Here is a 72,089-nt window from a genome sequence, read left to right on the forward strand (position 1 = left end):
TTTTTTCCACCAAAGTAGAATATCAAAATCTTTATTGTATTTAACTGACTGATCGTTTAGGTATCGTGTCAACTCTGTTTCCATTGATACCCATGGGTAATCCGTTTGTACTATTAAATCACCCAAAATCATTCTCGTCATCAATCACAACTACGTCTTAATGATCATGTGTTTGATTTTGAGAATAGTCGGTATTGTCAAATTTTGATTTGTAGAAATAAGAAAAAATTTCTCAAATCTTTTTTGAAGACCCCGTGTTAAGGCCTTAGCCTTCAAACTAACTACCGAGTTGAGCAGGGGATCTTTTTGTATATTTTTCAATTTAATCAACTTCTCAGAGGCTTGTTGAAGAAAATCAAACTTGAATGGTGGATCTAATCGACATAAGTGATTTCAAGTTTTGCAATAGTTGAGAAGATTGATCGATTTTGAAACGATAAGGATGATCGTAGATTTTTTTTTCCCTGTTGTGAACGTGATTTTAATTTATGTCTATCAAAGAAGGGGACGAGGAATGTAGGGCATAACATCAAGTTCGACTTCGATCAGATAAGGGTTACTAGCGACTAACAAGGGAAAATAATCAAGATTGAAATTAAATAGCTTTTTAATTCCGAGTTGGATATTTAGAACCAAATAAGCTCTTATTTGGGTAAGTCAGACCGAATAAACCAATAACCAATTAAGCTAATATAGATACCCGAAAACCAAAATAAATTGCTTATTCGAGACTAATTCGGTTTGATATGGTTCGGGTTTCGAGTCGGTTTGGGATTTAGGCCGAAGTTCTCATCCCTAGTTTGCAAAACTAGCTACTAGTTGGAACTTATAAGACATTATGAATTAGCTTTTCGATTAGAGTTTTTTTAAATGTTTTATTCCCAAACTACTGAATAAAATGTTTTCTTCGATTCAAGGTCCTTTTTTTTCTTAAAATTAATATGAAAAATAAATACGTGATATCAACACTTCTAAGTTAAATGTTTTTTTTTTAAAACCAACCTTTAGGTAATATTTAATTCAAGTAATAAATGTTAATAATAAATATTGGTTTGTGTATTTAAGTTCTCAATTTGGGACCGGATTAGGTCACTAAAGAAGAGCATCATCAATATATCTAGCTACATCTATATATTTTATAAAGAATTCAAATCATGTTATTGTTGGATTAGTGTCTAAGTCCATAACTATTTTGGTATGTACTTGACCCGATGGTGCATGGTCCTTTTGGGTTGCCTTCACCAAAGCAACTTGATAGGATGAATTATGGATAGAAAGGACTAAATATGATTTATTAATATATTATGGGAATAATATATTAAAGGAGAAACCATATTGTTTAATTAATATTAGTCAATAATTAATTGGTAATTAGTTTTGTGACTAAAAGAGATTAATTAAACTTAAGGGACTGGAATTGTAATTATAAGATAATTGCAATTTGGGCCATGGATTGCTTTGTATCAAGGGTTGGACGAATTCTATGGGGAAGCCCATAAGGAAATCGTCCAAGGGCTTGATTAAAAGGAGTCTATGGGTTGCTTAGGGCTTAAGCATCCAAATTAGGGTTTGCTTGTTAGATAACCCTAATAGCCCAACTATATAAAGACCCCTTAAGGCTCAAAAATGGGGCTAAGCTTCTTGTTAGGGTTTCTACACGTTTTTGGCAGCCTCCAACCTCTCTCCTCTTCATCCTCTTGCTTATGGTGTTTGTGAACCATTATAGGAGTGACACTTGTGACTCTAAACCTTCCAAAGTCATTACAAGGAGATTTGGGATTGTTATTACTACATAACAATCAAGGTATGATCTTAAACCTAATTACATATTAATATGATTACTTGAATGCTAGAATTAGGGTTTATAGTCTTGGATTCAAAGCATGTACAATAGAGAAACCTAGATCCAAGCTTTAGGGTTGTTATGAGCACATAAGATGTCTTATGACCAAAACCCATCAGTGGTATCAGAGCCTATGATGGTTTCAATTGTATTGATACATTGTATATCTGAAAAATTCGTTTTTTTTGGTGTATTAGAGGTTGGACTCGCCGAGTCCATAGCTGAACTCGCCGAGTCCAGGGTGACTCGACGAGTCCACGCTTGACTCGACGAGTCAACTCGTCACATAGTGCTTATCTCGGGATTTCTTGCTGTTTTTGCATATGGATAGTTACCTTATCATGTTAGATCAATATTAATCCGATTATATGATATATTTGACTATATTTTTTATCTAAATGAAGATATTTATCAATTAATAAGATAATTGTTTCCTTATAAGATAATTGATTAATTATTTTGAGTAAATTGATAAATTGTTTTGCAAGAAATCATTAAATAAATCAAATATGGATAATTATGTGATTAAATGTTAATTTAAAATTATTTGTTATTTGATCCTTGTTGTAATGAAAAGTTTCATATTTTCCCCTTTAGGTTTTATAGTTTAAATTTGAACCCAAAAGTTTTGTTGTTTTGAAATTTAAATAGTTAAAACCCTAATGTTTTGAAAAAGGTTTCAAAACTTGCCCTCAAGTTTTAGAATTTAAAAGTTGATTAAAAAGTTTAATTAGGAATGTTAAATTCTAAAACCCTAGTTTTGAAAAGTTCAAATACACCCTTATGGTTTTATTAATTAATTATGGTGTATAGTTAAAAGAGATTTAATAAATCCATAAAAGTTTAGGTTAACCATTTAATTAAATTAAAAGTGTAATTGTTAAAGTTAACCACATAGTATTTTAAAAGTTATAAAATAAACCCTATACTATATATAACATTAAAAGTCTAACATTATATATGTATAACTAAAAGTCAGTCTTACCGTTAGTAGGCCTCATTCACAAAGCTGATCTATAAGAGGTGTTTAAGGAAATTGCCTATAAAATGGTGATTGAATGGGTATCCACTCTTCCCCACTGCACTCTTGACTAGTGGAGGGTCATTAGCCGAACGGGTAGGATAGGACAAAACCTTCCATTATAAGTATAATGAAATACAAAGTAACTAAATGTTTTTCAAATTTCCAATCTTAGTTACTTAGGAAAAAGTGAATTGATGCAATTCCATGAAATTACACTTTGTGCCATTGCGAAGACGTTAGTGGAGCGTGTGTGGTTTACCGACACACTAAATGGTTCTAAGCAAATGTAGCAAAGGGTGACTCAATGTTTGTCATAGTTCGGTGGAGCGTGTGTGGTTTACCGGCACATCGAATAGGTGACTGTAACATGTGAGGGCACCATGTAAGTTTGCATGGTTATTCACACCCGCTTTGTGATCCTCGGCATCCCAGTCACAAACAAGAGGGGCATATCGAGATTTAAACATACCATTGAAAGTTCAATGAATCTCAAAGGATCTAGGAGTTTTCATAGATTTAAAACTTAAATTTCTTTTTCGTTTTTCGTGCTGGAAATTAGTGAATCGTCATTCACTTACCTTCAAATATTCTGCAATTAGGGTTACGGCATCCCTCTCCCGAGTTGTAGAATATTGTGTTGGGTCCTAGCCTTAGTATTTCATTTGGGTGATTTACTAAGGACTCAATCTATCAACTAACTTGAATTCGTTTTTCTCCCGTTTTGTAGATGTCAAAGTTCGACAACTATGGTCTTCCCAAATCCCGTGGAACAAGCATTCCACATGAAGATGATATTCCACGATTCGATCGAGGAACAAGAGATCATGCTTCACTTACTCCTCCTCCTCCAATTATTCTCCCTAACCCACAAGTTCAAAGGCTTGAAAAGTTCAAGATCACTCAAGCCCTTTTGGCAAGTGAACATAAAGAAGGAAAGTCGGTGTGTGCACACGTCCTAGGAATGAAGTCACACATTGATAGGTTAAGAATGTTGGGATCCGTTGTCTGTGAGGAAATGGTTCTTGATTGGGTTCTTCAGTCACTTCCTAACTCATATAGTGAGTTCGTAAGAGAGTACTATATGATAAACCGCGACGTGACCCTTATAGATCTCACCTATATGCTTATTGCTGCTAAATCAGCAATGGTTTGGCGCAATAGAAAAGCAAAGTTGATTGGTGAATCTGCCTTCGAGATCTCTATGGATATAGAAAATGGTAACGAAAGACATGCTATGATTGAAAAGATTAATCATAAGAGAAAGGCGATGTCTGAAGTAGTTCCATGTCCTGTTCCAAAAAGAGTCAATTTGCTTTTATTGCCAAGAGAAGGGGCATTGGAGACGAAGCTGTCCTATTTACCTAAGAGATCTAAGAGATGGGAGAGTCGAAACGTATGGCTCTAATATAGGTAAAATCCATTAACTAACTCTTTTAAGCTTCTATTCTAGATTCTTAATACATAATGTGATAAGATTACAATTGATGTCTTGTAAGATCGAAGAAAAGAAAGGAAGCTTAAGGGAAGAAGTGAGCAGAATCTAACCGTGAAGGAATGGATTTCGATCACGTTTCTCGAAGATTAGATTCTTGAGCTACTACTTAGAGTTAGAATTAGATTGCTAAGAAAGATGTATTAGCATAAGTTTTTCAATGAGTTGCATTGTGAAGGACAAATTTTTCCGCAATAAAATAAATTTTGATTTTAAATTTTATTTATTTATCCTTACAATGGCGTGTATGAAAAATTGATGTTAAAATTATTAGCAATAATGGATTTGTTTCTTATTGTGTCATGGAAAGTCAAGAATTTACCAAATAGGGAGAGTTTCTCATCACCCAAGTTTCAATTGGACGGAAACTTGGAATCACGCAACTTGGTTGCATGATGAATGAGAAATTTCATATTTGGAAATTAGACAAATTCGTTGACAAAGTGTCAAGTGAAGGACTAGGAGATCGAGTACACAAAGTTGTGTGTTGATCAATGTCCACCACAAGAATAACAAAGATATTCATCATGATTTACTAAAGGTTTAGTAAATATGATTATACTTATAAGATTAACTTTAATTCGGAATTGATTAAAAAGGTGTAAATCAATAGCAAAACGAATAAGAAGAATCAAGTAGGCAGAAAGATAAAAGTTTCTCCATTCTAAGAAGAAGGGAGAGTACCTTTTATGCTTTATGATAGGTCTTTATGATTAAGAACCATATATTAATTGATCCTCTAAGTGAGTCTTAGTACAATTGCATGTCTAAGTAGAGGAATCAAGAATTGAAGAAATGGTTAAATCAAGAAGTCAATCATACTTCATTCCACTAACAAGTCTTAAAGTTAAGATTGTGACAATGAGTGAAAAGTATTAAGAAGGTTTATAACATTCATCAAATATGGAAAGTTGTGATGTCTTGGATAAGACAAAGACTAACTAGGACCAATTTATGAAGTGTTTTGATAAAAACTACACTAACACTTGAATATTTGTTTGTCAATAAATGTTTATTGATAAGAGAATCTTATATGTCAAGGAGTCAATGGGAGTCTTAATAGTCTTGAAAGGTTTCAAGAACAAATCAAATAAACCTTATCGATCATGACTAGTACATGAGTTGAGGTTTACAACCTATCGTGTTGATATTATTTTGTTTCTGTGCTGTTCCAATTGAGTTAATCATGCATGTGAGTCCTATGAGTTCTCATTTTGAACGCATAAAATGCAAGGCACCTTGATCAATGAAAGGTACATTGATATGAAAAAGGTGAGATGCTTAACTACTTGGAAGACGTGGTGGGCAGCTGTGCTACCATAAGGCAAGAAATCAAGATTAAGAAAGTTCAGTCCATATGAGTTTGAATTTATCGTAAACTTTGGTTTTAACAAATTCACATGGATAGAAACACATACACCGTTTAAATGTAAGTGTCATAAGATTTCCTTCTTCATGAAAATGATTGTGAGGAAATGCTTTCAGTAAGAAAGATTATAAGAAGATAGTGATTGTAAAATTGCATTCTCGAATTCAATTATGGTTACGATATCCCTTTCCATGATTTGAATTGTGAGGTTTGGCAATTAGTCTTAATAGTTTAGACACACATATGAACTATCTAAAGCAAAGGTGTATAAGATTAAGAGGCCTTGATAAAAGATTATCAAAGCATTAAGTATTAGAAACATGGACTTAAGAAATTCAATAGGTATTTTTTTCTGAAAGTTAAGATGTTTGTGAATACATGTCGAAGCTAGTGGGAGCATAAGTGTTATGTTTTATAGTAATCATCATGATAGTGGGAGCATAAAAGTTATGATTGTATGATTATTATGGAAAGTTTTGCAAATTGGCAATATTAATTATAGAAAACAAGAGTTATACCTTGCAAAGTCGTAAGGGTTGTATAGTTGTTTTGCTATAATTAAGGGAGAGAATATTATGCTTCATTTCAAATCTAAAGGATTAGGTTGTCGAATGTTAATAAATTTAGTCAAAGGTACATTGTGTGTTCTTAAAATTTCGATTATGATTACGGCATTCCTCTTCACAATTCGAATTTTGAGAACATAGCAAATAAAACATTATGCGTCGTGTCCCATACGCTTCGGGTATAGGATCGATTGCAAATGCTTTAATGTTTGACCATTCTAAAATTTTCCAAATGTCTAGCGCATTTAGAGGGAAAAGGGACTAGAATCGATTTTGACTAAAATAATTAAACAACTATCAAAGGACAATCCAAAGTTCGACGAGGACTGGTTGCTTGTGAGTAGTTTGAAGCATGGTATTGAATGGACCATATCAACATTATTATAAATAGAAAAGATTCTATTAAGAAATGAGTTGTCAAATGGAAAATATGGAAGCGTGTCCATATTGGGAATTGAATATTGAAAATCTATGACTAGATTAGAAACTTTTATGCAAAAGGATGTTCAAAGGAATGTACTTTGAGAGAGAGACATCATATCTAAGGAATTGTCTTGTAACAATCTCCGATAGAGGACTTTGTAATATCATTGGCAATAGTATTTATGACTTTGGTGCAGTGACATTACGAAAGGATCGTTGCATAAAGTGTTAGAATCTAGCATATTCTATAAGTAGCAAGAATTTGATATTCTTACACTTATGAAAAAGGATCTGGAGTTGTAAAATGAGAATGATTGGAAATGTGTTCAATTTGTCTATTTCACAAAAGTAAGAACCATAAGTAAACATTGTGTGCATGCTAGGAGCATGGGACAAGTGTTGGAATTCAAGTAAGAAGTTGATTACCCGAAACGACAAATAATGAGTAATCGATATGGTGATAAATAAAAGGAGTTTTATTTATACTCAAAGGTTTGAGGCCATATGGGATTAGTATTATTCTTGTGTTTCACTTTGCATGTTTTGACTTCCAGAATAATTGAGTTTATTAAGAATAATCGAATTATTCAAATGGGCCACAGTCATTCATATGTTGGAAGTAGATATGAATGAAGACTATCATGAATTGGTGTGTGGATTGTTTAAAGAGCATTAGACATAAGCAAATGTTTGCTGCAACGTTCATGAGTGCTTATGAAAATGATTTGAGCATTGGATTAAACCCACGCTCACTTGGATCACTCCATGAATTGTATTACGAGTGATTGGTGAGACGATAACATCTTATATTCTTGAAACCGAGATGTGTGAGTTGTATCTTGCAAATCGGTTGCACGTTGATAATATGTAAACGCACCAGTAACTTGGTGTTATAAAACATATCGTTGTGTGTAATTCGGTGGGTGAGTGCAAGCAAGCATTGTATCAAAGTTTATCCGTTCCTTTTATTCAAAGTAGAATAAAAGCGATATCTTTGGGCCCCTCGATGGTTTAATGACGACAAACGTAAATCCTCGGCCGGGCTAGGGCTAATTTGATTTGTTCAATTAGTTTGTCGTCATAAATCGGAAATCGAGATATAGTACAAAGAGAATGATTAGAAATCATATCTCATACGATATCTAGAATGGAGGAATATATGATCCCTTATCTAAGGACACGCGTATCTGATATGATCAGAGTTGACAGCGGCTTTGGAAAGCTACGATTGCAGATCAGGATCTGAAGTCATACGCAGAATAGTTGTTAGACTTATCCAAGTGGGAGACTGTTGGATTAGTGTCTAAGTCCATAACTATTTTGGTATGTACTTGACCCGATGGTGCATGGTCCTTTTAGGTTGCCTTCATCAAAGCAACTTGATAGGATGAATTATGGAGAGAAAGGACTAAATATGATTTATTAATATATTATGGGAATAATATATTAAAGGAGAAATCATATTGTTTAATTAATATTAGTCAATAATTAATTGGTAATTATTTTTGTGACTAAAAGAGTTTAATTAAACTTAAGGGACTGGAATTGTAATTATAAGATAATTGCAATTTGGGCCATGGATTGCCTTGTATCAAGGGTTGGACGAATTCTATGGGGAAGCCCATAAGGAAATCGTCCAAGGGCTTGATTAAAAGGAGTCTATGGGTTGCTTAGGGCTTAAGCATCCAAATTAGGGTTTGCTTGTTAGATAACCCTAATAGCCCAACTATATAAAGACCCCTTAAGGCTCAAAAATGGGGCTAAGCTTCTTGTTAGGGTTTCTACACATTTTTGGCAGCCTCCAACCTCTCTCCTCTTCATCCTCTTGCTTATGGTGTTTGTGAACCATTAGAGGAGTGACACTTGTGACTCTAAGCCTTCCAAAGTCATTACAAGGAGATTTGGGATTGTTATTGCTACATAACAATCAAGGTATGATCTTAAACCTAATTACATATTAATATGATTACTTGAATGCTAGAATTAGGGTTTATAGTCTTGGATTCAAAGCATGTACAATAGAGAAACCTAGATCCAAGCTTTAGGGTTTGTATGAGCACAAAAGATGTCTTATGACCAAAACCCACAGTGGTATCAGAGCCTAGGATGGTTTCAATTGTATTGATGCATTGTATATCTGAAAAATTCGTTTTTTTTTTGGTGTATTAGAGGTTGGAATCTCCGAGTCCATAGCTGAACTCGCCAAGTCCAGGGTGACTCGACGAGTCCACGCTTGACTCGACGAGTTAACTCGTCACATAGTGCTTATCTCGGGATTTCTTGCTGTTTTTGCATATGGATAGTGACCTTATCATGTTAGATCAATATTAATCCGATTATATGATATATTTGACTATATTTTTGATCTAAATGAAGATATTTATCAATTAATAAGATAATTGTTTCCTTATAAGATAATTGATTAATTATTTTGAGTAAATTGATAAATTGTTTTGCAAGAAATCATTAAATAAATCAAATATGGATAATTATGTGATTAAATGTTAATTTAAAATTATTTGTTATTTGATCCTTGTTGTTATGAAAAGTTTCATATTTTCCCCTTTAGGTTTTATAGTTTAAATTTGAACCCAAAAGTTTTGTTGTTTTGAAATTTAAATAGTTAAAACCCTAATGTTTTGAAAAAAGTTTCAAAACTTGCCCTCAAGTTTTGGAATTTAAAAGTTGATTAAAAAGTTTAATTAGGAATGTTAAATTCTAAAACCCTAGTTTTGAAAAGTTCAAATACAACCTTATGGTTTTATTAATTAATTTAGGTGTATAGTTAAAAGAGATTTAATAAATCCATAAAAGTTTAGGTTAACCAATTAATTGAATTAAAAGTGTAATTGTTAAAGTTAACCACATAGTATTTTAAAAGTTATAAAATACACCCTATACTATATATAACATTAAAAGTCTAACATTATATATGTATAACTAAAAGTCAGTCTTACCGTTAGTAGGCCTCATTCACGAAGCTGGTCTATAAGGGGTGTTTAAGGAAATTGCCTATAAAATGGTGATTGAATGGGTATCCAGTCTTACCCACCCCACTCTTGATAGTGGAGGGTCGTTAGCCGAACGGGTAGGATATGACAAAACCTTCCATTATAAGTATAATGAAATACAAAGTAACTAAATGTTTTTCAAATTCCCAATCTTAGTTACTTAGGAAAAAGTGAATTGATGCAATTCCATGAAATTACACTTTGTGCCCTTGCGAAGACGTTAGTAGAGCGTGTGTGGTTTACCGGCACACTAAATGGTTCTAAGGAAAGGTAGCAAAGGGTGACTCAATGTTTGTCATAGTTCGGTGGAGCGTGTGTGGTTTACCGGCACATCGAATAGGTGACTGTAACATGTGAGGGTACCATGTAAGTTTGCATGGTTATTCACACCCGCTTTGTGATCCTCGGCATCACAGTCACAAACAAGAGAGGCATATCGAGATTTAAACATGCCATTGAAAGTTCAATGAATCTTAAAGGAGAAATCATATTGTTTAATTAATATTAGTCAATAATTAATTGGTAATTAGTTTTGTGACTAAAAGAGATTAATTAAACTTAAGGGACTGGAATTGTAATTATAAGATAATTGCAATTTGGGCCATGGATTGCCTTGTATCAAGGGTTGGACGAATTCTATGGGGAAGCGCATAAAGAAATCATCCAAGGGCTTGATTAAAAGGAGTCTATGGGTTGCTTAGGGCTTAAGCATCCAAATTAGGGTTTCCTTGTTAGATAACCTTAATAGCCCAACTATATAAAGACCCCTTAAGGCTCAAAAACGGGGCTAAGCTTCTTGTTAGGGTTTCTACACGTTTTTGGCAGCCTCCAACCTCTCTCCTCTTCATCCTCTTGCTTATGGTGTTTGTGAACCATTAGAGGAGTGACACTTGTGACTCTAAGCCTTCCAAAGTCATTACAAGGAGATTTGGGATTGTTATTGCTACATAACAATCAAGGTGTGATCTTAAACCTAATTACATTAATATGACTACTTGAATGCTAGAATTAGGGTTTATAGTCTTGGATTTAAAGCATGTACAATAGAGAAACCTAGATCCAAACTTTAGGGTTTGTATGAGCACATAAGATGTCTTATGACCAAAACCCATCAGTTATATGGTTTAAAATATATATTCTTTTTATATATATATATATATATATATATATATATATATATATATATATTCTTTTTATATATACATATATATATTCTTTTTATATATACATATATATATATATATATGTATATATATATATATTAATCATTTTTCATAATAATAGCAAATTAATAAAAATTAATAGTTCTTAAAATTTCAGTATAATATCAAAATGATTTTATTTAAAAAAATCATAATCTATAATATATAACAAACTTTTAGGAAAAAAAAGTATTATATAACATCCCAAAACTTAGAACCAAAAATTTTGCTTTTATATTAAAAAACATCAAAAGAACGTGTTAATCAAAACAATAGAGAAATCATAATGTATCCATAATCAACCAAAATACATCATAGTCAAATAAAGTGAAAAGTCACAGTATATATATGATGTGATTATACTAAGTTCTTCCTATTCGATCACTACAAGAAACTATAGTATTTTCCCACACATAATTTAGCCACACATGTAAATGTGTCAGTAAATACCCACACATGTTTATATATGTATTGGTAATCTTCAATTATAATTTTTTCATATTAGTCTACACTTAATAAATGTTGGTAATACTTATTAGCCACATGTTATACCCCACCCCCCACAAGTTTATGATCGACTATGTAGCACCTGGTTCTTGGTATGTATTCTTTTATTTATATATTTGCATTTTTGGCCTTGGACTCGGCGAGTTGAAGGACCAACTCACCGAGTAGAAGCGAGATGAGACGCGGGGTTTAAGATGTGGACTCGACGAGTCGGGTCCCGAACACGGCGAGTAGGCCCTGTCTGGACAAAAACCCTAACATGAGGGTTTGCACCCTATTTAAACACCTTAACTTGGCCTCCTTCGTCCCATTTGCTCCCAGAAGACCCCCATAGCAAACCCTAGCCGTTATTGAAGCAATCTAGGCATTTGGAGTGATTTTGGTGCTCTTGTGACCCAAGGAAGGAAGGAAAAGCTTGAAGGATCAAGAGGAGGCTAGAAGGATCCGATTTGGAGCATCATTTGCAGTCTACAGAAGGTATAAAGTCTATAGCTTGTTTGTTCTTTTGATAGATCCCATTTTGTGGAGTTTTAGGGCTTTTCTAAGCCATTTTGGTCACCGACTATGATTGCAAGCATGGTTTGGAGTTGATGTTTCAGATCTAGGTCTTTAGAGGGGTTACAAGGTAGAAAGGAGTGGCTCTTGCACTCAAAGAAGGCCCCATGCATTGAAAGAGATTGTTTTAGGACATTTTTAGCTCAAAGTCCCATGCAAGCACGTAAAGGTTGTAACTTTACATGCTAGATCGATTGTAGAAGCATAGATCTATCTTTTGATCAAGGGTTGTAAATCAAAAATCGAAGATTTAGTGAGAGGATATGACCAACTCGACGAGTCCATTATTGGACTCGGCGAGTCCAAGGTTTCTGTCCCATATCAGTTGACGATCATAAGGACCCAGTTGAGTGTGAAAAGGTTTTAGGGGGTCCCGGGGAGTGACCCAACGTTCTGGACTAAGCCATTGTTCTAGAAGTTCATGGGACTCGGCGAGTGCATGAGCAGACTCGGCGAGTCCAAGGCAAACTTCTTAAGTATGAAGATGAAATCGACGAGTTGTTCATACAACTCGGCGAGTTAAGGACAGGACCTGTGTATCAGTTGAAGATGAACTCGATGAGTTGTTCATACAACTCGGTGAGTCGGATGAGGATTTAGTCAATGTTCATTTAGAAGGAAAACTCATCGAGTCATCTCCTAACTCGACGAGTAGAATTGAGTATAAGGACAAATGGAAGGATAGGGACTCGGTGAGTTGGCGAGCCAACTCGGCGAGTCAGAGCAACTAGAAGTTGACTTTGACTTTGATTTGGTCAGGGGTAAAATGGTCATTTTACACTAAGAACAGTTAGCAGTGTATGACGAAGTGTTTTGTGGGAATTATAGCCGGAGGATTTCCGAAGCAGTAGCGGCAGAAGTCAGAGGATTCTCGCACAGATCAGCAGCTACTACGAGGTGAGTTACCTTCCAGTAGCGCTGGGTCTACGGACACAATGTCGGCCCACCAATATTTATATATAAGCTATATTTTCAGTATGGCAGGTGTATCTCACTCGCAGCGGATTTTTATTAAAAACCGGGCTTCACTGGAGCAGTGTTTCCGAACCAAAAAGCTCTTTTCTCGGAGCCTTCGGGAGCCTCGGGGTTTACATCGGGTGCTAGGGGAGGTTTAACAAGGCCAGCCCTTTGAGTTGTTATCATAATTTATTGCTAGTTTGATCTTTTAGATCGGTATCCTGATAGATAGGATGTTTCTATGTGGCTATGATCAACTAGATCTATATCCTGATATATAGGATGTTGCTATGCTTAGTGATCTATAGATTGGTTTTTTCCCCTATAAACTGTTATATGATTATCTAATATATATGCACATGATTGATTGGCGGTTGAGGCTTATCTGCTTTGTGCGAGATCCAACAGACCAGGGCATTCCATCCCGATGGTTGTGGGCCGATAGTATTCCATTCCGAGGATGATTGGACTCATAATATGTGGGCATTCCAACTCATTGGTTGTAGGCCGAGGGTGTACCATCCCACGGATGATTGGACCCATTGTATGTTGGCATTCCAACCCAATGGTTGATTGGTCCCATAGTATGTTGTTATTGTATGTGTGTTATTTGTTATGTAGGTATTTTGGTGGAATTCACTAAGCTTTGGGGATTATAGTTTTGGATTTGGTTTCAGGTACTTCGAATAATCGTGGGAAGGTGAAGGCTTGATCGTGCACCTCCTCGCATTTTATGATTGTGATTTCTAGAAAAACTCTAATATTGATTCATTTTGAAATTTTTTTGTCAACATTACTAGTTTTGGATGATTTTGCAAACAATTTATGAACTTGGGTTTATTTTGAAAAGTTTAACTTTTTGTGAATTTTTATGGATGTTACAAGTTGGTATCAGAGCCTTAGTTTAAGTGAATTGGAGGAACATTCATGTGAATCCAGTCTCAAACTGAGGGAAAGGATTTTCAAAATGGTTTTCAAAATACGAAAGGAAGATGCAGAGTGTACGATCAGCCGGAGCCAGTAAGTAGACCCTAAAATACCGTGCAATTGTTTGATAATGTGATATGTTAGAACAACATGCTGCTAATAGGCTAGGGATCTTCAAACGAATTACATGATAGAATTTCCTGATTATATGATGCCTGATGGCCTAGGGTTTTCCTTATATGAAATTGACATCATTATTGTGGTTGCTTAGTGTATGCATCATTGTTGTACATAATTAAGATCTTCTAGCCCGAGAGTGTTTGGTTTGGCCTTATTTCTTGTTTCTATTTGATGAAGGGCTTAGAGTAGGATCAAATATCCAAAAGTCTATGGGGTCCAACATTATGTATGTTGGATTAAAGTCTAAGTCCATAACTATATTTGGTATGTACTTGACCCGACCCGGCATGGTCCATTTGGGTTGCACTTCACCGACACAATTTATATGGATAATCTTTTGACAATAATATATTTATGATTATAGTAATATATTATAAGTTCTAATATATTAATATGGAATCATATTATTTAATTAGTATTGATCAAGAACTAATTTAGAATTAATTAAGTGATCAATATGAACTAATTAAATATGGACTCTTATATATATGGAATGGGCCAAGTTCATTTAGGTTGGGCTAAGCTTTCATGGATAGTCCATGGAGTGTTTAACCCATGGATCATATGAAATGAAAGGTCATGGATTTAACCCTAGTCTCCATACTATATAAAGATGTCATTGGTTGGTGAAATTGGCACTAGTGCGGGTACACTAAGAGGGCTAGCCGATTTCACTAGAGAGAACAAAAAGTATTCTTATTCTCAAAGTTTTCCAAGGTGTTTTGGTGATTTGTGATTCCACTTGAGGCTTCCACACTATTGGGGATAAGCTCCTAAAGCTTGAAGACATCAAGCTACACCAAAAGGTATGTCATCTAACTAGTCTTTGTAGTATAGTTGCCTCATAGTATGCTAGTTAGGATTAAAGCTTTGGAAAGTTCTTATTTGTATGTATAATAGAAAAAAACATAGATCCAAGGTTTATAGGGTTGCATGTACACCATAGGAGTGTTAGAATGCTCAAAACCCAACAGTGGTATCAGATCCTAGGCTTGTTTTCTTGTTATACTTACTTAAATTGCTTAAAAATCGAATTTTAGTGTTGTCTGCATAGAAGACTCGCCGAGTCCACTGATGGAGTCACCGAGTCCAAGGCAAAAAACATCCAACTCACCGAGTTTGGTCGTGCACTCGACGAGTTGGACCCCCAGATAGCATATATTCAAATTTTTTGGCTGGAATTGGACTAAGAACATTACCCTAAGATGTTTTAGACTTATAAACTTGCTTTTGATGTGGTAATGTTCATGATAATCTAATTTCAAAGATAATTGTCAATAGATTCATGTTTTGTATTAGTGGGGACTTCGATAACATGAAGCCCCCGACTTTCAATGAGATTCAGGACCCGATCATAGCCATGAGGTGGTTGTCTGATGTGGAGGGATGTTTCTTCACGTGCTCATGTCCTTCTGACCAGAAGGTCAGATGTGCTTTGAACCTGCTAAGGTCCAAAGCAAAGGACTGGTGGAGATTGATTACGGGGTCATATTATGAGGAGCAACGAGCGACAGTTACTTGGGATCAGTTTAGGGAGATGTTTTGTGCTCGCTACATTCCGCGGGTTAAGCGGGAGTGGTTGTCACATGAGTTCTTGGATCTAAGACAAGGTATGGAGATCACCCACATGTTCACTAAGATGGCGATGTTTTGCTTGGAGTTTGCATCTGAGCAGGCTCAGATGACTCGTTATCTGAGCATGCTCAAGACTGACATCAGACAGTTTGTTGCTACCTAGCATTGCAATAGATTACTGGAGTTGTAGGAGGCCGCTAGGCGGTGGGAGCTTAAGATTGAGCTGCAGTTAAGAGAGCAGAAGCAGGCCTCGATGCAATAGTAGTCGCCATCGAAGTGGTCCAAGACTACTAATTCTAGGTGTAGATGTCAGCACGACCGCACTTGTGGGAAGTGCGGGAAGCCTCATTCTGGGGTTTTCCGATCTGGTAGCGGGTGTCACACGTGTGGCAAGCAGAGCCGTATTGCTAGGGATTGTAGCATCAGACTCCAGCTTCTGGGGCCAGACTTTGTTACGATTGTGAGCAAGTGAGCCATACAGCCGAGGAGGCCAGGACAGCACTAGATGTGGTTTCTAGTATGTTTCTATCCCTTATCTTGCTGATTATATTTTTTTTGTGAATATATATTTGTACCTATGATTAGGTACATTTTTAGTGAACTCCTTGCATGCTTTGGTATTATTTGACTCTGAGGTGAGTCGGTTATTTGTCTCTCGATCGTTCAGTAGGGATTTCGGTTTTTCGGTAGGAGAGCTAGAGTTTCCGTTGTGATTCTTCATCACTGACGAACACAAGATTTCTGCTTCTTCAGTCTATCGGGGCTGTGTTCTAGAGATCTTCAGGGTATCATTCCTGATAGACTTGATTTTGATTCCCATGGGGTGTATGTGTGATTGTGGGTATGTATTGGTTGAGTTGCTTCAGTGATATGATCGACAACGAGGGTCAGCGTTTGGTAGTTCGAACCCTAAGTGGTGGAGAACAGGTTATCTACGACGAGGGCACTAGATTGGATTTAGGATTTTGCTCAGCTGTTAGGACTTGACAGTACATTCATCATGAGTGTATGGGTTATTTGGCGTATGTGATGGATACGCGAGTCAGGGATTAGGTTTCGGTTTCTAAGGTGCCAATGGTTAGAGATTTTGCTGACGTGTTTCTGGAGGAGTTACCCGAAGTGCCTCATGAGAGGCAGGTCTAGTTCAGGATCGACCTAGTGCCAGGTGAGCCCCTATCGCCAAGGCGTCGTACCGATTGGCACCACCCGAGATACATAAGCTGTCATCTCATATATAGGAACTGTTTGATGAGCAGTTCATCCGTCCGAGCAGTTCTCTGTGGGGAGCGTCAATTCTCTTTGTGAGGAAGAAGAATGGTTCACATCGGATTGTATTGACTACCGGGAGTTGAACAAGTTAACAGTGAAGAACCATTATCTACTACTGAGGATTGATGATCTTTTTGATCAGTTGCATTAAGCATCTTGGTTCTGCAAGATAGACCTGAGGTCCGGATACCATCAGGTCAGGGTTATGGAGGAGGACACGGAGAAGACCAAGTTCCAAACTCGTTATGGGCACTACGAGTTCGTGGTGATGCCGTTTGGGTTCACCAACATGCCATTAGTATTTATGGACCTAATGAATCTGGTATGCAGATCGATGCTCAACCGCTCGATCATTGTGTGTATAGATGATATCTTTGTGTATTCCAAGACCAGGGAGCAACACGAGGAGCATCTCTGTGAGCTATTGGGAGTTTTGAGACGAGAGCAGATTTATGCCAAGTTCTTGAAATGTGAGTTTTGGTTGCGAGAGGTTCAATTCCTGGGACATCTCATTAACCAAGAGGGGATTTTGGTTGACCCGGCCAAGATTGAGGCGGTTATGCAATGGGAGGTTTTAAAATATCACTCGGATATCAGGAGCTTTTTGGGAATGGCAAGGTACTACCGGAGATTCATATAGGATTTCTCCAAGATTATCGTACCCCTCACTCTTCTGACGAGTAAGGGGGTGGATTTCCAGTGGGGCTCTGAGTAGCAGACTGCATTTGAGACTGTACGACAGAAACTATGCGAGGCGCCAGTGTTGACACTCCCTGAGGGAGTTGACGATTGCATGGTATTCTATTATGCATCAATCACCGTATTGGGTGCAGTCCTTATGCAGAGAAAACGGGTGATAGCCTATGCATCGTAACATCTTAATTCGCACGAGACGAGATATCCCACACACAATCTGGAGTTGGGAGTGGTGGTATTCGCTCTCAAGATTTGGAGACATTATATCTATGGGGTCCGCTGTACCATATACATGGACCACAAGAGTTTTAGACACATCATGGATCAGCTAAACCTAAACATGAGATAGTACAGGTGGTTGGATGCAGTCAAGGACTACGACAGTGAGATCCTTTACCATCCGGATAAAGTGAATGTGGTTGCGGATGCCCTGAGCCGCAAGAGGGATGGACCGTCTATTCCAGCAGCATGTATGAATATATCAGTGGATTCTCCACTAGTGGGATTGATTAGAGAGGCTCAGCTTGAGGGAGTATGATAGGAGAACTGGATGTTGGAGAGGATTAGAGGCGATACCACCAGATTCACTCAGGATAGTCAGGGATTATTGACCCATTACGGTCGGGTATGGGTTCCGATGTCTGGTGGGTTCAAACAGATGGTTCTGGAGGAGGATCATAATCTCACTTCTCTATTCACCTGGAGGCCACCAAGATGTATTGAGATTTGAGTATGAGTTATTGGTGGTCATGCATGAAGTACGAGATCCCTTGGTATGTCGAGAGGTGCTTGACCTTCAGGATGGTCATGGTTGAGCATCAGAGGCCGCATAGCAAGATGCAGCCTCTAGAGATTCCCATATGGAAATGGGAACAAATCATGATGGACTTCATTACCAAGTTTCCGAGTACGACAAAGGGATTTAATGCTATATGGGTCATCATGGATTGATTGACTAAGAGTGCCAATTTCCTGCCCATTTGGGAGAGCTCATCGGCCGAAAAGCTGGGCGACGTGTATATCCATGAGATCGTTGCTCGCCATGGGGTTCTGGTATTTATCGTTTCAGACCGTGATGTTTGGTTCACCTCCCATTTCTGGAAGAAGTTTCATGAGGAACTGGGCACGCTTCCGCATTTCAGTACAACTTATCATCCGTAGATCGACGACCTGAGTGAGTAGACCATACAAACCCTCGAGGATATGTTGACGGCTTGTGTCATTGACTTTGGTGGGAGGTGGGATTCCCAACTACCCCTTGCAGAGTTTTCCTACAACAACAACTATCATTCCAACATTGGTTCTCCACCATTCGAGCTTTTTATAGACGAAGATGCCATACCCGAGTCTGTTGGGGTGAGGTTGGTCACAGGGTGATGGGTCAGACCGAGGTAGTTCTGTAAACTACCGAGTAGGTTCAGCAGATCAAGCAGTGGTTGCAGACTACTCAGAGTCGGCAGAAGAGTTACACTGACCGACATTGATATGAGTTGGAGTTTCAGGTTGGCGACATGGTACTAATGAAGGTCTCACCCTTTAACGGTGTGATCCACTTCAGGAAGAGGGGAACATTGGGTCCCCGATACATTGGAACCTTTCGGATTATTGCCAGGGCTGACAAGGTGGCGAATAGAATGCATCTTCTAGAAGAGCTCAGTCAGATTCACAACACTTTTCACGTCTTCCAGTTATGTTATGCATACTAGACGAGGAAGCAAAGGTGTCATTAGATGATATTTAGGTCGATGAGCACCTGAATTATGTGGAGTAGCCTATGGCAGTTCTGGAGAGGAAAGTGAAGGTTCTATGGAACAATGAGGTACCTTTGGTAAATGTACAATAACAACATAGGAGGGAATCTGAGTTGACTTGGGAGCCGGAGGCAGAGATGCGGGAGCATTACTCGGATCTGTTTGCTGTAGCGGACTTCAAGGATGAAGTCAACTTCAAGTGGGGGAGAATTGTAACATCCCAACTCCCATGAATTTATTTAAGGCTTTAAAGTTATATTTTTAGAACCTACTTGACGAGTTGGTTGCCCCCAACTTGTCGTGTAGAGATTGATCAGGCCGCATGATTTATGGAACCTACTCGATGAGTTGGAGGACCCAAATCGACAAGTTGAAGCTGTTTATGAAAACCCTAATATTTAGGGTTTGCACCCTATTTAAAGGACCTTAAGTCCCCGTTCCAGCCTCCTTACCACCTTTTCACGTCCAGAAGCAAACATTAATCGAGCTAATGCTTATTTTGGGTGTGTGTGAGGCTAAAAGTGTGTGTTTGGTGTGTGTCTTCAAAAGACTTGAAGATTTAGAAGCTTGGATTGAGAAGGGGCTTGTAGATCCAGCATCTACATCACTTTGGCATCCATTTGGATGTAAACAGTCACAGCCTTGATCATTTTCTTGTTAGATCTCTTTATTTAAGAGTTTAGGGTCATTTCTAACTTATCCTTGAAGCATTTCTAGTTTTGACCATGATTTGAAAGTTGTAACATCAGATCTGGACTCCTTTATGCCCTCATGTACATAAAGCATCAAGCTTTATGAAGCCTTAGACCTTCTGCATGCCCTAAACCTCTTTCTAAGGTTAGTTTTGAGTGTTTTAGCTTCTTGAAGCCTTACATGCACGTAAAGTTAGCAACTTTATGTGGAAACTACACCCTAAGAGGCTAGATCTACAGTTTGGGGCCTTGGTTTTGCTTAAAAGCATTTGAATGAGGAAAGGATTGAAGGAACTCGATGAGTTGCATAGTCACCTCGAGGAGTTGGGTGAGGGTTTACCGCTTTCTGGATTCTGCATGGACTCGGTGAGTTAGTGAGAGCACTAGACGCATTAGTTAGGGTTTTCCCAAGATTTTGGATGCTACATGGACTCGACGAGTTGTCTGGTAACTCGTCGAGTTGACTGGGGTTTTCACGATCCTCTGAGTTCCGAAGGAATTCGATGAGTCTTTAAGTTGCACTCGATAAGTTGGGTCAACATGGACTGTTGACCTTGACCATTGACTTTGACTTTGACCAAGGGTTGACCAAGTTTGACTTCTGATGGTATTTTGGTAATTTAGAAGTTTATGGAATTGGATAAATGGTGGTTATATGTGTTGGTGTTTAGAGCCGGTTTTCGGGAGTTTAATCTTTTCAATTCTGTTCAACATTGTGAGGTGAGTTTTCCTCATTATACTCAAGGGTCTAAGGCACCAAGGCCGACCCTTTGAATTGTTATCCTGCTTTATTGTTAGTGTGATCTGTTAGATCGGTATCCTGGTAGATAGGATGGTTCTATGTGGTTATGATCAGCTAGATCGATGTCATGGTAGATAGGATGTTGCTATGCTTAGTGATCTGTAGATCGGTTTACCTGGTTGTAGACTGTTATACGATTATCTAATATACGTGCACATGATTGATTGGTGGTTGAGGCTTATCTACTTTGTGCAAGAGCCAACAAGTCTGGGCATTCCAACCCGATGGTTGTGGGCCAAGAGTATTCCGTCCCGAGGATAATTGAACTCATAGTATGTGGGCATTCCAAACCGATGGTTGTGGACCAAGGGTATACCATCCTAAGGATGATTGGACCCATAGTATGTTGGCATTCCAAACCGATCGTTGAAGGCTTGGGGCATTCCAACCTGATGGTTGATTGGGCCCATAGTATGTGGTTATTGTACGTGTTTTATTTGTTGTGCGGGTATTTTGGGGGAACTCACTAAGTTTTGGGGCTTACAATTTTGGATTTGGTTTCAGGTACTTCGGATGATCGCGGGAAGGCGAAGGCTTGATCGTGCACCTCCTTGCATTTTATGATTGTGATTTCTGGGAAAACTCTAATTTTGATTTAGTTTGAAAACAATTTTTGAACATTATTGGTTTTGGATGATTTTGCAAACAATTTATGAACTTGGGTTGATTCTGAAAAGTTTAAACTTTGTGAATTTTTATGGATGTTACAGTGAGTTTGCTAGTATTCCACTGTACTCTCTAGAATAGTCCATGGTTGTCATCTATACTCTGCTAAATGACTAGGCCATCACTTGGGTCAAGGCTTCTCATCATTAAGGTCAAGGCTTCTCATCATTAAGGTCAAGGCTTCTCATCATCTTTCACCTCTCATCATCTATATCATCTTTCATCTACTCATCTTTACACATCATAATTATAGGTATAAAATACATATACAGTTTAAATCAAATAAATCATGTATATTTTGTTTATCTAACAAGATATCAAGAACACAGACAATATGCACACATAGCATGTATTTTATAATAAATACCTCATATTTATGTGTAAGATGAAAGTAACTATGCACTCACTTGTTAAAGTGATGATTCCAAATTCGGGCAATGCTTTGCTTCTAGCGATTCTATTTTCCTTCGAAGAAACCTAATATTATTACCACTGGATTTTAGTATAATATTTATTGCGACTATTTATGATGATATTGTTTTATAAGTGTTAAACAATAATTTTCAACCACTATGTACAGACAAGGGCTAGACATGAAACACTGTAGGGCAGGGCCTTTTTGCCATTATAGCACTTATGAAATCCAACAACCCTATGCGGCCATTCAAACCAATTTTCCCGTACCCTGAGTAGTTAAAAGATATATTATAATAACACTTTGTATACTATATTTTATAATAAATATATTGTTTATCAGTTCATAATAATGATATTGAACTTAAACATAAGCTATACTTAAAGTGGGGTGATCATAACTCACTTATTAGGAGGTTTGGTTAGCAACCGGACTCTGTGGGGGCAGAACTTCCAAGCCGAAAGCTCTTCTTCTCGGAGTTTTCTAGAACTTCGGGACTCGCCTCTTAGCGCTTAGGAAGTGCTAGGGCTTGGTAGGGGTTTAGAGACAAGTTTGAGAGAGAAAGAATGGGAGATGTGTAAAGGAAATGGAAGATTTATGCCTCTATTTATATGCTGGGAAATGGCCCAACTTGGCGCGTTCTGAGCCTCCAACTCGTCGAGTTGAGTGCCAAGTGTCACCAACTGGTGGCAATGGGTGGGGAGGAAGCAATGGTCAGGATTGTACCACGTGTCGCTCGCAGATTACTGCAAAAACTAATTATCTTCTAAAATCTGTAACTTTCGCATACGAGCTCCATTTTTTTGACGTTCTTTATATCCACGCATAGGCAGCAACGCCATCTACAACATTCATTTAGACTCTGTTTGCTAATTATGAATTTATTTTTAAATTTAAATATTAACAGACTTAGACAATTGAAGTCCGTTAAAAATTCAAAACTTTGTCATCCGATGTCCGTTTTCGACCGTCTTTATATCGTTGAGCTCCTATTAATGAGATCTTCAATTCTTATTTAGGTTGTGTTGGCTAAAAATCGACCACTCTAAAATTCAATTTCGGGCTGTGCACTGTTACACTAAATCTTAGAAAAATCACAACTTTTCCATACGAAGTCTGATTTGGATGTTCATTTTATTTACGTTCTTGGTTTAACATATACCACGACTTTCGTCTAGCTCCCTGAGGCTAAAAAATTATTTGTCAAAAATTCACTTTTTACGTTACGCGATACCATATCGATTTACCCGTAAAATTTCGATGGGTCATAATTTGTTCGTTATAACTCGGATTTCAACGTCTTTATATGTACAAAACCCTTGTGACATATATTATAACTTGGTCAATATTATTTATTGTAAATAATCTTGTATAAAAAAAATTATTTTTGATGCTTATTATCTTTAAATTGATTAGCCTAAATCTGCGAGCGTTACAAAAATGAAAAACACCTTGAATCATATGTTACATATTAAAAACAAAATTTTGACTTCTTAAAATTTATAAAAACTTTAATTTTTTTAAACAAAATAAAAAATATAAATAACCTTAACAACAATATTCTTGATATTTCCTTATATAAACTCACTAAAAGTGTAAGATGAAAAACTTTCTTTATTTTTTTTATAATTGGAGATAAAAAAGTTCCATTATATTAAAAAGAAAAAACTAGTATTTTGATAGAATTTAAAATAAAAACTCTTAAAAAACTCATATAATTTTTATAAACTTACTAATAAAGAATATTTATGAAGAATTTATTTTTTGGGTTTTGTAAAAATAAATAACAAAAAATATATGTGTAATTTAAAAAAATTATGGTAAAATTAAGTTGTAAGAATTTGATGCAACATACAAAAACTAGCAAATTAAGATAGGATAGTCACGACAATAGCCCCCAAACACGTTGATTTTAAAGATACTGTGTGATGCGTTTCAAAATGGTTCAACAAACACAAAATTTTGGAAGAAAATTGGATGTCCTTAAAACTAATCAATGACCACCCAAAGTACATCGGTAACAGTTAAATAAGAAACATAAATTAAAACGGAACCGTATAAATCCATGAGCCAAATACAAACCCGAAAACAAAACCCAAAATTTATGGAAAAATAATAAAATTGTTCATAACTCTATTTAGAAAACGATTTTTATACTAAAAAATAGATAAGTCCCATTTCGAAACATATCATGACGTGCTTTTTGTTCCAAGTTTTGATTTGACCAGTTATCATTCAAAACGGAGCCTCATAGCCGAAGTTATGAACATTTTGGTTATGATGTTTTTATCACATCATCATGAGCCTCTAGAAACATAAGTTTCCATCCTCCACACAAGATCATCCATCATAATTTTAGTTTTTAAATTATTCAGCAAAATAATAATAAAATTGTGGCAAAAAAAAACAAACTAAATAAAGATAATATTATAAGCCAATTGGTCTATGACACATAGCTCTACAAATGGCAACAAAACACGATTCAGTTTTTTAAATTAATTTTTACAATTTCACTTTATATATATATATATATATATATATATATATATATATATATATATATATATATATATATATATATATATATATATATATATATATATATATGAGAAAAATAAAATATACATTCCAGCTCCACTTAAACTTAAATGTTAAACCTCGTAAAAATATATCGTTTCATTAGTTAAAATTACAAATAGGGCATTCATGATTAATATTTGACATTGCAGATTCAATTTTGATAGCGAAGTAAAAGTGTTAATTATTTTTGCCTTTCGTGATGGTTAAAAAATAGTAATTTTCAATGACATAAAATAATAAACGATAATGAAAGAAAGAAAACATTGATGACTAAATACAGTGGCGGATCTATAATGGTGCACGGTGTTGCACCGGAAACTACTAGATTTTTTCGTATTAATATAAAAAAAAAAACTTTTTTTATTATTATGCACTATAAAGAAACAAGTTTATTACTACTGCAATTCATACATATTATCAAAAGTTAGGATACCTCAGCTTGTCAAAGGCGCAGATTAAAGTTCTCCTTTGTGACTTGGTTCAAGTTCGAATCTTGGTAAAAAGAAGCTTTTTTTTTATTATTTCATTCACTTTTCCTTGCCCACGATAATTATTTTTATTATTTATTTTTACACTTACTTCTACTTTGAAGTACAACTAGATGGGGAACCCCCGCGTTGCGAGGGTCGGATGCAACAGTTTTTTCCGTTGTCGGATGCTAAAGATTTTTCCATTGTCGGATGCTACAGTTTTTTCCGTTGTTTGTTCTTTGTAAATGTTATTTGATCAGTTATTTGTTTATTTGATCAATCAGGTGGTCAATAATTGGATTTAACATTAGGGTTTAACACTCCCCATCTGGTTAAATAGTGCACTCTGCATAGACCCTTTGATACTTATACATATAGAAACAGTAACGACATGCTATCCAAAATGTAGGCGAGTCATCCACATTCTCGGCTTCTGCTTTTGCTTCTGTTTCAATTTCCACCAGTTGCAAGGTGATATTGAAGAAACATAAGCTACATTACTTCCTTCATGCTCTCTTTTCCTTCTGATGTCAATGTGCACCTTGTATTCCATGTTTGTTTATACTTCATTATGTCATCAAATCTGTCAACAAACAAAAAACAAATACACATCAGGTAATGTTTAATGTTAAGAAACAAATGATGAAAATAGTTGAACGGGTAAAAAAAGTAAACATTTTATAATTATCAATATTTTGTTTAATAATAACATCAACTTTCAATCCTTATTTCGTGATTATGCTTTTGAGAAGCTTCATTGTGGTCAATCACATAAGATTGAATTTTTAAAATGTTTAAACACTAAAGATTTGGTAAAAATTTACGGCTATAATTTAGGATAAAATATTGAAAATTCGTCCTCAATCATTTTGTATTTATTAAATATATAACTTTTTCTACATTTGGTATTGAAGGTGGTAGAAATTGTGATACCAGAGTTTGACCAGATACAAACGGCTCATGTTATTTCAATTGCTGCTGAAGCAACAACCTCATTAACACTTCCAAAGGAAAACCTACTAATTTGTTGTTGTTTCAGTCTACTGTTGACATGGCTAAGGAATTCCATTACCTATTATAATCAACAAAAATGGACAAATTTTCACAGGTATGTCAATAAGTTGGTGCATATTTGAAATACCATTCAAGCATTTTACCAAACACCCACATAATAGTTCAATCAAGGTCATCATTTTTTTAAAATAAATCTTCAAAATTGTTATAACAAATATCACATAGACAAATCACACAACTAAAATTAATAACACAAAAAAGTAGCAAATGGAAAAAAATAGAAGTTTTTTTTAAATAGATAGGTGTTGGGGCTTGACGAAGGAGTTGGTGTTACCTTGCATCGTTAGATGTATTTCATCTTCATTTGACAAAAATAGCCTTATAACACCCTGGTAAGCTCCATCTGAGTCACCTTGTGAAAGACAGTAAATGAGGAATTTGAACTATACATCAAACCCAAAACTTGAATAAGGGCAAAAGACATCATATTTATATGAATCCTATGTTAAGAGACTATACATACCTTTAACCACCGTCTATTTTTTGTAATTGAGATATTCTTTTTTTGAAACCCATTAAAATTCTTTAAATCCTACAAATTATGAATTTTATAGCAGATAGATTTAAATGAAAAGAACACAATAAGACAGATAATAAAATTGAGTCTGTCTCATGGAGGTGATAGCGATGGACATGGTGAACTGTAAAATTCTCTATAACTGGTATCCAAGTACACCCATCACCTGGAAAGAAAAGTAAATGAACACATCAGGTTCCATAATATACAACAGAAATTACAGAGGCTATTAAGAAAAGCATTTAAAAATAGGCTCACCTGAGTATGTTGTATCTTTGAATACCAATAAACTGCGTGGCATCAGTGCAATAGAGAAAGGAGGGTAGTTTTGTAAATTCCCATGACTGGTTTCTTGAATGTTACTTGTAGTGTCTGCTAAAGTTGAATGAGGAGTGAAGTCCATGATAACAGGTGATCCTAATGAAAGAATAGCCACCACCGGAAAATATGCGGACCCATCTTGGTGGGGCTATGTTTTCACCCAAAAAAGTGTTAATAAATGGGAAAGTAAAAAAGGGTAAGTGCAAAATACTAATTTTTATCGATTTAGTCGCAGTACAAACCATTATGCCTTTATTTGGAAGATACTCGTTGATGAGGACATGATTGATTACAGAAGAAAACAAACACAACTCCTCCTTGATTTTTTCTATAATTTTTGTCAACAATGGTGGTACTACACAGAGAAAAGAGAGAGAGAGAGAGAGAGAGAGAGAGAGATGAACTATGATTACTCGTTAACTTGATCTTATTAAATCAAATGAAATCGTTACATATAAAATTCAATACTTAAGTTTTATGACAATAAGGTATAGTATATCTTAATCCCGAAATGATATTGATAAGAGAGAAGGATTAGGGCTTACACTCTTGAGGCAAAGGACCTTTTTCATGGACAATCCCTCCTGTAACAAACATCACACGAAAACAAAAGAAAAATCCCATCAATACCTACATATATTTTAACCTCCAAATTGACGAGTTCGTAGATAACAACAATGCCATACCCTAATTTTGCAATCTCCTGTTTTTCAGAGACTTCCATTTTGAAACCAGAGCTGTGTAAATCTATAAAATCAAAATATGAAACCTCGTTTCAATTTGAGAATAAGAGTTAACCAACTACACCACTGTTCTCAATTTCGATGTGAGAAATCACACTGTTGTCGAATACCCCAAAGAACAACAAAAAGGAGAGAAGATAGCAAACAAAAGACGTGTTATTAGATTACATACCTGATTTAGGAGTAGTTTTTGATCGGAATCGGAGATGAAGTCGGGTATGTAGTACAACGTCGGAACTGAGCCGACTTCGAACTTGTTCAAATGATCTTTCGATTCCATTTCCCTCTGTTTACAAATCGATCGGAAATTCAGAACCTTCATGCTATGATGCTAGGAAATGAAGAGGAGAAAGAAAGGTAGTTAAGAACAGTGATACCTAATTGGAAGGTGATGTCGGTGATCCGAACAGTTTTAGCCGGACCCAAATAATTGGCATCCCATGAAGACGATGATTTTTTACAGAGAAACAGTGAAGAAAATGGTGAGGCTGAAGGGCACCTGCAGATTCAAGAAGGACACCTGGGTTCAAGATAGCAAAACAACGAATCAATTTACCAGGGGTTTATAAATAACAGTGTTGAAGAAGAAGTCGAGAGAAAGCCGATTTGTAGATTTGGTATAACGATCAGAGCTCTTTGAAGAACTTCAAACCTTTCTATTAAGTTTGAGCAGTTGTTTCATCGTCTAAGAAAACGAAAGCAAAAAAAATTTGCAAACATACGAACCTATAACGATGGGGTACGAAGGTCACCGGGCCAAGGCTTCACATGGACTCGACGGCATACGGCGGAGAGAGGGGGGATTCGCTTACCTGGGTTCCTCTTCAAAAGCCCTAAAATAGAACACGTGTAAACCGGAGACGATTGAGGGGTCACCTAGCTTATGATGGTGGTCGAGTGCCGATTGAGGGGTCAATTGGAGATGATCGAGGGGGTCACCGTTCATATAAAGGAGAAAGAAAGGTAGTTAAGAACAGTGATACCTAATTGGAAGGTGATGTCGGTGATCCGAACAGTTTTAGCCGGACCCAAATAATTGGCATCCCATGAAGATGTCGATTTATTATAGAGAAACAGTGAAGAAAATGGTGAGGCTGAAGGGCACCTGCAGATTCAAGAAGGACACCTGGGTTCAAGATAACAAAACAGCGAATCAGTTTACCAGGGATTTATAAATAACAGTGTTGAAGAAGAAGTCGAGAGAAAGCCGATTTGTAGATTTGGTATAACGATCAGAGCTCTTTGAAGAACTTCAAACCTTTCTATTAAGTTTGAGCAGTTGTTTCATCGTCTAAGAAAACGAAAGCAAAAAGAAGTTGCAGACATACGAACCTGTAACGATGGGGTACGAAGGTCACCGGGCCAAGGCTTCACATGGACTCGACGGCATACGGCGGAGAGAGGGGGGATTCGCTTACCTGGGTTCCTCTTCAAAAGCCCTAAAATAGAACACGTGTAAACCGGAGACGATTGAGGGGTCACCTAGCTTATGATGGTGGTCGAGTGCCGATTGAGGGGTCAATTGGAGATGATCGAGGGGGTCACCGTTCATATAAAGGAGAAAGAAAGGTAGTTAAGAACAGTGATACCTAATTGGAAGGTGATGTCGGTGATCCGAACAGTTTTAGCCGGACCCAAATAATTGGCATCCCATGAAGATGTCGATTTATTATAGAGAAACAGTGAAGAAAATGGTGAGGCTGAAGGGCACCTGCAGATTCAAGAAGGACACCTGGGTTCAAGATAACAAAACAGCGAATCAGTTTACCAGGGATTTATAAATAACAGTGTTGAAGAAGAAGTCGAGAGAAAGCCGATTTGTAGATTTGGTATAACGATCAGAGCTCTTTGAAGAACTTCAAACCTTTCTATTAAGTTTGAGCAGTTGTTTCATCGTCTAAGAAAACGAAAGCAAAAAGAAGTTGCAGACATACGAACCTGTAACGATGGGGTACGAAGGTCACCGGGCCAAGGCTTCACATGGACTCGACGGCATACGGCGGAGAGAGGGGGGATTCGCTTACCTAGGTTCCTCTTCAAAAGCCCTAAAATAGAACACGTGTAAACCAGAGACGATTGAGGGGTCACCTGGCTTATGATGGTGGTCGAGTGCCGATTGAGGGGTCAATTGGAGACGATCGAGGGGGTCACCGTTCATATAAAGGAGAAAGAAAGGTAGTTAAGAACAGTGATACCTAATTGGAAGGTGATGTCGGTGATCCGAACAGTTTTAGCCGGACCCAAATAATTGGCATCCCATGAAGACGATGATTTTTTACAGAGAAACAGTGAAGAAAATGGTGAGGCTGAAGGGCACCTGCAGATTCAAGAAGGACACCTGGGTTCAAGATAGCAAAACAATGAATCAATTTACCAGGGATTTATAAATAACAGTGTTGAAGAAGAAGTCGAGAGAAAGCCGATTTGTAGATTTGGTATAACGATCAGAGCTCTTTGAAGAACTTCAAACCTTTCTATTAAGTTTGAGCAGTTGTTTCATCGTCTAAGAAAACGAAAGCAAAAAAAATTTGCAAACATACGAACCTATAACGATGGGGTACGAAGGTCACCGGGCCAAGGCTTCACATGGAGTCGACGACATACGGCGGAGAGAGGGGGGATTCGCTTACCCGGGTTCCTCTTCAAAAGCCCTAAAATAGAACACGTGTAAACCGGAGACGATTGAGGGGTCACCTGGCTTATGATGGTGGTCGAGTGCCGATTGAGGGGTCAATCGGAGACGATCGAGGGGGTCACCGTTCATATAAAGGAGGAAGGTGAAAATAATCGGTCTGATAAAGAAGAAGGTGAAAGAAAGATTACTGAATGAATAAAAGGTTGAGTTTATAACATCCAAATATCCCCTCGTAAGCTATGCCATCTCAATGCTTGGAATGATGGCAGAGCAACAACTATGGAGAATCAACCTTCAAGCAAAGGCAAAAAACTTCCATTTCAATGTCAAAGCATTTAAATAGTTACCAACTTGCTACAATTTCTTCCGATTCTCACTTTTCCTTAACATTCGGCATCTCCTTATCCGATTAAACTCTGATAAACGAAAACCATTAAAATCAAGAATAAGTGGTTGCAGAACAAACAATATAAATATCTCTGGAGGTAACGATTTTGTGGGTAGAAGAAACAGGGCATAAAAGATCTAGATACTTACCAACTTGCTACAATTTCTTCCGATTCTCACTTTTCCTCAACATTTCGCATCTTCTGATCCGATTGAGCTTTGATAATAACCCGAAGACCAAACAAAAATCATTAAAATCAAGAATCAATGGTTGCAGAACAAACAATATAAACACTCATCTGATTTATGACCAGAAGCCGCATCAAGTGATGTGCGGTTTAAGAAGTTAACCAAATTCATAAGTAAAGTAACTCGAGGAACTCAGACGGTGGCGTTGACGGTTCTCAATCGGTGATGCAAAAGATCGATGAACCGGTTAAACCATGGTTTACCCCCGATTTCTCTTTTCCCTAACTTCTGTGTTGTGTTCGTCTTCCCTCTTGGCCGATCAAAACAAAAGAAATGGGTGGAGCCAAATAATAGAAGGGTGGAAATCAGATTTGATAACCTAGAAAATGAGTGGATGAGAAACCGGGTGGGGAGTTTGAAGATAAGACAGAACCGGTGAGGAACCCTATCTTCTTATCTTTATATGACTGTTAATAATTTAAGGGACCAAATTACCAATATATCAAATTTTAGTGCAAAAAATCTGAACAACTACAAATATGAAAACTTATGGGTTATTTTTGCCAAAAAAATCAGGATGTTCACTATTCCTAAAAACTATCCTCCTTTAATATATATATATATATATATATATATATATATATATATATAAGAATTTGTTATTAGCCCCCAAAAATATCTAGCCAACAAAAAGGGCTTGGTGAATATAACTTGTTAAAACTTAAACCGTTTTTAGTAAAACTCAATTAAATCACTTTCCTCGTTTAAAATTCATATCTTAATCGTTTGCTTTTTCATTAACTTGATAACCATATAGTAAAAAATCATTTTTTTTCATTAGCAAACATATGCTCCCTAGAACTCAAAATCATTTCAACATTTTTCGTATTTAATATATATTTTTACACACAATTGGATATGATAGAGCTACATACAATTTTTTTGTGATCCATGATTTTTCATAATTTTCTATTTAATTTCTTTTCAACGTAATAGCTTTTACATAAATAAATATAAAAAAAAATCTCAATAAAACAATAATACAATAATATGATAAATTTTGTGAGAATAGTTTTATGTTTAAAAAACGTTAACTTGTGGATATATTCATGGATTGAAACTACATAATTTTAATATGTTTTATATGTAAGGTTTCATACACATTACACACATGTGTATAGATGCATTGCATATGTTTAAACTATACACATTACACACATATGTGTATAGATGCATTGCATATGTTTAAACTAAACAACTGCTTCTCTTCATAATTATTAAAATTTAGGTTAACTCAATTCATGTATTATTCTACATTTTGAATTGATTTGTTTGTTTTATCAAGCAAAATGTATCGAACTTATACAAATGCATTTATTAGTTGGCATTTGTATAATATATATTGCTCTAAACAATTGAACTTATAAAAATGCATTAATTCGGAATAAAATTTTGGTAATAAGTCTTCAAAACTTTGTACGACCACGACCAAAACGGAAACAAGCTCCACGAGATCAGAAACCTGCCCATGAAAAAAATAGTTTGCCCTTCAGGAAGTTTGTTTACAGAAATTTGTTTTGTTTAATGCACTCGTAACTTTTTTTGTTATATTTGATCGGAATTTTTTTTGTGCACCTACTACTACTTATTCCTACGTCCGTCCCTGGTTAAACAATAATAGAAGAAAGAAATGCAATGAAGAACTATATATTTACCAAGCGAAAAGTGAACTGGTTCTATTTATTAATATAAGACTCCATAATTTAAAAGTTTAATACATAAAAATAAGTGGAGCTTAAACAATTATTTTTTTAATGTAATTTTACATATTTCAATGAAAGCTATCCACTTCTATCTGATCTGACACACGAACCAGTTGATCTATGACCAAGTCACCACAATTGATCAAAAAAAAAAAAAAAAAACCCGAGTTTGTACTTTGTAATCTATAATTACCTATATATTATTATGTTTAATAAAAAAATGAACAATTATCTTACACAAACAACTATTTCAACAACTATTTTGGCAGGACACCCTTGCAAAATTTCAACTTTATGGCTATTTTTGAGAACCACTTAATTTTGCCTAAATTGTAGGAGATTATTATTTTCGAGTATACCTGTCTTCCTTTATTTGTCTATAAAGCCATAATTCAACAATAACCATATTTGCAAATTTTGTTTCATATGTTTAATTGATCAAATGAAATTAAACGAAGATCAATCATTAAAATAAAAGATCTGTTTCCCCGTATATCTAAACTTTATCAACATAAAACCAAAACATATTAACCCGTATCTTGGCGTGTATTAATGAACAGTCCATGTTAATCAGATTTCTCCGACAGTAGACGATCTCAAGTCCTTCACCGACGACTTCTCGTGTATCTCGCTTCTTTCCTTAAAATACTGCTCGAATGCTCTTGGAAGAAACCGTGGAATCAAAAATCCAAACAGATTGATTGAGAAATAACCCAGATTAGCCATCGCTAGGATTCTCCCAAACCAATACCATCCAACATCCTACTCAACACACAAATGTATATCAGAAAAATGACTTAATTACAATCTCTATGCATTAAGTAAAAGAGTTATCTTACCTTAATTCCTGCATTTAATGGCAGGGTTTTGTTGAACCACACATCTCGTACCCAATCCAATATAACAAAGATTCTTCTAACTGTATACAACATTGGCACCAAAGCCCTCACAGGAGGTGAAAACAAACACAGCCCACTTACAATCTTCTCCGTTAATATTTGAAACGAGAGTAAGAACAAGTGAGGTGTAGCCGACTTAACTGCATGATGGTCTCCCTTCACAAACTCTCCCAAGACATAAGCTAACGGCAAGAACAGCCCCACGGCGAGACCCGTAATCACATAAAGTCTAAAGCGTCTACTTGACTGAAATAATCGCTCTTTTGAAGTGGTGGCGGAGGCGTGCTCCGGGAAGACTAGTTGGGATAAGAGGAGGAGGTAGGCGGAGGTGATGGCTGGGAAGAGAAGGTCGAAGAGGGGGACAAGACCGCTAGCTGAGAAAACCGTTACGAAAGCTACCAACTGGAGGTCGATCATACTTAATGATTCCATTACATCTTCAACGGCGCCGGCCGTCTGGTCTTGTTGGTCATTGTTTGGGGGGTTCTGGTCGCAGTCAGGGCATGGCGCCACCGCAAGGGATACACCAGACATCTTTGTTTCGTTAACGGTGATCAGGTTGTAAAACCAACGTAATGGATTGTGTTCGTTGCGGATCCTAGATTACACGTGGTGTGCTTGGAGCATCGGCGGCTTTGTTTATCCACGTGGGATTCGGCAACGCTGTCCACGTGTCACAATGATTTCCATAACCTCAATTCAATGACTTATCGTTTTGTGATCACGCATAAGTTGCCTAAAATATAATAGTATTATTATATTAGGCGAATACAGCACAAAAATATCTATATAATTAAGATTTTACAAATATATGATGTAATAAATATGCTTTGTTGTTAAATTTAATATAATAATTTTTATATTGATATAATATATTGATTATTTTGAATTATATGATAATATATATTTTTATTATAATTTCATAATCTGACTTCTATCTTCGAGTTACACATGAAAAAAATTAAATATAATATATGATTTGATGTTATTTATAGTTATTTTTATTGTTAATTAATTTTTTAACATTTATTTGCTTAATGTTTTGATTTCTATCATTATAATTATTTAAAACATCAAATATTGTTTTTTATTTTAAAGCTAACAATATAATCATTTATATAGAGTTGTTTTTAACTATTGTTATTGTAAGTTATTTTATGTTACTTATTTGGAAACTTTTAACGATTATAAAAATATATTTAAGAAATATATCAGTTAAATTGAAATTACAATTTAGTTTTTGCTTTTATCACTACAATTTATCACTTTTAACTACTTAAAAAATATTATTTAGTTTTTTTAAATGGAACTGAAATTTATATTTGAGTTGACATTGTAATGCGCAGAAACACTTATATAGTTGAAATCTTTACAAATATATATATTTTAAAATATAACACTAACGTTGTTATTAAATTTGATATAATAATTCATATATTAATTTGATATAATATATTGACTATTTTGAGTTATATGATAATATATAAATCTATTATAACGTCATAATCCCAATCGTTTGAATGATTTTTACTCGTGAGTTACACATCAATAAAATTAAATATTATATATGGTTTAATATTATTTATAATTTTTATTTTTAACTAATTTTTTAAAATATATTTTCTTAATGTTTTAATTTCTATCATTATAATTAGACAAAATTGCAAATTTGGTCCCTATGGTATGTCCAAACTAGCATGTTTGGTCCAAAATGGATTTGGCTTGCAAAGATGGTCCAATAGTTTCTATTTGTTGCGAGTTTAGTCCAATGACTTACCAACCGTTACCAAGCTCCCGTTAATTTACCCATGCCCCTCTCACTTAAGGGTATTTTAGTCCATTAATCCCTGTAACCGTTCCCGCTAAAGCTCAATAAAAGCAGTTCGTCTCCTCCTCATCATCAATAAAGTAGACCGTCGTTCTTTACCAAGATCAATAAAAGCCCTAGACACAAAATCAGTTCTGTTAGTTAAGCTGTGATTTGTATAGATTATCGGTGGATGAACATAACAATGTGGCACGTAAGGTTGTTAAACACACCCTTCAACCCCAAGGTTGTTTATGGTACGTAATTTGCCCTTTTTCATCTTTTGATTTCTTGATTTTTTTTAAGTAAGTCCAACTGAGGTGTTTTTTTTCTTGTTTTGAAGATGGACACCCAACATTGTTTACCATTAAGTTGTACCATGAAGGTGAGTTCACCAAGTACCCTGAGGTTCATTACATTGATGGAACTGTAAACTATGTTGACATGGTAGACATAGATGAGTTTTCAGTTCATGAGCTCGATGCAATCATGAAGGGTTTTAGATATGGGGTTCCTCCTATTATATACTACCATTTTCTTGTGCCTGGTGGAGACTTCCACTTTGGTCTTCGCCCTTTAGGAAATGATCAAGATGTTGCAAACTTTTCTCAATATGTTAGTGAGCACAAAGTGATGAAGGTATACACAGAGCATGGTGAAACAAGACTACTCACCTATTTCTTGAATCCTAAGCCTGTTACCAAGGTTACCCTTGTACAGTTAGATGAACCACATGAGGATGTGCAACACATTGATGAAGCTCCTGATGACCAATCAAAGGAAACACCTGTGATGACTACACCTACTGATAATTTAGTTGATGTGGTGCCCACTCAAGCAAACCAACCAGAAATCCAAGTTAATGAAATAGTTCAAGTCGTATCCTTATCACCTGGATATAATAGGAGAAGGGGTATGAGCAAAGACTTTGTTGAGGCAGCTACTGATTTTGATATTGGACTCTACCAACAAATACTACAAAGCAATGTTGATGGAGTCAATGGCACTAACATGCATGATGTCAATGAACCTCAGATGGATGAAGAAAACCAAGCTCAGATGGATGAAGAAAACCAACCTAAAATGAATGACTTTTGGGATTTTGACTATCAAACTGATGCTTTTGTCCAAGATGGAAGTGAAAACCAACCTCAGTCTAACATGGATAGTAGTGGAAAAGAAAATGTAAGTGAGGTTGAAAGTAAAGAAAGAAGTGAAACAGAGCAGGAAGATGATAGTGACTATTGGGTGGATGAAGATAATGTAATTGAAGATATTGAAGTTGATATGAGGGATTTTAACATGAGCATTGATACAGAAGTAGAGTTCTTAGATAAAAGGGCTAGGAATCCTAGACAACATGAGAGTGATGAAGAAGCAGATGAGTTAGATGTCATTGACAATGATGCTTTTGATTCCATGGATGAGGATTCTGACCAGGACAAGAAGAGAAGAGCAGTTTTGAAACAACTAAGTAAGGAAAAAAGTTGTTCTTTAGGTGAGGTTCATAAGTGTCATTTTAAAATAGGTCAAAAGTATAACAGTAAGCAGGAGTTGAAAGAGAAAATCAAAATGCATGCATTGGAAACAAAAAAGAATATTGCATTTAAAAAAAATGAAAAATCCAGATTGAGGGCCATATGTAATGGAGTTGTGGCATTTACTAATGATGGAGTTGGTGGACCTACCCAAGCTGAAAAAAGTAAAGGGAAAATTAAAGGGAAAAGTAAAGGGAAAAGTAAAGAAAAGGACAAACAAGGTGGTACAAGTCAGGAAAAAACAGATTCTTCTTGTCCTTGGATGTTACATGCCTCGAGATCTACAGATGCAAGCAGCTGGTACATTAAAACATATGAAGACAAACACACTTGTATGAATACAAGGAAGGTGAGAGCTGCAACAGCGAAGTTTATGTCCAAACAAATCATGGATCAAGTAGAATCCAACCCTACTATCCCAGTTAAAGCTCTCCAAGAACAATTACAGAAGAAGTATGGAGTGGGCTTCTCAATCCATAAAGTTTTTAGAGCTAAAGCAGATGCAAAAAAGATTGTAGTGGGTGATTACAAAAAACAGTATGAAGTTCTGAGAGACTATATCCTTGAGTTGCAGTCAACCAATCCTGATACCACAGTCAAATTAGAACTTGGAGATGTTTTAGAATCTAATTTGGTGAATTGCACTTCAAGATGTTTCAAAAGAATTTATGTTTGTCTAGGGGGGATGAAGAAGGGATTCAAAGCTTGTTTAAGAGATTTCTTGGGGCTAGATGGGGCTCATATGAAAGGCCCTTATCCAGGCCACATCTTAACTGCAGTTGGATTAGATTCCAACAATGGCATATACCCACTTGCATATGCCATCGTAGAGATTGAAAACTGCGAATCTTGGAAGTGGTTCCTTGAATGTCTTGGTGATGACTTGGATCTACATGCTATGTCTAATTTCACTTTTATTAGTGACAGACAAAAGGTAATGGTTGTTTATTTATTATTTTTAATGTTTATTTTGTTAATCATGTGTAATTTGTTGCCAGGGTTTGCTACAAGCAGTTAGTCAACTGTTCCCATGTGCTGAGCATAGGTTCTGTCTCATACATATACATGAGAACATGAAGAAACAATGGAGAACTAAGGAATATAAAGATCACCTTTGGGATTGTGCCACAGCTACAACAGTGCCAGAGTTTAACCATTTCATGCACCAATTCAGTTTATATGACAAATCAGCATATGAATGGTTAAAGTCAATACCACCACAACATTGGGCAAGAAGCCATTTCACAGGTAAGCTATTATGACCCTTTTACCCTTTTACCATTTTACCCTTCACATAACATTATGACACTTTTACCCTTTTCTATACAGGGAGAGCAACCACAGACATGCTGTTAAACAACCTTTGTGAGGTGTTTAATGGCAAGCTAGTTGATGGGAGAGACAAACCAATTATTAGTTGCTTGGAGTTTATTAGGGAATATATGATGAAGAGGATATGCAATGTCCTCAAGGTGCAACAAAAGTGTTTAGGCCCACTCACCCCAACAGCAACAAAGATCATGGAGAAGAATGAAGCAGCTGCTACTCAGTACATTGCAGAATGGTGTGGTGATGAAAAATACCAAGTCAAAGGCCCATGGAATGATCAACATGTTGTTGATATGCATGAAAGGGTATGCAGCTGCAGGAAATGGGAATTAACATGTATCCCTTGCAGACATGTGATTTCTGTGTTGTATAACAAAGCAGATCATGGTGAGTGTGTACAAGAGCTCCATACTTATGTCCACAAGGTGCACTGGCTACAAACTTGGAAAACTGCATATGGGTACAAGGTGGAACCAATTAAAGGTCGGGCACTGTGGCCTAGAAGTGAGTGTCCAATGCAGATCACACCTCCCCCACACCGTAATCAACCTAGGAGACCCAAGAGGAAGAGAAGGCAATCCATGGAGGAGAAAAGTCAAAGCAAGAGTCAAAGTCAGAGTCAAGGGTTAGATGTTGGTCCCAGTGAGATTCATGGTCATGGTCCACATGGTAGTGGGAAACTAACAAGAAAGTTTGTTAGTGTGACTTGTAGTAAGTGTGGAAACAAAGGGCACAACTCCAGGACATGCAAAGGTCAGGGAGGGACTTGATGGTCTATGCTGGTTTTATCTTTTGGTTTGACTGTATTGAACAACTTTGGTTTGATTCCTAGATGCAGGATGTCTTTTGTTGCAATAACTTTGTTTTCAATTAACTTATGACATGTATTTTGAAGATGGTAATAGGTATTATGTCTTTAGTATGCTTTTATGTTAACTACATATGGATGCATTATATATATCTTTAGAAGGTTATGTATGAACAATAGAACAAATCCATAATTGGTCAATAGATACCAAATTTTCATTAACCATTACTTTGCATTACAACAATGTTCCACATTAGCAAAAAAATACTCAAACCAGACACATATACCCCTATCCTATTACAAATGATAACCACAATCAACCTGTGGACTTACAACAATAACAACAACACAACAACAAAAAATATCCAACTATAGACTAGGTAATACTTCAACATAGTTGCTTGTTCTTTGATCTTCTCCATTGCTTTTTCATGCTTGCTTGCTTGTTCTTTTATATCATCCATTGCTTTTCGTAGCTTATTGATTGTCCTAAGCAGCCCTGGTATTATAACTTTGGAACGAGCACACATGGGTTCATCATACCACCCAATAAACCCACATGATGAATTCTTGAAAAAAAGAAGAAAGAAACATTAGATCATCAGGGAGTAGTCTTCAAAATAAAGTTTAACACACTTACCGGGTCAGGACATCCCCAAAATCGGCGCCCTGGGTTGTTATCTATCCACGATGTCCGAACTATCGCTCACTTTCTGCAGACGCACATCACCATTGTCGATGGAGAAGATGAAATCACAGGGGGGTGATCGATGGAGAAGATGAAATCAGAGAGGGAGTGATAGTTAGGGCTTGTTGCTGGAGACGGGAATAGAGACGTTGTAGTCTCTTTATGGACTAAATAATAATAAAATAATAAAGGGCTAGATGAATGGACTAAAATACCCTTAAGTGAGAGGGGCATGGGTAAATTAACGGGAGCTTGGTAACGGCTGTTAAGCCATTGGACTAAACTCGCAACAAATAGAAACTATTGGACCATCTTTGCAAGCCAAACCCATTTTGGACCAAACATGCTAGTTTGGACATACCACAGGGACCAAATTTTCAATTTTGTCTTATAATTATTTAAAACATCAAACATTATTTTTTAATTTTAAAGATAACAATATAATCATTTATATAGAGTTATTTTTAACTATTGTTATTATAAGTTATTTTAAGCTACTTATTTGAAAATTTTTAACGATTATATAAATATATTTAGGAAATATTTTAGTTAAATTGATATTACAATTTAGTTTTTTATATTTATCACTATAATTTATCATTTTTAACTATTTACAAAATATTATTTGATTTTTTTAGTGGAACATAAATTTATATTTAAGTTGACACTATAATGTTATATTTAAATTAACATTTTAAATATTTTGTCCAAACCATTCAAAAATTGTAGCTTAAAACTGATAATGGTTTACATGCAACAACATGTTAAATCTAATAAATTAAGTATAATATATTAAAATTTAAAGAAATAACTTTATAAATAGAAGTAAATATATTATTTTAAAATTAAAATTTAGTCTATTTATGATTACACTTTAGGTTTGATATTTATTTAACTTTATTAACCAACTTACAATCATTATTTGAAAGACACTACAATTTATCATTTTTAACTATTTATAAACTAATATTTGGGTTGTTTAAGTTAAATAAAATTGATATTTAAGTTGAGCCTGTAATGTTATATTTTAATTAATAATTGAAGTATTTTATACAAATTGTTCAAAAATTATACCTTTAAAATGATAATGGTTTACATCTAACAATATATTAAAACTAATAAATTAAGTATAATATGTTAAAAGTTAAAAAACATAATTTTATAAGTAGAATAAAAATATTATTTAAATACTGAAATTTAGTTTATATATGAATACACTTTAGATTTGATATTTATTTAACATAATTACCAAATTATAATAATTATTATAAAGAAATTGAAAAGTCATGAGAGTTTCAAATGAATGTGGTAAAAGGAAAAAAGAATGGGGGTTTCAAATACATGAGATTCAAGAAAAAATATCAGCCTTATAAGTATGTATGATATTTAAAATGTTTATAAATATATATATATATATATATATATATATATATATATATATATATATATATATATTAATGACATTGTTTTTAGATTTTATATAATAAATGTTATATTGATTGTTTGTTTTGAATTATATAATAATTATGTGTGAAACCTGTGTATTATATAAGTTTTTTTTTTTTAATTAATATAAAAATTGTAAGCATTACCTATTTTTTTAAATAGTATATTTACGCATGTGATATTACGATTTTGTATGTTATTATGCACGATATAGATTCAACAAAATGTGTGAAACTCGTGTATTATATAAGTTTTTTCTTTTTTTAAGAAAAAAATTAATATAAAAATTGTAAGCATTACCTATGTTTTTAAATAGTATATTTACACATGTGATATTACGATTTTGTATCTTATTATGCGCGATGAAGATTCAACAAAATGTGATCATAAAGTTACAAGCCAAATAGCAATGTTAAAAGTTAGAAATTATATATATATATATATATATATATATATATATATATATATATATATATATATATATATATATATATATATATATATATATATATATATATATAATCCAAAGGAGCTTAGGAACACTAGTTTTTTAGGCTTTAGGTTTTTGCAACAAATGTTTTCTAAATTTGACAACTTTGGTCCTAAAGTCAAAACTTTTTATATTTTTACGTTTTGATTATTAAGTTTTTGCCCTAAATCTTTACTGACTTTGACACTTTTAGTCCTTGCAATAAAAGGTTTTACATTTTTGTGTTTTTGCCACAAATCTTTGACGAATTTGACACTATGTTTTTAAATAGTATATTTACACATGTGATATTACGATTTTGTATCTTATTATGCGCGATGAAGATTCAACAAAATGTGATCATAAAGTTACAAGCCAAATAGCAATGTTAAAAGTTAGAAATTATATATATATATATATATATATATATATATATATATATATATATATATATATATATATATATATAATCCAAAGGAGCTTAGGAACACTATTTTTTTAGGCTTTAGGTTTTTGCAACAAATGTTTTCTAAATTTGACAACTTTGGTCCTAAAGTCAAAACTTTTTATATTTTTACGTTTTGATTATTAAGTTTTTGCCCTAAATCTTTACTGACTTTGACACTTTTAGTCCTTGCAATAAAAGGTTTTACATTTTTGTGTTTTTGCCACAAATCTTTGACGAATTTGACACTTTTCGTCCTTGTAGTCAAAACGTTTACATTTTAACATAAAAAAACCTCATTTAGAATTTTGTCAGCATAGTTTCCCAACTTTGACAACTTTAACATTATTGCCACAATATTTTTGGATTTTCTCCACCAGTGTCCTTTCTTTTGGTTGTATACTTTTGATATCCAATTTTAGGGACTGCCGACTTTCTCCCATATTTGTGTGATTTACAATTTCAACACATATCTTTTAAAATTTTCCGATTTTTTCCATATTACCTCAAAAGCGGTATAGCTGTGGGGTCTTTACTAGTTTTAAATAAAAAACAACATTGCACTGAACTTGCTTCATTATAGAAGTTTGGTATAAAATAAATACGTATATGAACAACATGTAGAGTCTAGTTATTGTAAAAGTCGAAGTGTTTGTTTTGAGTTTCGCATGTTAGTTATTTTACTAAGTCTTCATTTGTGCGAAGCGTATTGTTCAGGACTTAGTATACTTTTTGTACACTCATGTTTCCTATAAATAGGGACTGAGGTTAAAAGTAGAGAGAAGATTTTCTCTGCTTAGTTTGTAATCAGTTTCTTCATCAATATAAGATCTGATTAATATTTACTCCTTGTGTTCTTACTTTTCATTCATATAATCATGATTGCTTTCTAAATCTCGATTACAATTCTCAACAATTGGTATCAGAGTAGGATTCAAACTGTATTGATCTGATTTTTGTTTTAGAATCATTTGCTTTTTGAGTAGTGTTTTTATTCAAAAAATTTCTGCGCATTTTGATTCTGAAAACCACTCTTGATCTTCAGATTTGAATCGATTCTGCATTTGAATTGTTTAGTCGAGTGATCGATTAGCAATTCGTAATCAATTCATTCGATCAATTGTCAAAATCATCAAGTTTTTCAAGTTTTTCTGAAAAATTCTTGTGTTCATCAATGGCGAACTTCAACATGAATACCATGACTTCTTTCTCTCACTTGCTTGGTTCTTCAACCAAAATTCCAATGTTAATCCCTGAGTACTATGATCAGTGGGCTGATAGGATTGAGGATTACTTAAATAGAATTGATGAAGAACTCTGGAATTGTATCAGTGGAAAAGTTCTACCTCCTGAAAATGTTCAAACAATCGGATCATTTGCTTCTTCAAATGAGGTTGCTGAACAACAGAATCGCATGAAGAAGAATGAGAAAGGATGTATGAGGGAGCTAAGAGGTGCTCTGCCTCCTGTGGTTTACAATTACATTCGTAGTTGTAAAACAGCCAAGGATATTTTGATCACACTAAAAGAGAAATATCAAGGAAGTGAGAAGACAAAGATCAATTCTGTTAAGCAATGTCTTGTTAAACTTAAGGAATTAAGACAAAGGATGCTGAAACAATTGAAAACTACTATGATCGTCTGAATGAGCTTGTTTATCATTGCAGCAGGTATGGAATCTCAAGATCTCTCATGGAATTCAATCTGACATTCATCATGGGTCTTCGCAAAGAATGGCGTAGTGTGAGTATGATGATAAAGGAACCAACAAAGTTTTGATACAACCACCTTGAATGATCTCTACAACCAGCTGAAAACACATGAAAGTGAAGTTACAGAATTGCTTGAAGAATCGAAACAGAGTTTCGGAGGACCATTGGCTTTAGTTTCAAAGGTTACTAAAATTGATGCTAGTGAGAAAGAAGAATCATACAATGAAGGTTTCTTAATGAATTCTGATGATGAAGCAGTTGCATTTTATTAAAATAACAGAGTTAAGAAATTTTTCAAAAAGCCTTTTAATCCAAAAGGGAAGCCAACTGATGCGAAGAGTGGATTCATAAAAGCTGGAGGTGAGGAAAAGAAGAAATTTGAGAAGGATGAAGAAAAGCAGAAAGATGCGAAAGCTGAGAAGAAACTAAAAGGAGATTCAGGAATTAGTTGTCATTATTGCAATGGTGTGAATTACTTTGCAGCTGATTGCATGTTGAGAAAGAAAGAGGAGAAGAAGAGCAAAATTAAAGATGAAGCCTACTACTCAGAGAAGCTTGAGGAGGTGCGTGCGAAGGCGAAAGGATTGTCTTTGGTTGCGAAAGGAGATTCTGATGAAGAAGAAAGTGGAACTTATCAGATCTGGTCTTCAGGATCTGATTATGAAGAGATGAGGCACCCAACTCATGGTGCAATGTTCGCAAGTTATGAAGATAATTGCGAAGAGAATGTTTCTGTACGATGCTTTGTGTCCAAGTCCACTGATAAATCTCCAATTAACATTAAGGTACGTGCTATTCTTGAATCTTTTAATATTCCTTTATCTGCTTATGATGCTGAAATAACTTCATTTGATGATATCGTTGCTTATTTTGATGTTGTTATTGTGTCTTCTAGTACTGAAGCACAAAATCTAAATTTGCAACTAGTTGAGACAAGAAGACAATTAGAAATAAAACGAAGCAGAGTAGATAAACTTGAATTAAAAATGAAAAATGTAAATTATGATAGGGACAAACTTGATAAAGAAGTTAGGTTGTTACTAGCACAAAGAAACATTTATTGTAACTCTGTTAAACGTTTGTATGCGAAGTTAACTGCTTTACATCATTCATCTGAGATAAGCAAATAACAACATAGGAAATTACTACCTTTTCTTGAATTTGAACGCGAAAAAGTTGATGTTGTTTCTTATGACTGTAAGAATACTATTGCTCAGTTTGACAAAATACCTGATGATAGGTTCGCATATGGTATTGTCAAAATTGATGAATTTTTGAATGCGAATGAATTGGTTAATATTGTTAATGAAAGCTTAACAATGAATGAACAAGTGAAAATATTAAAGAAAACTGAAATTTCAACTCAAGAATGAAAGGTTCATTCAGCAGCTCTGATTCAGAATCATTCAGAAGTTACTATGTGTTAAGCGGTTTCGCATTGCTTCGCATTCGCACATTTGATAACTGAGGTTCAATTTAATGTAGTTCTTTCATGCTTTGTGAAAAACATGAAAAATCAAAAATATTTTCATTTGTTTGTCTATTTTTGAAAAATTCAAAAACAACAAAAAGATTTTCTTTTATTTTGTCTTTAATTTTTGAATAATACAAAATCACAAAAAAAAAATATTTTTTTTTCACTTTGTTCTTTAAGTTTTGTGTGTTTTCAGTTTTAGTCCAGAGCAAAATGCGAAAAGGTCATGCTTATGTTTCTATGGGAAGGTATCATTTCTTTCAACTATGTACTAGTTAGGATGTCCCTAGAAGCATACTGCAGCATGTTGACCCAAGCCTCATATGATTCTATGTGTGAGAAATGAAAGTCTTAATGAAATTATCTTATGAAAATTTCTTCCCAATCAGGCTTGTATTCACATTAGTCAAAAGAGCTACCTTACTCTTCTCACATGAGTAAAGAGTTTTCTGTTTGGTCCACAAATAACAGAGGTACAGTCGATCTTATAACCAATCTTTTTCATCACAAAATTTCTTAACACGATGCACACACAAAGATACATGTCCAAGAGGTCACTTGATCAAACCAATCGTGATTTAGACATGTCATCATTCTGTGTTAATGATCTTGTTTCATGAGTCCGTGAATTAAGTGAAACCTACAAACTTCGCAAGTTAAGGAATTGATGGGGAACTATGTTCCATATTTTTACAAAACACTTGTTTCTATACCTGCTATTTTATATACTCCAAATTATATTCATTCTTATGAGTGATCCTGATCAAATTTTCATAGCACACGAAGTTTGTTTCCCAACAGGGTTCAGCACTTAAATTTTTTTTGAATATAATTTCTGTGTGAGTATATATCTGAAATCCTTGTCACTTTTCAAAAATAATCCAAAGCAATCTTGTCCCTGAACACAATGTTCAAACAAGTAATTTTGGTTACAAGTACTCACCTTATGTTTAGGATGATATGTAACGAAATTCGCAAACCACCATATTAAGCCTATAAAAGAAGCCCTTCGATACTTCTCTATAAGTATTCGATTGTATGTCACGGGAAAATGCGAAAGCAGTTGATTACCTCTCTTGGTGATTAATGAAGTAACCTTTGTCTGGGGTTTACTGCTTTATGTCAATAAATTTTGACATCACAGAATTCAACTTTTTTTTACTTGCTTCTTATCTCATTTCTTTGAATCACATGCACGCACGAAATCCTTGAGGTTCTAAGTAATACCAACTTAGGCTGAAGATTTCACAAGTCTGGTAAATGACTTCGTTTAAAATCCCATAAATGAAAGAGCCCAACCTCAATACCGAAGAGTCATCTATTACACAACTGTACTCATGAACAGTTTCAAGTAACCGTCAGCCCTAGTTTCAAGGCACTTTATGCGACATGATCATTACAACGGCTATTGATTACACGTTTCTCGGAACACGTAGCCTACTCTATTTTTGGAAACATATCGTCTTTGAGATTAACATATAAAAGGGATAATCTTTTCTGTGAATCGTTACGCGATTCAAAATTCTTAGACGAACAAAAAGCCCTAATCTTACTCTCAAGAAATTTCTCAAATTAACAATGGCTACTACTCAATCTAACACAGAAGAAGTTATTTCACAGTCTATCATGAATATTCAAAGCACACATTTCCAAGTTGATCCTAAAGTCTCATCTTACCCAGACGAATTGAAGATGTTGATCGTTGCACTAAAAAGATCAACACTGTCAACTGCTTTGTTCAGCTCATTCCCTGTTCCTATGACTTGGTTGTCAATGGCGACATCAACTGCGTCATACAACTATGCAACCGATGTAATAACCTTCAACTTGGTGAATAACAAGAGGGTTCGTCTTACCAAGAACATGTTCATTGACTTCTTGAACATTCCTAATAACCCACCGTTCATTAAGCCAACCAATTCACAAATTATCTTCATGTTCAATGAGATGGGTCATCAACCCACTCTTGAAAAGATAAGTTATTTCAGAAAATCAAGCTTACCCTGTATTTGGAACTTCTTGTTTGGAATCTTTTTAAGATGCTTGACCGGAAGGAGTGTTGTTTTAGACAGGGGAAGAATGGAGGTCTATGCAATGGTTATGGGACTTTACTATGATCTCAGGCACCGTGCCGGTTTTGTCGCGGATCTTCGGTTGGTCATAACTTCTTCGTTATAACTCGGATTTCGACGAGGTTTTCGCCTACAAGTTTCTAACGAGATGATTTACAACATCAAATAATAAAATTTTTCTTATTTCAAATTTTATATTTTCGTTAAATTTCACTATTTGGCTATTAATTGGAATCTCATAAGACTTCCAATATTTTATGAGTGATTCTAAACATAGTTTTACTTCATTTCTAGTAAAAACTAAATGTTAGAACTCTACACTCAATTTTATTCACTTTTAATAATAACAATACACAATTTCAGAACGTGTATGTTACAATGGGGAATAGGAAAGCTTTACCTGTCACCAAGATTGGAGTTTATACTTTTATTGCTAAGTAGTTGGTTTAATTTAGATTTGAATAAATGTTGTTATTCGCCAGAAATGGCAAGAAATATTATTTCCTTTCATGCATTATATAAACAAGGTTTCACCTTTTCATTTGATAATGAAGTTGGTTCGATTAATGCTTTCTTTAATAATGTTCTTTATTTTAAAGCATTACCTTGTGAGGGTGTGTATGAAACTGTATCTGTAGTTGATAACTTAGGAAATAATGTATTGTGTATTGATTCTGTTAATGATAATAACTTGGATAAACCGTCATTATGGCATTGTCGTCTTGGACATATAAGCAAGAAACACATAGGCCAACTCCAAAAGGATGGAGTCTTGGAGTCATTTGACTTAAAGTCAGATGATAGTTGTGAATCATGCTTAGTTGGAAAAATAACAAAGTCACCCTTCACAGGTTCTTGTGAGAGGGGTGAAGGTTTGTTGGATCTCGTACACACGGATGTGTGTGGACCCTTCAAACATGCCACAAGGGATTTGACTTTTACTTATAAGTACATTAGATATGGATATGTCTACTTAATCAAACATAAGTCAGAGACTTTCGAAAGGTTTAAAGAGTTTAAACAGGAAGTCGAGAATCAATTGGGCAACAACATTAAGATGCTTCGATCCGATCGATGTGGTGAGTATCTTAGTTCATAATTCCTCGACTATCTGAGGGAATGTGGGATTGTCTCACAATTGACACCTCCCAGGACGCTGCAGTTGAATGGTGTGGCTGAGAGGTGTAATCGAACCTTGTTGGATATGGTTCGTTCCATGATGAGTTGAGCTTCACTACCAATCTCATTTTGGTGGTATGCCTTAGAGACTGCCGCCCATATCCTTAATCAGGTCCCAACAAAGAAAGTTGCCAAAACTCCTCATGAGATGTTGACTAGTAAAGTACCCAAACTAGATCACATCAATATTTGGGGTTGCGAGGCTTTCGTGAGATGGGAGACTCATGATAATCTCGAACCGTGAAGTGAGAGGTGTATTTTCATCGGCTACCCACAACAATCCTTTGGTTAACTCTTCTATAGACCTAGTGAAATTGTGTTCTTTATAGAAAGGAGGGTTGTCTTTCGAGAGAGAGTTCATAAGCCAAGGAAAGAGTGGGAGGCAAGTTGACCTTGAAGAAATTCAAGAGTCAAGTGGTGAAGGAACTTCAAACCCTAGCACTCAACTTGAGTAGGAAACTCCTGTTGAGCCAATTGACATGTATGTACCTCTGAGGCGTTCCACAAGGATTAGGAATGCACCTGAGCATTACTATGGATTCCATATTACTGCGGAAGGTGATACACTTTTCAGTGATAAGACACTGATAGGTCTGGATGAACCTAACAGTTACGCGGAAGCCATGGCAGGCCCTGAGTCAGCCAGATGGAAAGCGGCAATGGACAGCGAGATACAGTCCATGTATGACAATCAAGTTTGGAACTTGGTTAAAAATGTACCAGGTCGTAAGATTGTAGGGTGAAAATGGATCTTCAAGAATAATACCGACATGGATGGTAATGTACAAACTTATAAGGCATGACTAGTTGCAAAGGGTTTCTCACAAACTTTGGGAGTTGATTATGATGAGACCTTTTCTCCAATAGCCAAGATTAAGTCTATTAGGGTTCTGTTAGCCATAGTTGCATTTCATCACTATGAAATATGGAAAATGGATGTCAAAACTGCTTTCCTTAATGGAAAGATGGATGAGGATGTTTACACGAGTCAGCCAGAGGGTTTTGTTAATACAGAGTACCCTAATAGAGTGTGTAAGCTTGAGAAATCCATTTATGGATTAAAGCAAGCACCTCACAGATGGAATCTTTGCTTTGATGAGAAAGTCAAAGACTTTGGATTTTATAGGAGTGAAGATGAATCTTGTGTGTATGTCAAAGCTGGTGCGAGTATAGTTAGCTTTCTGGTATTGTATGTGGATGACATACTACTCATAGGAAATGACATCCCAACTCTGCAGGAAGTTAAGTCCTAGCTTGGGAAGTGTTTCTCTATGAAGGAGCTAGGAGAAGCTACCTATATTCTAAGGATAAGGATCTTTAGAGACCGGAGTAAAAGACTAATTGGACTTAGTCAGAGTACCTACTAGGATAAAGTGCTGAAGAGATTTGGCATGCAGGACTCCAAGAAATGAGAGTTACCCATCCAGAGTAACGCCAGATTGAGTAAGACACAAAGCCCTAGTACTGAGGCTGAGATAGCATAAATGAGTCGAATACCTTATGCTTCGGTTGTAGGATCGATCATGTATCCTATGACGTGTACTCGACCTGATGTAGCCTTTTCCTTGAGCATGGTTAGCAGGTATCAGGGGAACCCTAGCAAGGTACACTGGACTGCGGTAAAGAATGTCCTCAAGTACCTACGGAGGACTAAAGACTGGGTCCTTACCCTCGGTAGGAGTGATGACTTGAGAGATGTAGGGTATAGTGATGCTAGCTTTCAGATTAATAGGGATAATTTCCGCTCTCAGTCGGGTCGGGTCTTTACCTTAAACAGAGGAGCAATTTCTTGGAAGAGTTCCAAGCAAGAGACATTGGCGGATTCAACTTGCGAATCATAGTATATAGCAGCTAGTGAGGCAACATAGGAGGTGATATGGTTGAAGAACTTCATTAGAGACCTTGGAGTTGTACCAGCTATTAAGGAGCCAATGGAAATTTTATGTGATAGTGAAAGTGTTGTTGCCATAGCCAAGGAACCAAGGGATCACGGAAGATCCAGACACATCGACAAAAAATACCATTTCATCAGACATCGAATAGAATAAGGACTCCTCGTGGCAAAGAGGGTATCATCGGATGAGAATCCAGCAGATCCCCTCACGAAGGGACTAACTCGGGTTAAGCATCTCCAACATGCTCAGAGCATAGGGATGAAGGATGATATTAGATTTAGTAGTTAGATAACCTCGAAATTAGTAAAGTGTAATTGACATTAGATGATGAATAAAAGGTGTTTTATTTATGAGTAAAGTGTTGCTCTCTCTTGTCAATCGTTTACTATATTTCCTTTGCATGTTTTGACTTCCAGAATAATTATGGTTGGTATATCATATTATTCGAACCTCCACAGTCGGTCATATGTCGGAAGTAGGTACGAATCAAGACTATCATGATTGGTTGCAGAGGTCTAAGTTGTTGGACATGGCTACAATAATCATGAGTGCTCATAAGTTCTAAGCATTTGACTCAACCCACGCTCACTGGAATCACTTCATGGAATTTATCTCGAGTGATCGTGAGACAATAATATCATATAAGTCTTCAAACCTAGAGATATGATTTGTTACTTATGCGTTGGTTATGCATTGATTGTACGTAAATGCATTGGTAACTCGATTTTATAAAACATGCTTTTGTGTATAATTTAATGAATGGTATAACAAACATAGGAGTTGTGACAACCTGAAATTTATCCCGTCATTGTAACCTCTTTTTTTTCCGTTAATAAAACTCATCTTTATCAAACTTTTCCATTAGTATTTGGGTTAAGTTATTTAAATTGAAAATTTTATTATGACCTCATGAGTGTCCAAACACATTAGAAAAACGTGAAAACATTCTCGATATTCAATTGGAAAATTTTCAGTTACGACTAAGTCGGGTTACGACAATTTAATGGGGTACGACCATAAACCCCGTTTAACGTCGGTATCGGGTAGATTTCCACCGGGCCACAAACTCAAGACTTATATAAAGGATGAGTGACCTTCATTTAAGCTTTTTACCCACCCTCATAACTTCCTCTCTCTACTCTCTCTCTCTCTCTAAAACTCGAGTTTTGATCCAAAAACGCCTCTTCAAGCTCCCAAAATCGTAAGTAATCTAGCCTACCTAGTTGTTTAACTTGTTAAGCATGCAAATCTATGTTTAAATCACCCAAAACACTCAAGAAATTGTGTTTACGGTTTGGGAACACCTCCCAAAATCGTAAACTCCTATAAAGGGGGTTTTGAAGCCCCAAAACCATTCCATATCCCTTCTAGTGTTTAGATATGACTTAAGGACTTGCATGAACGAGCCTAGAACACCAAAATCTTGTCATTTGGGTAGTAAACATGAGTTTACGGACGAAGAACATTCATGGACCGTAAACACACCTTCATAGACCATAAATACCTTTTAAGGTGTTAAATTGCCCCTTAAAAACCTCCAAAAGCTTCCATGAGTGCCTAGAACCTTATATTTCTTCATGTGATGCACCAAACCATACAAAAATGAGCCACACTTGAGTTTATGGTTTGGGAAGGTCTCCCAAAACCGTAAACACCTCAAAAGGGTGTTTAAGTGCCCTTAACACTTTATATGGGTCTAGAACTTTGTATGCTTAAACCAACAACCCCCAAAACACATGAATCATGGAAAAACATGAGTTTATGGCTGTAAACTCATGCGTTTACGGCAGTAAACTCCCTAAGGGTCCTTCAAAAACCGTAAACCCCTTTTACAAGGTCAATTCAAGTCCCGATCACTTCCTAAGCCTTTGATTCAACCTTATAACTTTCCCTTATGCATTATGAGACCTTTAAACATCCAAGAACACACCACACATGTTTTTATGGCCGTAAACTCATGGGGATATGGTCTTTGGACCGTAAACACCCCTAAGGGTTTACTATTGAAGAGCAAACTCCATATCTAGGCCTTACACCTCCTTAGATGCAGATCACTCCTAACACTTGAAATGAAGTGTTTTCGTGCCTCGAAGTGTATATTCTTATTTAATTAGTAGTTCAAAGTCTAATTAGATACAATTATGTATCTCTTCATATTACATAGGAACCTCATGTGTATTCAACCCCCGAACTGACACTTAGCATCCTAACCGGCACATTTCTCGTCTGGTGAGTTCATACCCCTACACTTTTTCCGTGTTTTCAATGTTTTCAGAGGGGGGGGGGGGATACAAGCAAAAGTACAAGAATATCTTGTACTCAAACTTATTATTTCGTTTGAAATGTTTCATATTCCGTATGCTTTTAGCATTGGAAACCGTATTAACCAACCGTTTGACTTACAGAGTAAGTTTTCTAACTAACTGCAAAACTCATTATAAAACATTGTATTTGATATTTCACAAATGATTTTCCACATTATTACTGTTAAAATCATTAATCTTAGAACTTTTGATACGTCCTCTGTAACACTCCACAGAGATACGCGAGTGGAGGACCGTCTTTGTAACTAGAATCTAAAATAGGAATTTTCCGCATTATTACTTGTAAATTCATTTTTCTTAAAAATTAGAGAAACATCCTCTGAAACACTCCATAGAGATACGCGAGTGGAGGACCGCCCCTATAACCAGAATCTCCTAGACGGAGAGCGTGACTTGAGTGTATAGATCTATACGGGGTTGACTACTCCGCACCTTGCTTCTAGCTACAGTGGGACCAGCAGGTCTACGGGTGACAAAAGTCATAAAATGATACTGGACTTCTTATTACCATATCTAGTCTATCGTATGGTTATGGAACTCGCAATTTAGATAACGGAGATTTACTTATTAGTAATAATGAACTTAGTAAATTAATAACCTTAGAAATTAGTTTACTACCTAATTAATAGTTTTATATACGTGTTAAAACTAACGTACTTTTCAAGGATAACCAGGATTTCAGGAAACTTCACTCAAACTCTACAAGTATGGTAGATACTTGTACACTGCATTCCAAATCGATAACCAACCACAAACTTTTAAGGAAAATAAGGGTTTTTCCAAGGATAACATAACTGTTCTTAACCAAACTGTGAAACAAATGGATAACTAAACTTTACTTATAAGAAAATATGAGATTTTCTTGGATAACAACTTTTTCAGAAAACCAAAGAAAACTTGTTCTTTTACAGAAACAAACCGCTTATGAACTCAGCAACTTTATGCTGACATTTTTAAAACTGTTTGTATTCTCAGGTTCTCGTTAGATAGGTATCCCACAAACTTTTGGAGAAAACGGAGCATATAGAAGTCACGTCTTTACTTTTGTTCAAACTAATGTATCTATAAAACATGTATTACTTTGTTTTCAAACATATGTAAATATTCCTATGTAATGTAATGTTTTGTGTTTACTATGCTTGCTATGTACATTGGTTGTGATACTTTACATGACGTCCGCCGCCCCGGAACATTTCTGCCATCGGTTTCGGGGTGTGACATTAGTCGAAGTTTATTTGTTCCTTCTTGGATTAGAAGCTGATATCTAGGCCCCTCGATGATTTTGTTTTCACCTAAGTAGCGGGCCCGGTCAGAACTAAGTTGATGTGTTCAATTAAGTTCTTTGTCAAACAAATCGGAAATCGGGAAACAAACTGCTGAACAATAAGTAAGACATTGTTCCATATATTTTTCCGGATGATATCTAGAACAGAGGATTATATGATCACTTATCTTAAATGGCGTATCATCATCTTCTCAGTTCTGAGAGACCTTGAAAGAGCTACGATTGCTGATCAGTTCCTGAAGTCATACTTGCAATTATAATTATTAGACTTATCCAAGTGGGAGACTGTTGGATAAGATGTCTAAGTCCATAACTATTTCTGGTATGCACTTGACCCGACTCGGCATGGTTCATTTGGGTTGCATGGCACCATGCAATTAGATAGACTAAATGAGAGAAATAACACTTGTGGTTTATTAATATATTATAAGTTCTAATATATTAATAGTATTATTTAATTAGTTTTATCAAGAATTAATTTAGAATTGATTAAGTGATCAAAAAGATAACTAATTAAATATATGGGTTGATTATGTAAATCATCCATAACTTGTATAGTGGGCTAAGAGGCTCCATGGATTATCAAGTTGGGTTAAACCCATAGGATGCTCCATGGGTGTTACAAACCCATGGGTCATGGAAATGAATAGTCATGACACATTAGGATTTACATGGTGTAACCCTAGATGTGTCAACACTATATAAGGAACATACTATCCACCAAAATCATCTACACAAGTACAAGTGAGGGCTAGACTGATTTTCAAGTGTAAGATTCTCTCAATGTTTACTCGTTTGCATTTGGTGTTGTGCGAAGCATTTGAGGCATCACACTTGGGGTGCTAGGCTGATAAGGTTTCATGGATCATAATCAACAACAAGGTAAGTTATTCTATCTTTCATTCAATTTAAAAATGTTCCCCATGTATGCTAGATAGGAATATAACCTTGGAATTCAACTTTGCATGATAATTAGACAAACATAGATCCAAGGTTATTAGGGTTGCATGTACACTTAGGAAGTGTTAGAATGCTCAATGTTGCTATAGATGGAGACCCATCAGATATAATTGTATGCTCCTCTGTATTGCCTATGCAATCACGTAATTTTTGAAAAAACCATGTCCAAGAATCAGTATACTCATTTTTGCATATACCATATGCAACCAGTAATATTTGGTTTTATCCGTCCTAGGTAATTGCAAGTAACATGGTACCTTTGAACTCTCCCTTTAGGTGGGCTCCATCTACTACAAGGATCGGTTTACAAAAATTGACAAAAGTGCGTACCTACAATACATTGTATATGTATTCAAATACATCAAAATAAAAACAATAATAATAATAAAATATAATAATATTAACAGTGCAACTAAGTGCGACGTACAAGAACTTAAACTGATCATCACCATCTGTTTGAATATGTGACACGCTACCTGGATTATGTTTGACCAAATTGTGGAAATAAGCCGAAAGTTTGGTAAAAGAATCCCCTTTCGTACCCCTTAACAACAATAGTGCATATTGCTTCGCTCGCCAAGCCTGATGGTATGGAATATTGATTTTCAATTGAGCATTCATATCATTAATAATATCTTGTCACCAATATACTCTCCTATAATCTTCAGCCAAAACATTAGCAAGATATTAATCCAAAACATATTTGTTTGCTTGTCGATGATTAGGTTGCAAAAGTGTTGAAGAACATATGTGTACATCAACATATTTATTCACTTGGAAAAGTCCGCCATTATTTTTAATTCCTTTTGCTCCTAGTAACCAAGAACAATTTTTTGCAACACACACAACCTCATACATTGATTTGATGGATCTACTTGTCCTCGTCTGAAAACCTTCTCGGAGACTTTTTTTCCCAATAGCCCATTTTAGAAGCTCTTTGTTCTTAAATATATTGGGACATTCAATCTTTTGAAGACTGATGTCTACCATCTGTGTTGGGATATCTTCATTAATATCAACTGGACATACCAGTACAGCGGGCATACCGTAAAAGAGGTTATCGGGAAACTTAGCTTTAACTTCATCACCCAACTCATCTCCATCAGAATTGCTTTCTAAGTCGGTTATATCTAAAGCTACATCAGCAACATCAACAATCCCTATAAACATGCATAGTTTCATCTTTTTGAATCATAATTTTTTTCTTTTTACTTTTATCTACTACACGTCTATTCATAACTTTAACTTCTTGTTCGGGAACATCAACACAACATCCACCCACGTTATTAAGATATGCACCAACATCATCATCACCAACGTACTTGTAATTCTCAAGATCCACATAGTGAATAGGTGAATACCTAACATTAACATTTTCAACAACACTATGAAATTAAGGGACACTAGAAGTATTTAAAGTCCCTTTTGAATTGTTGCTTCCTTTATCGCTCCATAAATTAGAAACCGACTCATTTCCACTCTGGCCACCCTCCGTAACCGCATCACCTTCATCAGCCACCACAAACACTTTCACATCCCTTCATCCACTACATTTGATTACATTTATCAACATTCTAATATCTATGTCTTCAACAATGGCTATATAATGATTTAATTTAGGATGATAAAAACAAAGATTAATTTTATATTTGTCTAACAAACCGGTCTTGCTTCTTACCAAAGATACAAATTCACTTAAACTAATATACTCAGAAAATATCAAAGTGAATTTAGAAATACATCTCTGTGGACATACGTATTCGAGATTTGTTTCAATAACTTCCTATCTCCCACCAGTAATAAGACAACCCAAATATTTGATCATGTTTTTAGAGAGGTTTTAAAGAAATTTTACAAAGAAATAACAACTAAACTGATAATTATTTGCAAAATATTATATATAATAGGTTTATTTCGTAGTCGACCCCATCAATTTCGTAGTAAAAAAAATAATTAATTAAATAAAATTAAAAAAAAAAAACTCAAAATCGCAGATGAAAAACAAGAGGAAATCGTAGATGGACTAAGTCCATTTGCGATTTTAGTCTGAAAAACAAGCTATTTATATAGGAAAAAAAACTCACATGCGAATGTACAAGTGGTTACAGCACGCTTATGCTTTAGCCACTTGTACATTCACAGGTGGCTTCTTGAAATCGCAGATGGCTTTATTCCACCTACGATTTTAGTGGATAAATTTGCAAAAAAAAAAAAAAAAATTGTTATTTTCCATAAAGTAATTATTTTATTTTGCTAAATTTGCATTTTTCTCATTTAAATAATGCTATGTAATTCATGATTAATGAGAAAAACATAAAAGTATAACGTATAGAAAACAATTCTGATATATTAAACATGACAAATACAATTATATATTATATAATAAAATAGTTGTTTTTAAATATCTAAATGAATAAAGATACTGTTTAATATTAAGAGATTTGAAATGTAAAATAATTTAATGATTGATATTGTTGTCAAATATAATGAAAAAAATTAATTTATATATTTTTTTAATATGCAGTAAAATTTTAAGTAGAAATACAAAGAAATAAAGATGATAAAAGATGGTTATGTAATGAACAAATGATAATTTGAAGTTATTTATTTATTAAGAGAGGTAGATTTGAAAAAGTTTTTTTTTTTTTTTTTTTTTTTTTTTTTTTAAAGTGGTAGATTTGTTAAATCTATATTACTCTATTTGTGGTTATTCTATATAGTGTTCTATTCTTAAAAGTTTGTCAATTTGTACAAAACTTGATGTAATATAATAGATCATAGAATTAATGCATTGTTGTCAACGTCTATTTTCTATAAATATAAACTTTTTAAATTTTAAATCTCCTTTGAAAATCATGTTATTTATTATATTTCAATATTCAAAAATATATATCGAAAAATAGTACACATCTTGTATTTGATAGTTACTATATCATATATTTTGTAACTGCTTGAAATGATGATTTCAAAATAAAATTTCTAATTATATAATGACTAAAAACATTGAGACATGCATATCAGAAACGAAAAAGTAGTGGATCATTTTTTATTAGAAAAATTGTACTTACTTCATTTTCTAAGTCGCATCACCGTCCCCACTGCCACCCACATCCAGCAAAACATCTTTTTGCTGCTCTTGATATGGGGGGCCCATTTGTCATAAACGAACAAACATCCACATCCCAAAAATCTATTTACCTCAATTCTATACGACTTGAGTGTCAATTATAACTTAATAATCTTCAAATCAATAGTAGACTAATGTAAACCAAATAAACCGAGACGCATACTTATAAATTATAATGAGCGTAGTAAATGCACTATTCCAATTATTTGTTAACAAACCCAAAGGAAATCAGTCGACCTTGTGTGTGTATCGCTATGTATGAATCCTACTTTAACAACAAGCTCACTAATGCACTTGTGTACTACGTTTTCTTGTTACTTTTGCTTCTCATTTCACCCTTTCTTTTCTTTTGGGAACTCGTCACCATCCTCCGATCATGTTTCCAACCTATCGAAAACATGTCGGGAAAAGTGGTTTTAATCACTGGTGCTTCATCCGGACTTGGAGAGGTATGTAAACCAACCTTTAACCTTACGATTATTTCAATCGTTTTTTGATTTGCTTTAATCATAAATGGCAGCTAATGGCTTATGAATACGCGAAAAGAGGTGCATTTTTAGCAATTGTTGCGATAAAAGAACCAGAAAGTCGACTCGAGCAAGTGGCAGATAAAGCCCGTGAATTCGGCTCTCCGGATGTTCTCTTCATGTTTGCAGATGTGTAGGAGGTTGATGAGTGTAGGATGTTCGTCGATGAGACCATTAGACGTTTTGGTAGATGTGGGTAATCCCTAATCTCCAAATCATTTTTTTTCAATAACAATTTCTTTTTGTGTGTATGTGTGTGAGAATTAACATGAAAATTGATCCTTTGCAGTAGATCATCTTGTTTGTAATGCTGGAATCGGGTCCCTTTATTCGATTAATATTGGCGTTACCAAATTCGCACCGGTTATGGTATATTATTCTTTAAAGTATAGGACTAGGCCAGGGACTTATGAAAATAAAAGATACATTTTAATTTTATCCTAAAAAGGTGATATAGTTCTCAATAATCGATGTGCATAAAAGACATGCATGTTATCAACATCATCATTATTAAAGATAATCTTATATATAAAGGTTGTCCTGCTCCAGTTAAATTCAATTATTCTCTATCGCTTGTCACATATAACAAATGTAACCGTAGTTGTAAACTTCTTCTCTCGTAGCTACCATTGCAATGATTCATTTTACAATGCAAACAGGACATAAACTTTTGGGGATCAGTTTATCCCACTCATTTTGCGATACCTCATCTCATCAGAACCAATGGAAAGATTGTGGTCAACGCTTCATGTAGCGGAGTGTTGCACCCACCGAAAGGTGGCTTCTACAATGTAACGAACTACTTCAGTCGACTCATTTTTTGTGTTTCTCCTTTGTTATTTAGACCATATATATAACCATGCATATTGTACCTGATGTGTCTCAAATTTCAGGCAAGTAAAGCAGCCTTAATCAGCTTCTATGAGTCCCTTAGATTCGAAGTGTCTCCGAAAGTAACAATAACAATTTTGACACTCGGCTTCATAGAAACCAACATGATAACACCCAAGTATTCAGCCAGTGGTGTTGGCGTTCGTCTAAGAAGAGTGAGTAGATACTGGCTCATTTCCCGCTAAATAACGGATAATATCCACTGTCCTTTTTATTTTTTTATTTTTTTATTGTTTTTTTTAAACTTCATGTAGGGTTTTGGAACCATCCACCCAACAATGGGAGCAGAGTCATGTGCAATAGCCATTGTTGATGGAGTATGTAAAGGAGCAACATCAATTACACAACCAAGGTTCATGAAGGCTCTATTCTTGATCAAGTTCTTGTTCCCAGGACTACATCATTTTCACATGAATATATTTTCCATCGTATTCTCTAAAGAACTAAAAGGAACACATGAGAACTAATATTATAGTTACATATGGAGTCTGATTCTAATGTTACTCGTTAGGTCGTTATGATACTTCAGTTGTTTCTTTGTTTCGTATGAAATTTGAAAATAATGGGTGTATTTCTGACAACTATACTTATTCAAACAATTACATCTTGTATAATGATGGAGATCCTCAATTATGTATATAAGATAGAATTATCAATTGCACTAAGACATAGACAATACGAGGAACTCTCCTATAGTTGTCACGTAATCATTTCCTCTTTCTTAGGCCATGCGGTACGTTGCTGTTGCAAAAACAAAACAGATCCTGCACCTCGGAACACAACATCGAGGGTGGGTGAGTGGGATAAGAGTACGGGGAGGGTTTCCCGCATTCTCTCTTCTGCTGTGATTCATCTTTATCGTTTTTTAATTTTTTGTTATAGCATTTTTAAAACGGTAAATATATATATATATATATATATATATATATATATATATATATATATATATATATATATATATATATATATATATATATATATTTGGTAAATAACTACTCTAAACTCTAAAATTGCAATATATATTGGGTTTAAACCCGTGAAAACCACAGCTAGTAAAGAAAAATATTATTTATAATTCTAAATCGTAATAACTAATCAAAAATTTGTAAAAACTCATGTAATACACGGTTGAAAAACTTAAAATAGCATAAACCACAGTTGATAAAGAAAAATATTGTTCATTATCCTCGTAATTTTATTATTTACGCAAATTCATGCCCGAAACTATTCTATAATAATTTATGTCCAGCTATGTTTCATAGTCACAACACATACCATTGGTTTTGATAACCTTGAAAGATTCATTGATTCCGTTCAAGAGCATTTTTTTTGAAATTATCACAATGCTCATAGTTTTCAACGATAAACATCATCTTCACTTTATATATTTGATAACTAAAAAATATCAAATTAAACTTGTTGGTTCAAAAAAAAAAGTAAAAAAAAGAAATTCAATTATGCCATTCACTGATTTTGCTCTAAAATTAGTGATGTTATTTACTAATTTATGAAAATTGTGTATGAAATGACTCAATGAGCATGATATGGGAAAACTTAATTAAAAAATCAGCTAGTCAAGTCTTCAAGCTTTGACCACAAAAAGCTTTTGATCTTTTGTTAGTCAAAAAAGTATAATCCATAATGATAACCTTTATCGGTTTTTATTGAAATCGTGGCCCGAAAAAAAATAAGCCTAAAAAAGAAATATATAAATTAATTTCTCTTTCCATACCAATACGTTTAAAGCAAAAATAATGAACGAAAACTTTTTAATACTAAATATGAATCATTTCATGAATGTTTCGACTTTGAAATGGTAAGCACATTGAAACGAACAAAACGAACAAAACTCATCATGGTTTTGTTTTATGGATACAATTGACTCCATATTTATACCATAAACTTGATACAATCCATATGTTTAAACTTGCGTTTGCAACTTCCATGATAATTAGAAGTGAACAAACCCCTCAAAATGTAATAAATTTTTAGCAAAAGGATGATACAATTGTGATTTATATGGAAACAAATAGTTTAAATGGTCACATAATCTTCTCTGCGGGCTACATAAAGGATTTTTCTTATAACCCTTAATTAGATATGTAAGATTGCACAACATTGAGGCATATACGTCATGGATGTATATATGTACTTTCAAAGTCATCCAATTTACATTAGATGCCACCAAAAAAAATTGAAGTTTGTAAGCCCCAAATACCTTCACAGCATCAAGAAATAATACATTAAGATTCAAAATTTCACCGGTACAAGTACTTTAGAGCAATCAAGAAGGTCGAACAAAGTTATAAAATTATATACCAATTAATTGACTTTAGATGAAATTGAAAAGGTATTCTAAATCTCTACCAATTTCATGACCTTGAATCACTAATGTAATCAGATAAAAATAATATGTGCATCATAATCATACGATAATAACTATAAATCTTGAAGTTGTGTTAAACGAATCCAAATACATGTATTCCTTAATCAGTATGAAACAAAAACTATTTTTGGGTTTGAGTAAAACTTGAGATGAAATCGGTATACATAGCTCTTGTGTAGACTCACTTCTGCTAATGCATCTGTAAGAATTATCCTCATTGGAAGTACAATGGAAGAAAAAGGAATTATGGCTCCTATTTTGATCATCATAATACCTAAAACATCAAATTCCAAAGAGAGTAAAGCTATTATGGTATAACCCGAGGGTAAACTCGAAAGGATTTGAATTTCTCTTTAGAGTATTGTCATTAGATATAACTTGTGTCTCTCATGAAGCAATGCTTTATTTTAAGAGAGTAGCACAATAATGGATGAAGGATGTGATGTTATTTAGTAAGAGCATTTCTTGTATCTTTTTCAAAAATTGTACTTTTAACCCACTGACATCTATCCGCCAATTTTAGGTGGGGAAATGAAAGACAAATTTATCTTATTGACATGAGTCTTAGTCTCAATACAACTTGATGTAGATAGAGAATATAACCTTATGGAACTGTACAACTTATTGAACATGTATTCTTTCGCTTTTTCTACTTAGCAACCGTCTGCACAATAACTGAAAAATAGATAATTTATTGTAAAATAGATGAGAGGCAATGGAAGTAGAGACGTGGTGGCATTTTGAGGATAAATGTTTTTTTTTTACATCGGGGACATTTGTTGCAAGGTTGTTCAAAACAACTTCAAATTACATTGAAAAATTAAGATTTTCTTTAGTTTGGCCGAGATTAAAAAATTAAGATTGAAAAAAGTTAGATTGAGAATTCAATTGCTGGAAGATGGGATTTATCGATATTACAGAACTTGACCTTCTTATTAATATAATATTTTTCTCTTTTTTTTTAGTTTAACTTCTGAAGTGGAAAACTGGAAAACTTAAGCTACCTGCAGGGCGACATTAGACTGGTTTGCTTATGAGCCTGAATGGTTTGAACATGATCATGGTAATTTTTCACATAGAGAGATGCTAAATCTGTTAATTCATATGTTCATTATCTACAAAATGATCCATAAGCATTGGTTGGGGAAAACAAGGGATCTTTGCATGCCATAGTTAGATACTGAATATAGTAATTCATCTTGTTGTGTTTATGATTTTAATTAACACTGAACAATCTCAAAAGGATCACTGTCACCCTGTTTGGGGACCAATGCAGAACTATGCATGTTTAGATGGAAGAAGAAGTAACTACTTTTGATGTTATGCCAACATGAAACTGACATGCTTGAAGTTTGTTAACTACCAGTAATTTCATCTACTACAATTGTTCAACATGTGACATGCTTTTCATCTTTTGATTTCTTTTAGATATTTCATCGGTTGCATATTCATATTCACATACTATATTCTCATTAACTATAGACAATACATATCTTATAGGCCAAAAACTACCTCTAACAAATGGATTAAGTATGCAAAAACAGCATTTGATGTTTATCATCATATTGCTTTCTGTTGGTTACAAAATTGTTTAATTAATTAAATCAGAAGATTGAATCTTCATGATATTTAAGATATTTCACATGGATTTCTAAAAAAATTACATGTCGTCTCGATGGTAGGGTAGTTCTCCTTCAAATCTTGTATAATTGTTCGAACACTCATATTGAATCCTAAAATCGTAGACATATATTGTAGATAAATATGAAGGTGGCAGCTTTGTTGTCACGAAATTAAAGATTAGGGTTCAAGAAATAGGTTCTTACCTCTATATTATAGTTGGTGGGGGACACCAATATGTAGTGTCACGATTGAGTCGCTGAGAGAGAAAAGATTGTTGGAACCTGAAAGTGAACCTCTAGCAATCACAAGTTCTAGAGATCCGAGATCAATGTATGTCCGAGGTGAAGATGATGTCCGAAGTGAAAGTGAATCCGAGAGGCTGTGATAATCCGAGACCAAGTGTCTGTTTCATCATTTCATATTTCTTGTCTCTTGTATGATGTAACGTTTTATAGGACAAAGCTTTTTATATATGTTGGATAATCAGTTGTCAGAAGTTGTTTATTATCCAGTCCTTAGAAAGAATCCTAGTTTGTATGATGTACTTGCTTTTGCTATATAAGGAGTGTTCTAAATGACAAGAAATACACATATTGTCTCTCCAAAGATAGCAAATATTCCACATAACTCTCTTTCCCTTTTCTCTCAAGTCAAACTTCTTTACAACATTCTTCTTGTTCATTCATTGTCTTTACTTTGATTATACTCATAAAGTCTCTTAATTTAATAGTTGTGTACTTTGTTGAATCTTTACTTCAAGTCTCGACTGGTATTGCCATACTTGACTCGAACATCAATTAAGAGCAGACATCGATCTTTAAGATTAACTCAAGGTTTGAGTTTTCAAATCTTGTCCTTGCGTATTGATTCTAGTACTCATAATTGGTATCAAAGCTTTAGTGGTTGTCCTTTGAATCCATAAGAACAAATTATAGTTGATTCGAAATTACCTTGGTATTTCGATCATTTTTTTGTTCAAGATAAAAGTTCCTCTATATACTACTTCTACTCTAATATCTTAGATTTAATGGCTGCTCCTAATTCTCAAAAAAATGTATTCAATGCAAATAACAAATAGCATGGGTTTCCCTTCCCGTACCCCATTACTAGTTGTTCAAGAGTATGATCACTGGAAAGTCAGATGGAAATGTTTGTACTTGGAAAAGAAAAAGGTGAAGCTATTTGGTGATCCGTTAAAGATGGTCCACACATTCTTGTGAGAATGGCTGTGAGAGATGTCGATGCAACTCTCAAGCGACAAGATGAACAACGTTAAACACCCCTTACTGCTGATGATATCGAAAAGTAACATACATATCAAGTGGCCTTCTCCAAAATGGTGTTTAGTGTTCCTCCTTCTCTCTTTGAGCACATCAAGTTGTGCAAATCTACTAAAGAGATTTGGGACACTCTTCAAGACCTGTTCGAGGGATCAGAACATATGAAAGATATAAGCGTTTGACTTTAGTTTTCTACGAGTTCGATACTTTCACTATAACTCCCAGTGAATCAGTTGCCTCGTCCTCTAACAAATACCAAATCGTCGTCAACAACATGATAGCTCATGGGATTGTTTGAACTCCTCTAGAGTACAATCTCAAGTTCATCAACAGCCTCAGAAAGGGATAGGGAAATGTGAAATCTTGTCTTCAAAGTTATGGATCTCTGAAGAACTTGAAGCTCTACCAACTGGTTGATGAGCTTCAAGGTCGTGAATCAAATGTTGCAAAAACCATACGAGAACTCTCAGGAGGTCCTCTAGCTCTTGTCAGTTCCTATGATCCTCAAGTTCTGAACCTCTCTATCTCGAACCCTTTTAAAGTAGTTATCCCATTTATTCAACCTGTTCAACCCTCTCCACCAACATTACCTGCTCTTGCTAGTTAAAACTATCAGTTAGATGGAGACCTCGACCCTCAAGCAATGGACTCTGAACTATGTTTTTAACAAGAGTTTGCCTTACTCTCCATGAAATATAAGCGTCCTTTCAATCCCACTCACAAACCATACCACAATCGTTTCTAAGCTCCTCATCAAAGTAATCCTCAACCTTATCCTAAACCTTCTGAAAATCCACTAGCATACAAGCCAAACATTCCAAATCAAAATCATCCCTCGGAATCTCATGAAGCTCCGAATGTAGACAAACCAAAAGTTGTTTGTCACAGGTGCAATCATGCAAACCACTTTGCCAAAGACTGCTTGGCTGAAGCACCACAAAAATCAAAGTCCAGGGACTCTACATACTATGCACGTCGATCTCAAGAGATGGCTGCTAGTGAGAAAGATTTCGTTATCACTGTGTCGAGAGATGTGGAAGGGTATTGGTCATCTGGAGATGATGATGATGTGAGCATTGGGAGAAACATGTGTCTTATGGGTAGAAAAACCATTGAATGTGATGAAGGATACTGGTCTTCTGGATCAGTGGGAGATGATAATGATGTTGAACCAAACTACTGCTACATGGTGACTAATCACCCACCTGGCAGAAGCATCTTTCAACAGGTAAAATCTATGATTACCAATAATAATTTTAATTTATCTTTTTGTGAACCATATCTAACCCAGATCCAATTAGATATAAACATCATTTGCAAAGCCTATGAGTCTGCCATAGAAGCCAATGATAAGATGAAAAGTAGATTAAGTTGTCTTAGATTATGTTTTGAGGATAAGAAGCTTAAGATAGAATATTTAGAGCATGAATTTCTAATGTCAAAAGATGAATGTATTATTCTTAAAGACAAATGTGAAACCAATTCTGAAAGAAATGTTTTGATTTCTGATAACAAACTTCTAAATGCCAAAATAGATGTTTTGCATAATTCCATAGACATTCTTGAAGCAAAGAGAAGGATGACTCACAATTTTTTTCATCCTTGGTCTAAAACACTTGGTCTCGGAAGTGAGTTTCTGAAACCTATTGCTCGTCCCTTGAAAGAGTTGCAGAATCTAACTTTTATGGGAAATGTTCTGAACCACAAACATTCAGATACTCCTATCTTGCCATTGTCACCCCTTCCTGCTACTTCGGACCAATTCACGTCCTTGATTCATGAGTTTCAACCAATAGTTGTTAGATGTGCTAATTCCACACATCTTCCACCTATGACACCCCTGGACCTAAATAAGACCTCAGAATCTTCTCCTAGCATTCCCAATATTGTAGATCACATTTCGAACCACGATCCTCCTAACAACTGCCTTGTTGAGGAAATCATTCCAAAGACAACTGGACTTGACTCTGAAAAATCAACCTTTGTTTGGGCATCCTTAGCAGATGACGTTGATGTAGAAACCATAAGTGATAATTCATCTGATTCACGTGTTTCAAACTCTCAAGTGATTTCTAAAACTACCATAGTGCCAATCAAACCCAAGTTCAACAACCCATCCGTTGACCAAACTTCCAAAGCAACATCTGACTCCAGGAAGAAACCTTCATTGAATAGAAAAGATGTCGTAGATCCTAAACTAGAAGCCAAAAATTCTCTCAAAAAGGAAATTAGGTCAAGACAAAGTTTCAGGTTCATTGAGAATTCGAAAAAGAAATTATCTTTGACTGTAAGATCGACCACTAAGAACCATAAAACATTGCACATGTTAAGATTCTTAAAAGGCCATCCATCCTTCCTAGTTATGTTGTTAAAACAAGTTGTCAGTCCCATTTCAAAAAAAAGGCTGTTGATACATGTCCCACAAAAATAACCTTCCATTGACTGTTTCTTCTATTTTCATTGCTAAATCTGATGGTATGATTTTTAAACCTCAACAACTTTCAAAACCAAGTGTACCATCAAAAACATTAAACAAAGAGTGTGTGGTTAAAAACATCGTTACTCAAACATTTTCAAATAATTCAAAACAAAAATTTGAGTAGAAATCTAAGAGTATTGAAAAAGATTTTGCAACTTCAAGTAACACTGAGATTCCAAAAACAGCTGGTCCAAGAAAAGTTGTTTCAAAACTGACCAGTTTTAAGCATAACTACATCCTATGCGATCATGCAACCCTATTTTATTTGGATCTAATTTTTTCACTAGTTGAACATGCAATTGAATACCAAAGCAACAAACCCTATATCTAGCATACAAGTTTCAAAAATCATATAACAAAAGGGTTTTGATGATTACCTTACTTTTTATGTAGTAATAAAAAGAACTCCTTTATAGATCCTTGACTCTTCAAAGCTTAGTGCCCCAAATGTTGCACCTCTAATGGCTCACAAACACCACTACCAAAACGATGATAAGGAGAGAGGAGGAAGCTCTTAGAATTTTGGCTAGGGGACTCTGGATGCAAGCATTGGCCGAAAATCCTAAGCCTACGGGTTCCTTATATAGCTGAGGGTTGCTAGGGTTTCTAGAGTAAACCCTAATTTCCTGCTTAAGGCTTAAGCAACCCATGGACCTTCCATTAAGATGCCTTGGACAAAATCTATAGGGCTTCCTATAGAAATTCGTCCACTCCTAAGTGGGGAGTCCATCAGCCCTGTTTCACAACTATCAACGATTTGCAAAATATTCCATGTTCTTTTAATCAGTTCCTTTAATCCCAAAATTAATTCCAAATTTATTTCTGATTAAATACTAATTAAATAAAGTGATTTCTAATTAATATATTACTTTCATAATACATTAATAGATCAATTTATTATTCCAAATAATAAATTCAACCTCTCTCTCAAAAAGTCATCATGTCAAGTTGTTAAGGTGAAGGCAACCCAAAAGGACCATGTTACTCAGTGATGACTGGGCCTGGCACATAAGTCAACAGAAAATCATCGAGGGGCCCAAAATATCGGTTTTACCCCTTGGGATAAAAGGAACAGATAAACTTTGACTTATATGCTTGTACTATTTACTCATCAAATTGTACAAAACTATACGTTGTATAATATCAAGTTACTGATGTGTTTACGCATTATCAATGCACAACCAACTCGTAAACAACAAGTCATATATATTGGTTTAAAGTGTGACAACCCGAAATTTCTATCTTATACAAACCCTACATTTCAATCAAAGTCAAACTTGCTTCTGCTAACTTTTAGCACTTTTGGAGTCCATTTGAGCATTCTGAGCTTAAATACATCAAAGGAATAAGTGAAAGGGAGTGCCAGTTGAACTTGTAAACTATCAAGCAAGACTTAATCCCTCAAAAGAGGAGTTTACGGCCAAAACATTTAAGTATATGGCCGTAAACTCAAGGTGGCCATAAACTCCATGCCTATATATGAAAAACTTGGCCATTTTCATTCATTATCACACTTTCAAGCCTAGAACTCACATTTGCTCTCAAGTATCATCAAGAACTTTCCTTCCACTCATCAATATAGTAAGTAATGCTTCCATTTTCAACTTGATATCCTTCCATATCTAGTGAATACACACGATTTCATCCATGAAATCTATTCTTTTGCTTAGATCTTCAATTGTTCTTCATTTCACCAAGAACACACACTAGTGTTCTTAAGCCTTAAACACCCTATCAAGCTTCTATATTGTAAGTACTCTGACCTTAGCTTGATATATGCTTGAATCACTTAGTTTACACCATGAAAACATCAAGAAATCAAGATCAAAAGGGTATTTACGGCCAAGGCAATCTCCTTTGGCCGTAAACCCTAATGTTGGGTGAAAAGTTGCCACAACACCATCCTTAGCCTTAGAACTAAGTCAAGAACACCTCCAAAGTGAGTTAAGGACCTTAAAAATCAACATGGTACAACTTACCTTGAGTTTACGGACTTAAACTCATTAGGGCTGCAAACCCTTGGCCGTGAACTCATGGGGGGTTTACTCTTGGGCCGTAAACTCCAAGGTAAACCCATACAACCCTTAGATGAAACCCTTTATGCTTATAACACTTGAATCAAAGTGTGTTCCATGTTCTAGGGTGTCTATACTTGCTAAATTAGTTGTTTAATCACTCATTAGATGCATATATGTGCTAACTAGGATCCATGTGTGTGCTCAAGTCTTCACTTGACACCTAGCATCTTATACCACTTGTTTGTACAAGCTACTCACTACAGGTGAGTTCATACCCCTTAATCAACCTTTTAAATGTTTTTAAATGCTTTTATGGGGGGGGGGGGGGGAATACAAGTTGAAACATTACAGTTATTATATCAATCACATGTGATTAATAACTATCAAACAAATGGATTTACTATACTTTTAATTGTTTTGTCAACAAAACTACTTCAAAATGTTTATCAAACTCTTTTACTTATTAAACTCTTTATCAATCATGTTCTTATATGCCAAACTACTTTTAAATCGTTTTATAAAGTGACATCAAGTCATCAATATTTGTTATTAAACTCTTCAAAAGGTTTTACAAAACTTCTTTTTAAATATATTATGTGTGTGTGTGTGTGTGTGTATATATATATATATATATATATATATATATTGTCAAAACCATTTCTAATGCATATATAGTTATATAAGTAAGGTTTGAAGGACTTAGGACTGATAACTCAATTTATTTTCTTGTTCTTTGTTTGGTTGTGGACTTAGAGTACCCGATTGTTTGCCTGAGTGTCGTTTGATCCTTAGTTATATATTATGTATATATGTATAAGACATAATAGCTTTTATCTCAGTTCAGTACATTTAGTTTTACAGCGATTCTACTAGTAAACTATAATAGGTATAGTTTAGAAAAATACTACTCATTACTTCTAGTACAAGGAAACATACAAAGAGTCAATTCATACATGAGTCGATACTTACTATGATAAGAAACCAACATAACTTATTATTATGAGGAACAAATAAGAACATATACATATACGAGTACAGAGAAGAGAACATATACATATATATATTTACAAGTAAACAAAAGGAACATACACCAACATAACATTTAGAATATGAGATTTACCTGTACATGAAGCGGATTCCACCATTGTCATGTTAGTAACCAGGGTCTCCTAGAGGGAGAGCGGGCATTGTGTGTGTAGATCTATACGGGACAGACTATCCCGCACCCCTATTGCTAGCTATAGTCCCCGACCGACCAAGCCAATGGGTGACAAGTTTCACATTTGTTTCGACGTCTTTCATCGTTGTGTCCTACAGTCGTTAATCAGTATGGTTACAAATCTCACCTTACCTTATAATTCAGTGGGTTTAAGGTAAGTAGTACTACGATAGTTTCCACATACAAAACTACAGTTTTATAATATTTTCCCTAATACATTTACCTTGAAACGTTTTCTCATTAAACGATAATGTACAAGCTATATTTTGATAACGATAGTTAGACTTGGGAAAAATACATACTCTTACAAAAAAACAAACAGAACATTAGGACTTGGTAGGAGACTACAGTTTAGTAGAAAATATGGGATTTCTAGGAAGATACGAACATTGTACAAACAGTTTACAAACATTTACAACAAACATTTTACTACAAATAAACACTTACAACTTTACTACAAACATTTACAAACTTATACATTCAAACACTTGTAACATTTTCATACAATTAATGACACTAAAATGCTTATGAACTCACCATCTTTAAAGTTGATAAACTCTTTCAAAATAACTTGTATTCTCAGGTCATCAGTAGACAGGTACCGATGCTAGGTTTTGAGAAGATGGAGCTCGTTCAAGACTCATCTCTTATTTTGATTTACATTTTTGATGTCTTATAACTTCACATAACACACTTGTATAAAATTTTATTATTAATGTAATGGATGTTGTTGTTACGTGTTTACTATTATGCTTTGTTGTGATATTATACATGACGTCCTCCACCCCAAACGTTTCCACCGTTTCGGTTTTGGGGTGTGACATAAAGACTATTTGATATTATCATCTCATAGTTACTCATGATAAATTCCATGAAGTAATTCAATGATCGTGGGTTTAATTCAATACTCAAATTCCCATTTCAGGAGTACTCACGAACGTTGCAACAAACAATTGCTATGTCTAAACACTTAGACAATCTACAAGCCAATTCATGACAATGTTAATTCAATACTTAATTCCAAACTATGATCGACTGTGTATAATTTGAACATTCCAATTAGTTTGGAAGTAATTCATGGAAAGTGAAACACAAGATAAACAATTGACAAAAGATACTAAACACTTACTTATAAATAAATCTCTATTAATTAATCATCAAATGTCAATTAAATTTTATATTGTTACAAGTTTCTAAGATATCTATCTAATCACTAAAAATAATATCGTCCTTCAGACCAATGCTCTTCGCATGCTAAATGTGCTTAATCATACTCAAACCCTTTGTGAGGGGATCTGCCGGATTCTCTTCAGATGATACATACCATCTTGACGACGATGAGTCCTTTTTCTACCCGATGTCTGATGAAGTGATATTTTCTACCGATATGTCTGAATCTTCCATGATCCCTTGGTTCCTTGGTCAAGGAAACCGCTCCTTCATTATCCCAATGGGATCCTTTATGGCTGGAACAACCCCAAGGTCTCTAGTGAAGTTCTTCAACCATATAGCCTCCTTTGACGCTTCGCTCACACCTATATACTTTGACTCACATGTTGAATCAGCCACAGCCTCCTACTTGGAACTTTACCAGGTAACTGCTCCTCC

General features: G+C 35.0%; 1 protein-coding gene and 2 pseudogenes across 1 annotated transcript; 1 reads left to right on the top strand and 2 right to left on the bottom strand.

The window, feature by feature from the left end:
* Window positions 1-25,930: 25,930 nt before the first annotated feature.
* LOC145035313 (alkylated DNA repair protein ALKBH6 homolog) lies at window positions 25,931-27,907 on the bottom strand (annotated as a pseudogene).
* Window positions 27,908-32,939: 5,032 nt separating this feature from the next.
* LOC145033507 (uncharacterized) lies at window positions 32,940-34,174 on the bottom strand. Its single transcript, XM_078982100.1, has 2 exons — window positions 33,441-34,174; window positions 32,940-33,363 (listed from the first exon to the last, which is right to left on the bottom strand). Exons 1-2 carry the CDS (start codon window positions 34,032-34,034, stop codon window positions 33,172-33,174), a joined length of 786 nt encoding a protein of 261 aa, XP_078838226.1. The 5' UTR covers window positions 34,035-34,174; the 3' UTR covers window positions 32,940-33,171.
* Window positions 34,175-58,312: 24,138 nt separating this feature from the next.
* On the top strand, window positions 58,313-59,943 carry LOC145035314 (11-beta-hydroxysteroid dehydrogenase-like 4A; annotated as a pseudogene).
* Window positions 59,944-72,089: the final 12,146 nt, after the last annotated feature.

The sequence above is a fragment of the Lactuca saligna genome, chromosome 3 (genome assembly GCF_052625555.1).
Source record: "Lactuca saligna cultivar CGN05327 chromosome 3, ASM5262555v1, whole genome shotgun sequence".
Lineage (NCBI taxonomy): Eukaryota > Viridiplantae > Streptophyta > Magnoliopsida > Asterales > Asteraceae > Lactuca > Lactuca saligna.

Coding starts and splice junctions, on each gene's coding strand:
- LOC145033507 (XM_078982100.1), bottom strand. CDS start 34,034: ATGTCTGGTGTATCCCTTGCGGTGGCGCCATGCCCTGACTGCGACCAG. Junction 33,364..33,440: donor CATTAAATGCAGGAATTAAG/GTAAGATAACTC, acceptor TGTGTTGAGTAG/GATGTTGGATGGTATTGGTT.